This window comes from Candoia aspera, chromosome 3, assembly GCF_035149785.1.
Source record: "Candoia aspera isolate rCanAsp1 chromosome 3, rCanAsp1.hap2, whole genome shotgun sequence".
NCBI classification, from domain to species: Eukaryota; Metazoa; Chordata; class Lepidosauria; order Squamata; family Boidae; genus Candoia; species Candoia aspera.
This window is the reverse complement of record NC_086155.1, coordinates 174,220,192-174,281,139: the sequence shown is the minus strand read 5'-3', so window position 1 is coordinate 174,281,139 and position 60,948 is coordinate 174,220,192. Positions and strand designations below refer to the sequence as shown.

The window sequence follows — 60,948 nt, the reverse complement described above, 5'->3', positions numbered from 1 at the left end:
CTTGAAAGGTGGAGAAATAGTTAAGATTATTTTAATCAGAATCTCTTAGTGGCTTTGGACTCTATTGGAGCTTCTTGTTTCGTAGAGGTTTTCTTTGTGGTCTCTGTGCAGATGCACAGCACTCAAACCAAAATGTTCTAAAGCCGAGGTTTTTTAGTGGGAAGCATATCCTAGGGCACAAGTTCCTGGGTGTGGGTTGAGTTATCTCCTCAGTATCTTTTCAACTACTGAAGCGGTGTCAGGAGCCTTTTCTCTGATAAAACCCAGTGCCGTATAGGTGTTAAGAGTTGGAATAGGAGTGGGGAGATCCAGGTTCTAGGCCACCATTAGCCACAGAAGCTCACTGGGTGATTTTGGGCCAGTCACTCCCCCTTAGCCCAAAGTTCCTCACAGAGTGGTTGTTGCGATGAAATAAGAAGTCTTGTATTGCAATAAGCTATAAGCCCATACTATTAAAAAGATGCCAGTGGTTTGTCTTGAGGGTTTTTTTCTTCTTCATAGTCTCCCTCATGTTTTTTGTAATTACAAATTAATTTCTATAGTACCTTTTGTAAATTGTTACAGACTTCGATTGGAAGGTGAGGACATTACCACTCATTTGGCAATTCTATGGCCTTATCTTGGGGAACATAAGGCAGTGAAGTAACCTTTTTGCAACTATATTAGTGTGGTGGCAAGATCCTATCCACTGATTCCTTGTCTCTCCTATGCCTTAGAAAATGGTACATTGGCATTGTTTGTCCACACTTCATAAAGCAGGCCCAACAAAACTCAGGTTCTTCAGACAGGTGCTAATGTAGGGAAAGACTGTTAATTGCAGGGTCATTGTCCTCTTCATCAAATCCAACCACAGTTCTGATTCTAACAAACTTGAAAAGCTTCTGCCATCAACAGCTGTGGTTCTACTTACAGTTCCTTCAGTTCCAAACCATTTGCAAAACTTGCCACTGTGCACAAAGCAAAACGTCTGATTAGGAAGAAAGAATAAAAGCAGCTTTAACTTTGTCTGGTGGGTTCAACATGGAGTGTCCCGTAACTCCTATTGGCTGATGTGCAGCCACCATCTATTCTCCCTGCTCTTCTTCATTTGATTCACTGCTTCACACTGCTGAAGCTTTGCTTTGTCTGGTCTCTAAAAGAGAGCTTATGGAGTCTTCAACTGCATGTAGAGGATCTCCAACAACTGGCTTTCTTTTGTTCAGATTCTTATCCTTGGCACTATTTTAATTTCCACAACCTTTTGTCAGATTCCAAATATTTTGACTGTAGGTTTCTACTATGACTACCATCTCATTAGCAGCCATCTCCTCTCTGGTGTTTCTAGGATTCTTACTTTCCTGTCTTGGTATTACTGATCTTCACTATGGGAACTGCTATCAGTCATGACACAAAGATTCTTCCAAGTTGTATCAGCTATCAGAGACCATGCAGAAACTTCTGGCTTCTTGTGGTCTTGAGCATAACCTCAGCACTATTCAGCAGTCTTGGTGTGGATTCCATTTCAGTAGAAGTCTGTCCCTTGGTCTGCTGTAGTATAATACCAATGGTACCATCTCTATCAATACTGCAGGATCTTTCAGAGACCCAACATCTATCCTGTCTTGGATATGGCAGACTATCAATCATAATTGGATAAATTTGCTTCAGAAACCACTTTTTCCCTGCTTCAAGTTGTCTAGGGGATGATCAGGTGGACCATTTTTTATCTGAATAAAATACAATGTACGCACAGCAGATTTTTCACATACCTTAAGCATTAGGCTTTGAGGTTCACCAACCTCCTTGTTGGATGATCTGGTGTTCAGAATTTCTAATTCTGATATGCTGACACTGGTAAGTATGCTACAGCTATTGACACCATTTACTGTCAGGACCAGAAATACTGGAACAAGGATAACTCTTTTGGCATTTGGCCTCTGTACACCACCACATTGAAGCTAAAAGGAAACACACCCAGATGGGAGCGAAGTCAGGACTTTCAGCTGTAATTCAAGGGGTTTGTCAAAAGTGGAGCACTAACCATTCAGGAAGTACAGCCAGTGGCACACACACATACCCATCGGTGGTTCATAAGTAATGGAACAAACCAACATTACAACATAAGGATCGTCTTAATACCTATCTGCAAAGCACACATGACAGAAATCAGACACCATGTGTCTGACTTCAAAATTTTTTTCAGCAGCCCTCTTCAAACTCTTAATTATTGGGGCACCCTACTATTATTCTTGGAAAGGGCAATGCTTCATACTGATAAGCTAGAACTCAATGGAACATTTTTCTAACTTCATTATAGCTCTTTCTTACCACATTGACTACCACTAGGCTTGTATGTTTTTTGGGGAAATTGGTTCTTTGGGAAATAGTTTTTTATTTTTTATTTAATCAACTTACAGGCTGCCTCAACTGCAGTTGCAACTCATGGACTAATTTATTAATTTAAATTTAATAAATTTACCAATTTACTAGAGAATAGGAAGGCAGTGGCTAACATTTTCTACTTAGGGCCTACTAATACAAACTGTCACTATTTCTGATGGATTGTTAGCCATAGAATCAAATACGTTACTAGTCTTGATCTATCTCCCATCTAAATGCTGCTGTTAGTAGTCCAATCCACAGCAAATACTCTGTTCTTCACACTATAACGCTAAATGTACTAGGAATCTTTATATTTACATATCTTCAGCAGCACTAAGAGCATACCATTGTAATGCATGCTCACATATACAATTACTTGCCTACAGGGTACAGCACAACACAATATAAAATCTATCCATTTACATACATTAAAATTTAAGTTTTCTTACAGAAGTTTAAAAAAACAGCACAAACCAGCAGCAGTAACTCATTAGGCTAGTTGAAAGAATCTTTTGTCTTACCGTACACTTAACTGCCACCTTCCTCTCACTGGTCTGCTCTCACAGCATCCCATTTTGTCTAAACCCTTACTGGAAGGGACACGAACCATCTCTGCTGCTGTAAATCAGGCTGAACAGTTTGAAAATGTATTTCATTCACAAATCATAAATCAGCCCCAATTTGGCATTTAGAACAGTTGGAGCATTTGAAACAGCTGTTCCAAGGTTAAAACATTTTGCATATCCCCTACTTTTAAAATTCCAGTCTAAAGCAAATTTTATTCATCAGATTCAGGTTGGGTCTTTAAATCGATCCAGTCCTTTTAATGCATGAGTTTTGTTCAGATTTCATTTGCTTCAGATATTCCTAGGCCCCATTGTGCAATATTCTTTGTCCACAAGCATCAAAAAGTGACCAGACTAATATAATATGCATCATACCATTTAATTTTGAACAGTGGTGGAAAAGGTTAAAAATACTGGTGCATCTACAGGATAATAAACATTAAAGTATCTGGAAGCAATTTTACATGACCAGATTAAAAACATTTTCATATCTGAACAAATTTCAAAATGAAAGCTTTTAAGCATTTCATGACATTCAGGTTAAATTTGCTCTTAATACCCACAGAGATAAACCACTTTTCCATGTTACACTTTGAATCATTCAACAGTTTGCAATACTACTCAAGATGATGAAATATTGACAAAATACACTGTTCAAGAAGTAAAATATTTTTACCCAGCAGGAAACTTGGGTTGGCAATTTGTCTTTTTCCAACATCAAATTATTTTCCAACTTATTTGGCAGTTGTTTATTATCTGCAGTTCAGTTCAGTAGGAACTGGTGAGTAAGCAGGTAAATGTCAGTACTACTCCAAATGCAAATTACAAATATAGACACATCTCATGAAAGAAAATAACCCCTGGAATTGTCTTCATTTGAAGGTCTGCTAGGGAGGTCAACAAAGCTAATTAGATGTTAAACTTCACTGGTAACTGCCGATATGCTCATTATATGCATATTACTCCTAGAAGGAAGTCACAATTAGTGTTTCATCCTATGTAAAAATATGATTCAAGCTTTGGCTAGTTTCTTGCCTGTAAATATACTTCCAATGCAGCATTTGTTTTAAAGCAAAAAAAAAAAAAGATGCTCAACTGAATGCTAATTTGACCTTTTGCTGAGTAATAAAATTCTTAAGCCTTTGTTGCCTTCACTATACATGAAGAAAAGTAAAGTGGCTCCAGTGAAATCTGTACTTCAAGTTCAAAATGAGATGTCAATACAGGCTAAATATGTCCTAACAGTATTCCAATTATTACACCGGAGCTATAATTTAAATTATCATTACATTCACACAAGTTTAAGAGTGACATTTATAACTTAATGTTAACCCAACACTGTATGTACACAAATACTAAAACCTGTGCTAGATCACAGAATTTTCACTTTTAAACTCTTGTTCATGGAAGCAAGGCACATAATTCAGTATTCTAAAATTATAAAACTAATTCTCAAAAGTTGAGACAGTCCTTTTGTAGTGAAGCATGATTTTTCTGCTTAACAATTTTCAATTAGGTTCTTCATTTTCCCTGTAGGCTTCAGCAGGTGTGGCCCAAACTGTGAAAAGAAAAAGAATGTATAAACTAAAAAAATATATTATTTATTTGTCATATTTTTATTACCGCCATCTCCCCCACTTGGGGGTCCCTGGGTGGTTCACAATAAAACAGTATAAAGTACAATAAAATCAGAACAATATCAATAAATATACATATAAAATATAATAAATCCAAATAATGGCAGATCTAATTCTACCCAAAGGGGACTAAAAAAAAGCCATGATTTTTCTCCTTCCTTGCAGTGTTTGGATACAATAAGCTAGAATTTTTATTTATTTACCAGCTGTTAGCTCATGCGTGCTACTAAACTTAAACCCCTTTAGATCAGTGGCTGGGGAATTCTGGGAGTTGGAATCCACACTTCTTATAGTTGCCAAGTTTGAAAAACACTTTAGACGCTTCTATTAGTGGGAGGCACTAAATCAACCAGAATGAAAAAGGAAGCCAATGTTCTCTAGCTTGTTACTCCTTTAACTCAAGTAATGGGAAACCAACCACAAATGCTGGAACTGATAACCAAGCACTTACCAGCTTTGTTTCAGAAGTTGAAATCTGTTTATCAGTTTCACTTGTACTGTCACTACGGTATCGATAAGCAAATTTCTTTTTAAGAGCTTCAGCTATGAGTGCAGCAGGATCTGTTGGGTCAGCAGTTTTCCTAATTGTGCTTTCATCTGGTCTTCAAAAGAATAAGGTAAGGCTTTATGTCACAGCAGCTTCAAATGATGCAAACAGATGCCCCTTTTCACTAATGTTTTGCTTATCTTTTTTTTATTCTCCCACTTCAAGTGCCAGAAAAATCAGAGAGAAGTATCAGAATACCTCTTCAAATTCAGGCCTATTAGGTAAAACAGATGGGCATAGCAAATATGTAGCAAACTAAAGGTAGTCCTTGACTTACGATAACAATTGGGACTGGAATTTCCATCACTAAGCGATGTGGTCGCAAAGCGTGACCACATTGCTTAGCGATGGCAATCCCTGCAGTCTTGGTTGCCGTTGTTTACTGAATCGCACAATTGTTAAGTGAGGTGACTTCTGCTGGCTTCCCACAACCACAATCGTGGGGAAGTCAGCAGGAAGTTGCAAGCTTCAGGCCAGCAGGCAGGTAAGGGGCAGTTGCCAGGTGAAGGAGGGAATGAGTGGGTGCACGGGGGTGCAGAGAGAGTGCGCGAGAGGTGCCAGGTGGGTTGGGCACATGAGGACAGGTACTGAAGGGTGTGCAGGGGTGTGTGAGTGGCTGGCGCAGTGTGAACGCAGGGGGCTGGGGAGGGTGAGCGGGTGGGGGAGACTTACCCCAGCAACTTGCCACCTTCCCTGCCAGCTTCCCCATTGACTTTCTGGGGAAGCCAGCGGGAAGGTTGCAAATGGCAATCACGTGATTGCGGGGTGCTTGGTAACTGGTCGTAAGTGTGAATGAGTTGCAAGCTGCCCAGATCGCAATCATGTGACCGCAGGGGCACTGCAACTGCTGTAACTTTGGGGACCAGTCATAAGTCTCTTTGTTCAGCACCATCGTAACTTCAGTCATGGAACAAATGGTTAAAATCGAGGACTACCCTCTTTCTCCTCAGTTTAAAAGCTGATACAGATAGTCCTTGCTTAACGACTGCCCTGAAGAAGTAACTTTATGACCAGTCCTCTCAGTTAAAACCATTGCAGCATCCCTGCAGTCACATGATCGAGATTAGGGCACTTCGCAACTGTCAGGCATTTACGACCATTACAGTGTCCTGCAGTCATATGATTGGCATTTGCACGCTTCACAGCCAGCATCTGACAAGCAGAGTCAACGGAGAAGCCAGCAGTGAAATTGCAAGTTGCAGTCACGTGGTGTCTCACTTAATGACCGCAGGGAAAAGCAATGTTGTAAGCCCATCATGGTCATGTGAGTCTCGCTTAATGACTACGTCGCTTAGCAATGGGGTTGCCGGTCCCAATTTTGTTCATTAAGTGAGTACTATCTGTACTCCTTAAAATGACAAGCTACTCTTTGAAATTCAAATTGTAAACTGTGATGCAGTTGTTTGCAGGAGGCTAGTCTAGTCGTCTGGATCAAGCAAGCAAATGATTATAGTCATTTAGATGGAGTGTATATCTCCATCTACACTCAGCAGTAATCAGAATATGGCACTTCTTTCTTGTAACCATTTCTGTAGTAAATAAAAGGGAAAAACATACCTTTTCACTGAGCGCAACTTTACATTGTTCATGTCTTTGAGGATATCTAGCATATTTGGCATTTCAGGCTTCTTTGGATCACTATCTATCAAAGTCTTGCCAGAATTTATTCTTTTTCCTTTGCGCTCGTTAATAAGGTCAATGGCAGATATACTTTGCTGGTGTGGTGGCGGTGGAGGTAGGGGTGGCGGTGGCGGTGGCGGCGGCGGGACAGAAAGGGATGCTGGAGAACTTATTCCAGCTGTAAGAACAATGTACATTTAAACATGCTACAAATATCTTTAATACACACAAATTGTTGTTTCAAAAATTTACCCAGTATTGTATCATATAGAGCAGCATTGTACTAGATTAATGTCATGTACTGTATTCCCCCCCTGTCCTTGACAGTTTCCATTCTAATGAAAAATATAATGAAAAAGGTAATATTCCTTTTAATGGCTTGGCCATGAATGAATATATTGACCCCAACACTGAAGAAGCTTTCTAGTGTGTGGCATTTATTTATTACATTTCCATAGTGCTAGAGTCAAAAAATGATGCCTAACTGTTTACACAAAAAACATGCTTTATTGTGTTTTTCTCTGTTTGCTGCCCAGAGTTATAGGGGTTAAGATTGGCAGCTATATACATTTGTTAACTACATATAAAAACAACATACAAACACAAAACTATCATAAAACAATGGACAAAATGATAACCATTCAAAGGCCCTCAGGAACGGCTCCATTTTTAAGAGTTTCTGGAAGGCCAACAAAGGGAATCAGCCTAATCTTAAAAGGAGGCTGTTCCATAATACGGAGGCTGGAAACTGAAAACCATTGCCCACGAGTCCTGGTCCCCTTCACCTCCCATACATGGCGGACCATTAAAAGATTCTGGGAGAATTCCACACTGAACAAGTTGGTCAGATCACTTCTATATGGAAAAGGTGGTCCTTTAAGTACTTTGCTGCCAAAGCATGTGTGGCTTTTTAGGTAAAAAACCAGCACTTTGAACTGCACCTTGAAACTTACTGCTAACCTCTGCAGCAACTGTAAAACTGCTTGCTTTGGTAGCAAATCCAGAGAAGGTGTCTTTCATACATAGAAACTTAGAGGACCAGGAAAGGGCCTCAAAAGAGATATGCAGAGAGAAACAGCTGCTTTGACACTCCAAACAATGGGTTTTGACGGGTATTTGGGCTCACTGTAATTGAAGAGAACTGTCATCTGACAAGATCATTAGGATTCACATTTTCTGACTGCATAAAAGAGCATGTAATATCTGCAATTGCATACAATGTTGTAGGCTCTAAGACTGTCAAAATATTTAATGCCATAAATGGAAATCACTGCCAGTTAGCAAGCAAAGCTTTACTATATTCTTTTGTTTTTTGGGGGGTGCCTTTGAGTCAGTGTTGACTCCCTGGACTAGTCCCTGCAGTTTTCTTGGCAAGATTTTGGAAGTGGTTTGCCATTGCCTGCTTCCTAGGGCTCAGACAGAGTGACTGGCCCAAGGTCACCCAGCGTCTAAGGCAGGACCAGAACTCATGGTCTCCCGGTTTCTAGCCCAGTGTCTTAACCACTACACCAAACTGGCTCTCTTACTACATTCTTACCCTTCAGTATCATGCAGATTGCTAAGAAAAAATGTAAGAAAGATACAGGAAAGCAAATAAATGTACTAATTAATATTTGTATACTTCTTCCCAAGAAAATATATTACCTCATTGTCAGGTAAAAGAAGAGTTGCAAACACAGGCAAAAAATTAATCATCATATCTGTGTCAACTGAAGCTTTCATAAAGTTGTTTTTAGATACAAGAACACTCACAAGGAAAGTCTCATTTTAAGCACTGCCAGTCAAAATCTCTATGGTTAGCAGAAGTTGGTAATACAAATCTCAAGATCACCTTGACTGAAGTTTCTACAACAGTTTAATGTAGCCTTGCCCAACCTATTATCTCTTTCTAGTGCACCAGATTACACATTTCATCATATGCACTCAGCAAAGTATGCTGGCTTAGAGTCATGGGTACTGTCACCTACCACAATGGGAATGCAACAGGTTGGAGAAGACAGGCTCAAGAACATATGTGCAGATGGATACAACAGAGAAGTATCCCATTCCAGATCTTTTGTGTCAAAGTAAGAGGAAGACTACCACAACTAGTTCTCCACAGATCGTCATTTATAATACCAAGAATATTTGCATCTAAATCTGCAGTATTTTTCTGAATATAGGCATAACATTTGATTTATTAACACTGAAAGAAGGACAACTTAATACCTGCTGCCAAATTCTGTTCTTGTAGGCTTACAATTTTGGCTATTTGTGCTCTTAAATTTGCAAGTTCATTTTCCAATGCATTTATTTTCTGCAACGCTTCATCGTTTGTGGCTACTGCAGGTTTGAAGTCTTCCTTTTCTTGTGATTTCTTGGGCAACAATTCTTCAGTACTTGAGTCTCTCCCTGAGCAGCCTTCACCTTTAAGGAATGGTTGGGATTTTGGCCAGCCTTCTGATCTATAATCAAGAAACAGTTTTTGGTTTCCCCCCCTCTGTAGCATGAATCCCTTGATCAAACATAAGGTAGCTAAGTTTCTTAAACCAAATAAGTTATTCTGTACAAATATAGAATGCTATCTTTGCCATTTTTTGCATTTAAGCTAAGATGGTGTTTAAGAAGTTCTTGTAAACATCAGTAAAACTATATTCTGTTCCGTTGGAAAGAAGGTGGAGGCAAAGGGTTCACTTTTGTTCCTTGCCCTTGGCCTTCAACACTAATAGGCTAGAAATCTAATGATATTTAGAAAAAAATATAAATTGTATTTTAATACTAAAACACTTTCATGAACAGGTGTTTTAAACATAACCTATGGCTGTGTTTGACATCTTTTTAACTACTGTAGCTGCAAATGGTGCACAAAAATTCATCTACACAGATATCATTAACTAATCTAATGACATTTGTGGCAGCTTTTCTTTTAATGTCTAAATTGTGTTATAAGTCATTTCCTTGGTTTGTGTGAGTTTTTAAAGATGTTTTGTACTCAGATGATTAAAATGTCACAAGACATTTTTTTAAATAATTTTGCTTTGCTGACTGCTCTCTGGTTTCTCCTATCTTTATCTTTGTAACTGCAGCAACTGAAGCAAGCCTTTAAAGATCCTGTGTAAATAGTATTCCCTGCTGCACTAGAATTGCTGTCACAGTCAAGGATCTTTCCCTTTCAAGAGCTTCCACTGTACATGACCAGACACAAACCTACTTCACAGTAACTAAGTCAAAGTAGAAGAAAATGAAATAGTATTTTATCAGTGCTTTCATTTTCATATTTTTCTTGCTTTGCTATTTCAAATATAGGTTGTAAATCTCTTTGGATAGAGACCTATTTAATGTCTTTGTAAAATATCCTGCACCGTAACAATAATGAAGTGCACTGCTTTAGTCTTACCCATTCTAGGCATTCCTCACTTCTATATGAATTCAAAAACATTTTTTTTTGCATTAAGAGCCTGCCTCTTTGCCCCATTTTAAATTTGCCATGCAATAGAGGCCAAGATGTTTTCAAATGCCACCACTGTTGTACAGACACATACCAACTTTCAGTCAGATATGATCCAAAATATATTGTAGGTTATGTACACATTTATAGTGTTGAGACATCACAAGTATCCTTGTTATTTTCTCTGCGGTCACCACTTAACAGAATAATATAATAAGCATAGTTTAACTGTGCAAAAGTGAACTTATCCTGATATGATAACCCCTATTTCTTTATCCCATCAATGTGTCACAGCTCCAAAAGCAATTCTTTGAGCTAGAGCCATATAATTAAAAAACTAGTCAATACATAAATTCACAAATTGCCAAAGCTGGAGTAAACAGAAAATTCTTTCCCATCTTTTTACATACAAAAAGGCAATAAAGGCCATATTTATGCCAAAGCCAGTTGAAAGCCAGACTGGAAAGGATCTAGATAATCCATTTCCTCTATAAGTTCCTAGAGTTGCAGTACCCCTATCTACATCATCTCTCTGGCTAAAATAATAGTGGACTTCTATTTGTTGTCTCCTCCTCAGATATTTTGGTACTGAAACAGGAACAGATTATAAAAGGTATGTGCTTATATAAGCATAACGTTATTGTATAAACAGAAAGGCTACAATATTTAATACTTCTTAAAAATATCTCTAAAGCCTTTTAAGATGTTCTTCCTTGATCAGTAATATTGGCCAGTTTTCATGTTACTAGAAAACCTGATCTTCAAACTGTAACTCTCATAGAAGGTGGTTACTGGCCTTGGTCAACAGGTTGTCTAGCCAAAGCCTCAAGAACCAGTAACAGCGGATGAGCTTTGAGAAACATACCGGAACCGTGTAAAGACTTCATCTCCTTCATCTTCTTCTTCAGCAACCCATCCCACATCTACAAGGGAGACTACTGCATCTTCTTTTAGCTGAGTAGACTGAGTGCCTTCTGCAGGCTGAGAAGTAAGCTAGATTGATTGGATAATGTTATGTGTTAGAGCAACTGCCTGGATCAGTCTTACACCTCTATGAAAGTAACAGGAAGATAAAATACATAGTTCTATTATGAATAAGAGAAATAAATAGGGGGGAGAAGAAGTTTATACCAGAGTTAAAATACTAGTGTCTTCATTTGGGCAAGGTTTCAAACTTAGTACCAATCCAATCTAAGAAATCTAAAGAATGACTTACAGCATTAGAATTTCCACTGCTGTTTCCAGATGCATGGCATGACATGCAAATTGGGTACTAAGTCGCAAATATCTAACTACAGTTTAGGAAATTTACATACACTAATAAAGTTATAGGTGAATAATCTGATTAATTTCAAACTATTTCTCATACATATTACATTACATTCGAGTGAGAAACAAAAAGGCAGAAATTAGTTTCAGAAACAGAAACTCCAAATCCCACAATAATGTGTTGCGTAAGTGTTAATTCTAGTGCCAAATGGTACCTGTTTCCAGATTTGCCAGCACAGCTAAGGAAGCACCAAAAGTACATACAGAGTAAGAACTTCTTGTTGTTTATTTGTTTAGTCGCTTCCGACTCTTCGTGACTTCATGGACCAGCCCACGCCAGAGCTTCCTGTCGGTTGTCAACACCCCCAGCTCCCCCAGGGACGAGTCCGTCACCTCTAGAATATCATCCATCCATCTTGCCCTTGGTCGGCCCCTCTTCCTTTTGCCCTCCACTCTCCCTACCATCAGCATCTTCTCCAGGGTGTCCTGTCTTCTCATTCTGTGGCCAAAGTATTTCAGTTTTGCCTTTAATATCATTCCCTCAAGTGAGCAGTCTGGCTTTATTTCCTGGAGGATGGACTGGTTTGATCTTCTTGCAGTCCAAGGTACTCTCAGAATTTTCCTCCAACAGAGTAAGAACTACTTTCTAGAAATTGTTGAAGTTAAAATTCTCAATAAGGTTAGCTCTACAGAAAATCAAACCTAGGTTTGCTATTATATAATCTTCAGTGAGAGTGTTGTCATTGTGAATATTCCCTGGCCAATACTGGATTATTCTGATATAATTTCCAGAAAGGAATAAAAGCAAATCACCATGTCTTTTAACAGAGATCATCATCTCTGAATAGAGATCATTTCATGGTCACATTAAACTATTTCTAAAGTATTATAAATGGGTTAGAGCTGCTGCTTATCTAACAAACAAGACTTCACTTGCTTTTTTGGAGAGATGTGCCATAGCACAAACTCAAATTTGCCTTTTGTCAGACCCTTCCTCTAGACAGGCAACTAAGCTCAAGCACTGTGAAAAGATTAAACATGGGGCACCACAGCAAATATCCAAATTTCCCATCCACATTTAAACTACCTAGCTAACTATATGTAGTCTCATGTGCCTTATTAAAGAAGTAATCCTAAGCATGCTAAACTTGAAGAAAAGTCTAATTTTTCAGCAAGATTGTGCTGACAGTCTTCCAAGAATGACAAAACAACTGTCACCGCCATTAAATATCTTTAGTTCACTCTCTATGTACAAGAAGAAAATGAGTATAGAAGTTAATTAAGATTCTTAACAATTAGATTTACATATAAGTATGCATCAATAGTTAAACTGAACTTTAATGAAAAAAGAGAAGACTGACTTACAGTAGATTCAGTGCATGATCCTGTGATATAATAGCTAGAGAGCAAGAAAGGAAGAAAAAGGGAAAGAGAGAATGCTATAGAAGTTTCAAGAAAGCATGAAGACAGCCATAGTATTATCAGGTTTTTTTAAATATAAACAGCAGAGTTTATTTTGCTGCCATTTGGCAAACTATAGCATTTTTCAGCAGAAAACAGGGACAGAGAACTTGTTTGGTCTAAAAACTATTTTAGATTATCAAGCATGTAATAACTCAAGAACATGCTTGCACCTTTCTACTCTTTTGGACTTGGTTTTAATGTGAATTTGTGCCCACCATTTAATTCTCTTTCCTATCCCTGCATTAGAGCTTTGTAAACAACTGAATCTGCCTCTTCCTCCAGCAGCAGCAGCAGCAGCAGCAAGCTAACATTACAATGAGCCTTAACACAGCTAAAGCATGTTTCAAAATGGGGTATGATATAACAGAATGAAGATCTCTAAAACTGGGCATTTCTCCTTGCTGAATGAATTTGTGGAGGCACTCCAGAGAAAAATGATGATTAAACATTCTTTTATTCCATAAGCAATACTTTTGAATCAATTTCTGCCCAGGGTTTATCAAAAATATTCAGAACTCATTGACAGCTCAGACCAGTAATATCAAATAAAATATAAATACAGGTAAATAACAAGGAAAGAGATACCCAATATTGTTTACACTAGAAAAAAAGAACACAATGATCTTCACGTATCATACAAAATGTTTCTAAGCTGCTCAATTTGTTAACTGTAAATTAAACTTATGACTTTATCCTTGAATGCCTTTTCTACTCAAAAACAATTGTTAAAAGTCACAAGAGTCCTATAAAATTTAATGCTATTGCCATTTGAATACAATAGAATAAAGAAATAATGACTAATCTTCCTAGAAATATGTTCTCCCTCCAGCTTTCAAATATAACGGATTAATTTTAAATAAATCACAATTACTTAAAACAGTTTTTTCAGAACTCCCTACTTAGCACTGAAAAGAAAGTTCTATTTAAAATGCATGGGATTGCCATCAGAAAATAAACCTAAAAATAAATACATGCTCAATTTGACCTTTGCATATTCAATTGTATCCATAGTTTGCCATTTTCAACACATTTACAAAATGGTTTGCTTTTCAAAGTTCTTATATTAAATAAGGGACTGTTTTTTAATCAGAAAATGCTACTATTTTCTCACCTATTTTTAAATATATTGACATTCCTATTGCATCAGTTTTGTTCTTTCTTAGATTTTTTTTACTTACATTAGAAATGAAACTGGCTCCTATTCTATATATTATCAGACATCTTTGTTCTGTACCTTTAATGTGTTTATATTATTCTAGCCTAACATTAAGAAGGAATGTGTTTGAAATTGGAGATGAATCCTCCAGTTACTCTCATAGACTGATCCTTTCTAATATAGAGCTGATTCACACAGCAGCTTCTGGATTGCTATCTTACCTGGGATTATTCTCACTGAAATCAGTGGGACTTACTTCTGAATAGGTATACAGCAAATGTGTGTGCATCAGCAGTGCCATAAGCCCAATTACTACTTTTTCCAATTTTTTGGCCATAGTTTTGCATATTCCTGCCAGTTTTATAGCAATAAGATAAATAGGAACCTGGGGATGCTGTGAAAAATGTCCAAGTAGACATTAACAGGAGGAAAACATCTAATTTTCATTTACTTAATCCACATGACAAGAGGGAAAAAAACATTCACAGACATAATTCCTTAAGCTGTAGACAAAAGGAGTCCTGTTTCAACAAAAATTTACTCAAATTTAGAGCCAACCACTAGCTGCAAAAATTGCAATGGGAGACCACGCAATTATTTTACTCCAAGTTAAAGCAACTCAAAAACTCTCCTACAGAAAGAATGCTGAGGCAACCTCCATCTTGGAATGACAGACACACAGCATTTGCCTGTATAGCTTTGTCTTTGTAAGATTTATTGTACAAACAAATATTGTAAGGTTATATCCCATAACCTAGTGATACTTCGCTTACTATTTCAGAATAAGTGTTCTATCACTTCAGTTGCCTTTATGTGTAAATAAGATAAAATGTAATCAATATAATAATTATCGAGTAATACAATAAAGTCACCTCTATTTCTGTCATTTAAAGAACTTACAATTTAGCAACAACTTTTGGAAATTTCTGGGATGTGTTTTTAAGTGCTTCAGGAGCTGTATATGTGGCCCTGAGGCACCTCTGTTATAGTTTGTTAGGTGTTGAATATTTTTCCATCCCCATCAATGCCCACTTCAGCATTATTACATTCAAATAACCACAGACCCAGATATTGAGGTCTTAGTAGTTTCTGCAGATCAAAGCAAAAAATTAAACATCTTACCTGAAATTGAACCCTTGGGCATTGTATCAGAGAAAGGTTGGAGCCAATTTTTCTTACAATACTTCTGTTTGGGCCATAAGATTTATTTGACCAAAGCAACTGAAAAAAAAAAGTCTGTGTCAATATTGCTTTTCTTTGAAGTTTTACTTCACAATTAAATTAAGTAAATCCTGGAAAATTAATTATTTTTGAGCATCAAATTGTACTGTATGACTGTATACACAGAAAAACTGATTTAACATTTAAGATTTGTTTTGTTTGTTTTATTGTACACTGCCCAGTCATGTGAGCGAGATGGGCAGCTATATAAATTTGATAAATAAATAAAGTGACACAATACTCTGTCCAACAAAATATGAATGGGCCCACAATCAGTCTCTCTCTCTTAACCAACAAAATTCTTTTCATTATATTTTGTAAGCGGAACTATTCCTCAGACACAATCCAGAGAACTGTAGTTATACTTATATTCCACAAATTCAGTTATATTTAAGTATTAAAGTATGTGTTTGTATTCTTCTAATATCACTGGCATTTATCCATGCCACTCCCTATTCACTATTAGACTTTCAGCTTCTGCAAATATTTCACTGTAATAATAGGTATACTTACTGATTCCATAGTTAATCCAACTTGCATAAATATCACTCTAAACAGATGCTTAATCCAGCAGAACATCTGGAACGAGGTAAAGCCTTCAGCAATTTGTAATTTGACCACCTCAGCTTGCTAGGATGCAGAAGCTCCATAGTCTGCCTGGAGAGAAAAAAATACTTAAGCAGAACATATCAATATGCAACTGTTTCAAATTACAAGATATTATCTAAAAAAAAAAAAAAAAAAAGTTACAGCTCTAGTATTTTTCGCCACAAACCAATCACAGCATGTTTTATTAACATTTTTTTTCAGAGAAAATATTACTGTACTTAGATGAATGTTCAAAGATCATGCTTCAAATGAGTAAGAAACTATTTAGAAGAAAATGGCAACCAATTCAACTATTTAATGTAATTTATATAATAAATTGTCTATAGGGCCTGACTTTTGGTATACCCTGTATATGAAGTATGATATGCCATTATTACAATGAATACCAACCAGCAACTGAAGCAGTTATAAAGAACAAAAATAAATGCCATATGATTACTGATAATAATAGTTTTAACAAGTATAATTTTGAAAGTATACTGCATTAAAACATCTAGTATACTTTAGGCAAATAATAATTATATTTTATTAATGTGAAAATTATTATGTCTGAGGATGAATCTTCTTCTGCAGTAAATATGCATATTCCTGAAAAACAAAATTCCTTCTGTACTCAGTTCTCATGAATAAGAACAATTTAGTCATGTGAACATAGTTATGATTATTTTGGAAACTAAACAAATTTCTGAGCTTTGTAATGGAAAAATGCAACTGAAGAGAAGGAAATGGAATTCAAGCAAAACTGCTATCATTAAAACACTGCACTAACATTACAAACTTGTTTGAGTTTAACTAACTTTATGGTTAGTTTCTTTTAGCAAAGAAAAAGTAGTTTCATGTGGAAAGGCAGTCCCTAGTTTTGGCTTTATCTACTGTATATACTACTAAAACTCTTGTGTCTGTTTGATACTTTGTAATATTTTAATTGGGAGAAACAGTGCATCATAGGGCAAAAAGTTTTGAACCAGGGTACCTCAAATGGGCTAACTCACAGAATGCATCCAAAATCTGGGACCCATGACTCCCATGGAATAGAAATTTGGCAAATTGTATAAAACATTTTATCACATAATACAAAATGTCATAAAACATGTCCTGTGGTCAACTCCTGATGTTTGACTGGGCTATACAATTCAATATGAATGACATGGGCTATTTTCAAGGCAGATACATCTCTGAATATCTCCCTGAATTTTTAAGAACTTTTCCAGTGAAGGCAGTACATTAGAAGCTCTGCTTTGGTTGAAGGCATTGAGGAATCTGGTAAGGAAATACCTCTGAAATGATGACCCAACAGGTCACGGGTTGTCTAGTTATTTAGAGCATGCTTTAGAAGGTAACATGATTGTCCAGTTGTCAGTTTCTCACCTGGGAGAAGCAGTTCATGGCATATACTTCACAGCTGACATTTTAAAAATATTCCTTTAACCTAGAAGAAATAAAAATATAGTGTCTGTTCTTAAAAACAAATATTGATATTAGCTAGATTTATATTCTATCTTTGCTCCTCGAGCTCAAAGCAGAGTCCATAGCACTTTCTCCTCCAATTTCTTTTTCATAACAGTAACCCTGTAATGGAGTGAGAGAGAATGACTAACCCCAAATCATCCAATGAGCTTCCATAGCTGAGGATTGATTATCCTACTCCAACATGTTAACCATAATACCATCCTGGCTCTCTTAAGAACTGCTAACTGTAAGCTCCTACCTGATCCAGATAAGAAAGAATAGGCTATCCCATTCCCAAACTTAAATGTAGTAACATAGTAAATTCTAAGGCTCCAATTTTTCAAGGCCAGAACAGAGCAGGGGCAAAGGACCAGAAGAAGGTACCTTTATAAACTGTTCGTTCCCCCTTAACAAAGTAACCTGAAAGCAAAGTGTGAATTCTCAAAGCTTTCTACCTTTTTTCCTTTTCTTCTTTTTCCTTTTTCACTCCACCACAACATGACACCACAAAGAACAAATGTATTACGATATACAGTTATTCAAAGTAAATCTTCTGTAATATTTGCTACTCTAGAGGAATATTACTAGCTCTCTGGAAATAAGACTATTTTGGCATTGCTGGGCAGCCCACTAAATTATGTCACCAAATTTTAGAGTCAAACCAGTGGAAAATAAGAATTGAGATGTAATTCTCAATGTTTTTTAAAAAGCACTGTCATCCACTTAGGTGGCAGCACCTGGCTGACCTTAGCTGATCTAGAAAGCCAAGCAAGGTCAGACTTAAAAATTGCATAGATACGTCTATATGTCTAGCCATCAGGTGCTAGCACAATTCTCAGATAATGTTATTTTTTAAGCATTCCTTTAAATTTCACATACATATTATTCCAAATCCTAGCCTCACTCAATTTGATGGTCTCAACACTGGCTATCAACATTATTCTGATCATTTTATGATTCTGTGGAATATAGGACAACAATAAGGTCTGGATTAATACCTGAACCTAACTTACAATTTAAAATATAAACCTGTGAACAAGGGACCAGGCCTAGAAGAAAAGAATTATGAGAACCTGAATCTAGCTAAAAGACTGCTTGGAGTCATGGTGAACCAAAGATGAAATTAAAATTAAAAATTTAAATGGACTTTAAAGTCTTGTTTTGAAAACATATTCTGAACCAAAGACTGCTTTAAAGAATCAATATTGGAGTTCTCTATTCAACTAAGAGATGAAGAGCTGCAAAATAAAAGTTCCTCCTTTCTTGGGGGAGGTGGGAAGTAATAGAAGTTTGAAGAATAAATAAAATAAATGAAATAAAAGTTGGTATGTAAGTTAAGTTCACAGAAAGCTTGGTGAAAAATAAATCACAAAGATATTATAACCTGTGAGATGATACTCTCAATAAATGAATACACCTGCAATTCCTCATTAATATAAGCAATTAAAACCATGAGATATATCTATAGCATCCCCATCTGTCCATGAGATTTACCTATAGCACCCCTATAGCTCACACAATTCAGAATCTCTTAGAGCTTCTCTTAGCCTTTGTTGTTTATTCATTTAGTCGCTTCCGACGCTTTGTGACTTCATGGACCAGCCCACGCCAGAGCTTCCTGTCGGTTGTCAACACCCCCAGCTCCCCCAGGGACGAGTCCGTCACCTCTAGAATATTATCTATCCATCTTGTCCTTGGTCGGCCCCTCTTCCTTTTGCCTTCCACTTTCCCTGGCATCAGCATCTTCTCCAGGGTGTCCTGTCTTCTCATTATGTGGCCAAAGTATTTCAGTTTTGCCTTTAATATCATTCCCTCAAGTGAGCAGTCTGGCTTTATTTCCTGGAGGATGGACTGGTTTGACCTTCTTGCAGTCCAAGGCACTCTCAGAATTTTCCTCCAACACCACAGTTCAAAAGCATCGATCTTCCTTCTCTCAGCCTTCCTTATGGTCCAGCTCTCGCAGCCATATGTTACTACAGGGAACACCATTGCTTTAACTATGCGGGCCTTTGTTGTCAGTGTGACGTCTCTGCTCTTAACTATTTTTCCATTATCCAGCAGATATTGGCAATTTGGTCCCTAGTTCCTCTGCCTTTTCTAAACCCAGCTTGTGCATCTGGCAATTCTCGCTCCATGAATTGCTGAAGTCTACCTTGCAGGATCTTGAGCATTACCTTACTGGCACGTGAGATGAGTGCCACTGTTCGATAGTTTGAACATTCTTTAGTGTTCCCCTTTTTTGGTATGGGGATATAAGTTGATTTTTTCCAGTCTGATGGCCATTCTTGTGTTTTCCAATTTTGCTGGCATATAGCATGCATTACCTTGACAGCATCATCTTGCAAGATTTTGAACAGTTCAGCTGTGATGCCGTCGTCTCCTGCTGCCTTGTTATTAGCAATGCTTCTTAAGGCCCAATCAACCTCACTCTTCAGGATGTCTGGCTCTAGCTCACTGACCACACTGTCAAAGCTATCCCCGATATTGTTATCCTTCCTATACAGGTCTTCTGTATATTCTTGCCACCTTTTCTTGATCTCTTCTTCTTCTGTTAGGTCCTTGCCATCTTTGTTTTTGATCATACCCATTTTTGCCTGGAATTTACCTCCAATGTTTCTAATTTTCTGGAAGAGGTCTCTTGTCCTTCCTATTCTATTGTCTTCTTCCACTTCTGCACATTGCTTGTTTAAAAATAATTCCTTATCTCTTCTGGCTAACCTCTGGAATTTTGCATTTAATTGGGCATATCTCCCCCTATCACTGTTGCCTTTTGCTTTCCTTCTTTCTTGGGCTACTTCTAGTGTCTCAGCAGACAGCCATTTTGCCTTCTTGGTTTTCTCTTTCTTTGGGATGTATTTTGTTGCCGCCTCCTGAACAATGTTGCTAACTTCTGTCCAGAGTTCTTCTGGGACCCTATCTACTAAGTCCAGTCCCTTAAATCGATTCTTCACCTCCACTGCATATTCCTTAGGAATATTAGTGAGCTCATATCTAGCTGATCTGTGGGTCTTCCCTAATCTCTTTAGTCTGATCCTAAATTGTGCAAGAAGAAGTTCGTGATCTGAACTACAGTCAGCTCCAGGTCTTGTTTTTACCGACTGTGTAGATGTCAGCCACCTTTGGCTGCAAAGGATGAAGTCAATCTGATTTCGGTGTTGTCCATCTGGTGAAGTCCATGTATAAAGCTGTCTCTTAGGTTGTTGGAAGAGAGTGTTTGTTATGCAGAGTGAATTGCCTTGACAAAATTCTATCAGCCTATGTCCTGCTTCGTTTTGTTCTCCCAGGCCATGCTTACCTGTAATTCCAGGTGTCATTTGACTGCCCACCTTAGCATTCCAGTCTCCTGTGATGAAAATAACATCTCTTTTAGGCGTGTTGTTCAGGAGGTGCTGCAGATCCTCATAGAACTGCTCTACTTCAGCTTCTTCAGCATCTGTGGTTGGGGCGTATATTTGGATCACTGTGATGTTAGATGGCTTGCCCTGAATTCGAATTGAGATCATTCTATCGTTTTTGGGATTGTATCCAAGCACTGCTTTAGCCACTTTACTATTAATTATGAAGGCTACTCCATTTCTTCTGTGGTCCTCTTGTCCACAGTAGGAGATCTGGTGGTCATTTGATGTGAAGTGGCCCATTCCAGTCCATTTCAGTTCACTGACGCCCAAAATGTCTATCTTTAATCTTGACATCTCACCAATAACCACATCCAATTTGCCCTGGCTCATAGATCTTACATTCCAGGTTCCAATGGTGTGTTGATCCTTAGAACATCGGATTCGCCGTTCACCACCAGCACCGTCGGCCGCTAGCCATCCTTTCGGCTTTGAGCTAGCTGCGTCATCACGTCTGGGGCTAGTTGAACTCATTCTCTGTTCCTCCCCAGTAGCATTGTGACCATCTTCCGACCTGGGGGTCTCATCTTCCGATGGTGTACCGACATATCTCTGGTTGTACTGATCCATTTAGTTTTCATGGCAAGAATACTGGGGTGGGTTGCCATTACCTTCCCCAGGGATCGCATTTAGTCTGATCTCTCTGTCATGACCTTCCCGTCTTGGGTGGCCCTTCACGGTTTAGCTCATGGCATCACTGAGGTGCTCAAGCTCCAGCACCATGACAAGGTAACGATCCTTTGCTGAAGTCTCTTAGCCTTATAAGTTCCAATCACATTAAAACAAGAACTTACATTGCTTTTGCTAAAACGTATCATTATAGCTTACAACTATACAACTAAGCCATATGAGAAAAGTACTTCTACATAGAGAAACAAATTTTATTTGAATAAAATAAACAAATATGCTTTGTTCAGTAATGTTTAACACTGACATGGTCAAGGGCACTCAGTAAGTGTCAGCTATTTTGCTTTGGCAGCTATATTAAATTATTCAATTCTTTTTATTTCTAATTTTTATGCTGCAAGGGGTGGGGGGGAGTTTTCTGGGACTCTAGTTATAAAGATCAGGTTAACCCAGACAATTTGATAAAGTTGTGTTTTTTTGTGTTAAGGTCAGAACATTTAGAGTGGATAATTTATTATCCAGTTTGATAGGAGATCCAGTTTATTTAGAAGCATAGGATCAAATAAACTACTAAAATATTTGCCTAACAATTCATTGACAGCCAGTTTGGTGTAGTGCTTAAGGCATCAGGCCAGAAACCGGGAGACCGTGAGTTCTAGTCCCACCTTAAGCACAAAGCCAGCTGGTGACCTTGGGCCAGTCACTTTCTCACAGCCCCAGGAAGGAGGCAGTGGCAAACCAGTTCTGAAAAACCTTGCTAAAAATATTGCAGGGACTGGTTCAGGCAGTCTCCGAGAATTGGACACGATTGACCGGATTAAAAAAACAAACATAAATATAGTATCTGTTTTAATTAGTACCTGTCATGAGTAAGGATGGCGAGCAGGGGGCTCCCATCCAGACTGTCAAGCGCATGCGTAGCACTGAGGAATTGTTCAGCCATTCAAAGAGACACAGATCGGGACCGCCTTAACCCTTGGGGGTTATATGTCTGAGTTTTTCCCTCGCTTCTTCAGTTTGTTAGGATTCCTGTTAAGTACTAGCAATAAATATTAGAGACCAGTTCATTGTCTCAGTGTGTTTCCTGGTTGTTAGGACAGTACCCTAGAATCCAAAGTAGCAAGGATTAATTAAATTTGGAACTGACCAGAAACACTGTGACTAACTAGATCATGAGATATCAAGACTAGGTCACTAAGATATTAAAAGAAGTAAAGTTGCCCTTGAGTTGAGCTTGACTCCTAGTGACTAGATGGACATATGCATATGATTTTCTTGGTAGCAATATGGAAGTGGTTTGGCCTCTGTTACCTTCTGAAAATTTTGTTTGTTTATTTCTCAGAGTTGCTCTTTGAGAGAGATGAGGGGTGACTAAATTTGAAATATAAATAAAATAAAGATTCTTTACAGCTCTGGGATTTCTTTTTAGTCTCCTATCCGAATACTAACCAAGTCCAACCCTGCTTAGTTTTTAGTGGGCTAGGTGCTGCCTAATTGTAACCACTAAGAGATATTGGTGTTTATAAAAATGCTGACACAAACAAAGGGATTGTTGCTTGTTCTTGGATACTAGAAAATATGCTGCCCCACTTCTTCCAGTTCTGGGTTTTTATCCTTTCTTCCAAAATGGAAAGGCAGACCATGATATTCTATGTACCAATGGTATCACTAGTGATAGCTTAGGAACTTCTACAAGTACCACAATAAAATCAGGATCTTGTCAGAAGTATAAGACATATCAACTTAAAAAGTCCACAGAAACTCATGAACGCCTATAATTCTACTAATCTCCCAGAACAAGCAAGCTGTATGTTCTCTCTCCTCCTGCCTTTCCAGCATACAAGAGAAAATATAGTACATTCATAGTAAAGGTAAAGGTTTCCCTTGACATTAAGTCCAGTCGTGTCTGACTCTAGGGGGCGGTGCTCATCTCCGTTTCAAAGCCGAAGAGCCGGCGTTTGTCCGTAGACACTTCCGTGGTCATGTGGCCAGCATGACTAAACGGAACGCCGTTAACTGCCCACCGAAGCAGTACCTATCAATCTACTCACAGTTGCATGTTTTCGAACTGCTAGGTTGGCAGGAGCTGGGACTAGCAACGGGAGCTCACCCCGTCACATGGATTTGAACCGCCGACCTTCCGATCGGCAAGCTCAGCAGCTCAGCAGTTTAACCCGCAGTGCCACCGCGTCCTGCTACATCCATACTTTATGAGAAAATAGTGTGACATAACAATAGGATCAATGCCCCTTGCTTCCCTGCCCCGTAGCGTAGTACCAGATCCAAGGGACATCCTACAAAAAATTTTGGGCCAGTGATATATTAAGTCAAATCAAGTGTGTTGGCTATGGTATTCAGATCTGGCCTCTTTAGCAAAATATTAAAATCCCCAGTTCTAAGATGTATGGGGAGGCTCTACATAATTCGAGATCTGCCATACATAGCACTGAATATGTCAAAATGGCTTTTTATTTGTATTCCTTCTAGTAGGTAATAAGCGCGGTGAAAGGACCCTTTAAAGTTATTTCAACTTGGTGGCAGTTCTTTGAGGAACAGGGCACCTGTGTTCTGAGAAGCCCCAGTCAGTACTGTCAATGGTGAAGGATACTGGCAGTTGTAGGTCTACCAGCCCTGATCCATATTCCTGATACCTTTCTTTAGTAATAGCTAAGGATGCCTTGGTAGTGTCCCACCTGGGAACTTGGAAGGTAGGCAGGCCTTCCTTACTATGCTTTTAGTCCACTGGTTCATTTCCAGAATAGAGCAGTTTGTGTGATCCTTACTCTTTCCTGATACAACCTTTATCTCTTTTCAGTCCCTACACTGGTTGGGTCTTCAGGAACATTATCAGTTTAATAGCTGGTGCTGAACAGGAACATCTAGTTATTTGAAAAACTTGAGTACAATTTATGCTCCTGTGTGCTCGGCTCAATCATTAATTTTTTCCCTTGTGTTAAAATGGCCACCATACATTTTAGGACTTTTTTTTTTGCTAAAAAGGTATAATATAGCCATTAACATCTTTTTGTCCATTATCATATACTAGGTGTGCATGACCAATCCTTAGTAACTTTCCATTTGTCTTCACGGTAACTTAATTGTGGTAGAATCAAACAAATGACTGAGCCAGAGGTTATAATAATTAACTGCTCAAAATTACTGGTTTTGCACACATGGCTGCTACACATGTTGCAACTCTATAATTTTATTTATGGCAGAACATTATTGGTTGCCACAACGAATACAATTATACCAGTAAAGAGTTAGTATCAGTACTGGAACATAAAAAGCTGCCTTCTGCCAAGTCAGATTATTTTCCATCTAGCTGCCTACTCTGATTCAGAGGTAGTTCTACATGATGTCAGCTATTTCATATCACCTGCTACTGCACCCCATTTAACTACAGAAACCAAAGATTGATTCTGTGTGCTACCATTGTATTATGATCCTATGCCTCACAATATTGTCATTGGATGCAACAATACAATTTTGCACACCTATTTTCTTTTTTATGTTGCTTTCAAAATATGCTTCAACATGTTAACCAGCAAGTTCTGATGCATTTTGGTCTATGTATGTCAGATCATATGAGCCTCCTGTGGTGCAGTGTGGTAAGCCACAGTATTGCAACCGAAACTCTCCCCACGGCCCGAATTCAATTCCAGGGGAAGCTGGATTCTTGGGTAGCCGGCTCAGGTTGACCTGACTCAGCCCTCCATCCTTCCAAGGTCAGTAAAATGAGTACCCAGCTCGCTGGGGAAGGTGGTGACGGGGGAAGGCAATGGCAAACCACCCCGCTATAGTCTGCCAAGAAAATGCCGCAAAAGCGGCGTCCCCCCAAAGGGTCAGACATGACTTGGTGCTTGCACAAGGGAACTTTCACCTTTCACATGTCAGATCATGAACACGTTTTCTAAGAATAAAAGCAGTATAATAGACATACTTATAGCTAATGTCAGAGGTGATCAAATTTTTAGTTTTTGTGGGGGGAGGGGAAGCAAAGGCTCCAGTGGGGGATGATTCAAAGTGGGTGAGTAACCATGTAGGAAGGATTTTAAAATCTTGAGAGATTGTCTTTTTAACTGGCCACAAATCCTATTGTAGGTCACAGACTTTGTGCATCCCACTTTGAATTTTCCACTGAGTATTGGTTAGAAGCAACTTCCAGATGGGCTTACTGAGTTACTTATTTTGAACCAAAGAGTTCTTAAGTCTATCACTCAAAAGACAGCTGTGTTGTCTTTTCCTTGTGACCCGATTATTTTTTGTTTGGGTGTCCAGAGAAAAAACAAGGAAGAGGAGGACAGCCCGGCTGTGTTAGAAACAAAAGATGTGGCCACACAAATTCCGTTTAGATGTGAGAATAATTGCAAGACAAAAGCCTTCTCTGGGAGCATCCCAAAAGAGAGGGTAGAAGACAATCGAGGGAACAAATGCAAACAAGATGAAGTTCCTGAGATCAGGCCCCTCGCAGAAAAAAAAGCAACGTCCCGAGGAGCTTAAAAAGAGCGCATAACCAGTAATTTGAGTACCGTCAGGTTTAGGCCTAACTCGAAATCAGATCTTTCCGGATACCTGACGACCCAAAACGGCCATCCTGCGCGCGCGCCCCCGCCCAACACGCTCCCACCCGGGTTTGCCCCTTGACGGGCGGGGAGGGGGGCGCGCAGGGCAAGAACCAGCTACACGGCGGAAGAGCCAGAGTAGTTGTCGCCGGGAAGGCACGACTCCTCTCCTGCCCCGCGGCTGGGAAAAAAAAAAAGCGGTGCAGGCAACCTCGGAGGAGACCTTCGGCGGCGACAGCGCGTGTCCTTGACGCACAACCGGCACCTTCTCCCTCGGCCCCGACCCGACGGGCCGTCCACGGACGCCGTTCGTCCCGCAGCCGAAGCCTCGCGACAGGGTTGAGCTGCGAGAGCGAATCGGGGCCCTGAGGCAGTAGCAAGGAACTCACCCGCTCCTCTGACCGGTATTATTCCCTCGCTCTGGCGCGCCTGGAGCTGCCAAGTCCCCGCCGGCCAGCTGTCCCTGGGCTCCCGGCTTCTGACCCCTGCAACAGCCAATCCCAGCTGTCCCTGGGCTCCCGGCTGTAGCCCTGGCCAATCGCCGTCCGCCATTTAGGGAGGCGAGGCTTAGTCTCGCAGCCCGGCCGGGTGACTGGATACCATATTAGCCCATCATCGAGACTGGATAGAAGCCGCCAGACTCTATGGCCTCTGGAGTAGACGTCCGCTCCCATAGGCCTCCTTTCTTATCTCTATGGTTTTAGAAAGTTCGAACCCCGCCTGACGTTTCAAAAGAACTATGCGGCAAAGGCTGGGAAAGTTCGGCTCTTTAGGTGCTAAGCACCGACGGGTCGCGTTAGAGCGCCATCTAGTGCTGTCTTGTTGTAAAAATTATCCCCACCTAAGTTAAATACCTGTGCGTAAAGGTGGTCCTCTACTTTGTCCTGTACGGCGGTATATTTTGGCACTAGCTATTAGCGGACGATTGATTGACTGACAAGCCATCAAGTCGTTGTCGACTGTCAGCAGCCACACAGATAGGTTTTCTCCATGATGATTTGTCCCTAAGCTGGTCCTTCAGCTATTCTAACGGTGCCTCCATCGCCACTGTAAAAGAGTCCATCTACCTTGCTGCTGGTGGAGCACCCATTCGACATATTTATTTTCAGATAATATCTTTATGTTAAGAATTTAGTTGTTCATTGCACATTCATTTTATGTGGAGTAAAACTAATTTATTGAAACTTAAAGTCTTAGTAGCATTCAGGGTTGAAAAACTATAGCTTTCCAGTGTTCAGTGCTGTAATTCCTGACCATTTAGGTGCATTGGTTGGGACTGATGGGAACTGTAGTCCAATCTGTAGCAAACCAAATGTAACTATGACAACACAGAACTACAGATGTGATGAACAACACCCTCAACCCTCAACTCCCAAATGGGATAGGCAGAGGTTAAGATGATGGAAAGTGTAATTTAATATTTGGTATCCCCAAATTTTGGCTCAGGATAGATGCTGTGCTGTATCTGGAAATCACCAGGTTGGCCAAGACTAGCATCTTGAAGTCATGTCACACTGAGCTCTGTGAGAGTGTAGCTCTCTATGATTTTGTACCAATTCATGCACACATAAAAAAGGTCAGTGATATTATTGCAAGCAACACTGTAGATGTTTATGTGTAGCTTAATCTACTGACCTTTAAAAAGGCCTGTTCCCAATAAAATGTGTACAGGATTGCAGACTTAACCCCATCCATGCCTTCTCTAAAGACTGACTTAATTTGCCTACTTTTAAGGTATAGTTAAACCGTACACTTAGTATCCATAATATATACTTATTATCTGTGATAGAATTCAAGAGATTTGGCACTTTGTCTTCAAATTACATACAGAGGCATATTCAGGTGAGCACCATGGGTGTGGATGTAGAGTGGCATATCAAAGTTTTGGAATTATATTTATGGTATAGGTTCTACATCAGCAACATTATTTTCTGGGCAGTCTTAGTCCATGTCTCCCACCTATCATGGGTCTATGCCAGAAACTCATTGATCCAGTTAACAATCACACAAAGCTGCAGTTTGCTTAATAAACATTACATGGCTGGGTTTAACTGGTACACTAAGCCATAAGCTGCAGTTTAGGAGTAGCTGGGCTTATTCAATATGCTTACAGTCATGTGTAAGTAAGGCCATATTGTTACAGGACCCACTTATATATTTACCAGAAAAGTACTACCCAATGAGTTATTTTCAACTTTACAGCAACTTTGAGAAAAAGGAAATTAAAGCTGCAATTTAGACCCCATTGCTCATCCAACTCTATGCAATTTTCTTCCAGGTAAACATGGTCACGCTAGGTTAGTATTTGAATAGGAAACTTTAGGAATATCCAGGGCTGTTGTCTAGAGTGGAAAAAAGATTCAGAATGCAAAGGTAAACCACTTCTGTAGAATTGCCAAGAAAATTGCACGGATGTTTCTCTGAAGTTAGTAGGAGTTGAGCTGGAATCAAAGAACCTTTATCTTAACCTATATATATAATTGCACCATAAAATTCCAGCCCTAAGCCAGGTTCTTAGGGGCATTATTTCAGAACTGAAACACACAGAACTACTGTATATTATCAACTTTTAACCTGAGATTGCAATTCTATATTTAATTATTCAGCTAGAACAGTTAAGATCCACTAAATTCGGGGGAAATGAACACACTTGCCTTCGAATAAGTCTCACTACAGGGACCCACTGGCAAGCAAGTGTACCAGATTCGTCCCAGGGCACACCATTTACTCATTCCACCATGCAAAGGGCAGACGTAAATCTGAAACCTTCAGAAACACAACAAAGCTTCCTGGGACTTGTAGTTCCCCAAATCTCTCCTAAAATCGATTTCATTCTAACCCACAATGCCTCAGAACACCTGACCCGGAATAATCCAATCAGAAGGGGGCATAATAAGGCGAGCCACGAATGGAGGGTGACGTTTTTGGTTGCAGCCAATCGCGTCTCGGGGACTGCAGTGGTGGCGGAGAGCGGCGGGCGCCCGCTTCGCTGGGTGAATGTTTCCTTGGCGGGTCGGCGGTTCCGATTCAGCTGACCTTCGCCGGGGCGCCCGGAGGTTCCAAGCGGCTTCTCTGCCAGGGTCTCCCGGTGTGCGAGGGCGGCAGCAGCAGTATTAGCCGATACGTGCCTTGGAGTGGACCTTCCTCCGTGGGGCGGGAGTATCAAAGCGCCTCCCCTTCTGCGTCCAATGAAAGTGAGGGCGGTAATGGGGATCCCTGGACCCGGGAGTGGGGCCGGAGGGGCAGGAAAGAGGCGGGAGTGGATTAAAGGCGGACAGGAAAGAACGCGCGAGAAGATCATGAATGCTCCGACCTCTTCGATCCCCGGAGTTCTCTTAGAGATCTAAACCGCTCTCATCTCTAAGGATTTGCAATCGTTTGTACTGTCACCCGATCCCTATTCAGTCCGAAACAAGACTCGGTGGCACTTAGCTGCTAGTTGGGTTTAGCATTGCAGCTCAACTCACTTTCTCCTAATCTTGTCTTGTTCAAACAGAAACCCAGACCGGGTGATTAGTTTTCAAAGCATTGGTGAGTGAGGATGCAGTCCTATTTGCCCTCCTTAAGAACAGTGCAGTGATTATGTGATCCCAGTTTATGAAAACTGCAAGGCAAGAAAGTGCAAGGACCAGGCCACGGAGCTGCCAGGAGTCCAGTTGAGTTACTGACTCGAAGGCACGGAAGCAAAAGAAAAGCTGCAAGGTCCAATGTCCTAATTGGGATATGTATTCCTGGAAATAAGTCCCAGGGTACTTGTGGATCAATATACATACTTTTGGACTTTCAGAATAATATTTTCCCCCTTAAGGATTCGGGAGTGGTATTTTATCTGAAGGCTGTAACTGGCTTGGAAGTAAATCCTAGTGAAATTAAGCTTAGACTTCCAACTAAGTATCCACAGAACAGTAGTTTCAAATGCCAGTCCTATGCATGCTTTCCTGAGGGTCCTATTTCAATAGTGGGACTTCTGATTAGGGATTCTGTAATTTAACCCCTTTTTTGTCAGGGGGGATTCATCAGACATTATCAGTACGAAGCAATTTTTAAATCAAACTCCTTTCTGATGTTTGTATGAGCAAGTTATCCATCTTTGAATTAAGTTATATTAAGAAGCTGTAGAGGAGTACTTCTGTGATATTTGTGTAGTACTAAACAGACAATTTGCTCATATGTTACCACATAAACAGCACATATACATAACATTTCTTAGGACTGATCCTAAGTACATGTTTTCCAAGTGACTTTCATGGCAACAAATGTTCAGAGTTCCAAAGCAGCTTATAAGCTTGTTTCCTTATACCAGCCTTTATAGTGTATTGTATAGGGAAGATACCGTGTTGCAAGAGCAGTTTAGTTTATTTAAAGAACAACAAAATTGAAGAAATGCTCCAAAATGTTAGGTAGTATGACAGGTTTAACTAATAGAAGAATAAGTCAGTATTTTAGTTCAGTGATTTCAAATTCTTCTCTTGCTTGGAACTCTTTCCATTTGGCTTTTCTGTGGAACTTCTGAGTGAGCATCAAGTGATTGTGGGCTTACTCAAATGGGGACAGTCACTTCCTATTTGGAGGACACTCACTGTATTTGGGCTTCATCTGAGCTGAGAGTATACCCTGCTGCCATGTATTCTATAAAGTTAGATTGATAGGAGGCAGTCTTTCTGGGAATGTTGATTGCTGTTATCAATCAATTAAATGTGGAACTTACAAGAATCTTCCAAGAGTTCCAGTATTCTTGGGAATGTAATATACCGATTGTCTTTCTAGCTCATTATTTATTTACTTCAAAAGGTTTTCAGAGTTGTGACTAAATTAAGAAGCCCCTTTTATTGTGTATTACAAATAATAATATACAGATTACATAATGAGCAATTGTAGCCATGTTTAGTCTTTCAGAAAAAAATCAAAATCCACAATTGGTTAGCATATACCTAATAAATGTTCTGAATGTACTTTCTATGTTTTTTCTGCATAATCGTAACACATAAAAATTTAAAAATACTTATTTTCTGCACACATTAATCTTGTTATGATGTTTATATAGTATTGCGGATTCTGATGTAGGACTTCCCAATTTTAAAATCTCACAGCTTGTTGTTTTATCACAATTTAAACAGTACAGCCTCCCTCCCTCCCAAGTTGTATCAAATTATATTAAAACATAGCATGCATTTTTGTGTCAGTAGTTATGAAACTACTTCATATCACTATAGTTATTAATAACAACTTCCCTTGTAGTAGAATCATATGTATGACAAGGAAAAATGAACACCGCAATGAATGTGGAACCTGATGCACTCACCGTAGTAAACCAGCTGAGAGATCTGGCAGCTGACCCTCTGAATAGAAGAGCAATTGTCCAGGATCAGGGGTGTCTACCAGGCCTTATATTATTTTTGGATCATCCCAACCCACCAGTTGTCCATTCAGCATTACTTGTAAGTATTATTGGATAGTACATCTTGTAGCAGATAGTTCATCTTCTAAGGATTTTGGGGGGGATTGTGGAATTTAAAATTTAAGATCTTAAATGGATATTTGCTATCAGTGTGTTTCTACTGATTACACTGAACTGTATTGTGACTACACGTGTGGAAAATTGCCTGAATTTGAGAACTCTGGATGTGCTGAAACATCCATCAATAGAGCAAGTTAAACCCCTTATCTTAACTGAGGCATAGAAAGATTGCTGAAATGAAGATGATGGGAAAAATTGTAGCAAGCTTAATATAGTTTAGAGCTCATCTACCTATATGGTCATAGTGACAGCGGCAAAAAAAAAATCTTATCTGCTCGGTGCTATGTAGTTGTAGCAACAAGGTTTTTAGAAGACAAAGTAACAGTTGGAAACATGTGTTTGCTCAGCATTTTGCAGCTAAAGTTCTTTAATTCATTAGCATGTGAATTTCAATTCTTCTGTCTTGGTTTGGAGGCTTGTAGGATATCCATTTTACTTAAACTTATGTGATGGCTAGTCTTCATATATTGCCAGAATAGATCCACATGTGGTACATGTTTTGAGCATTTCCTACAGTCTGTTCATTTTACTGCATGTTTCTGTGCTCAGAAGTTCTGACCAGGTGCTGTCTTCTAGTGTATGCAGGGGCGTACAAGTGGGTTTCATGTGTCTTGGAAAAATAAGAGTTTTTGTCACTTGCAAAACATGGATGCATGATATAATGAGGCTTGCAAGCATAAAATTCAATGTGCTTGGGCCCAGATCAGAAATCTAATTTCTGTATTGCATGTTGGCTATTTATTGCATGTTCAAACCAATGTGCATCTAGATTTTAGTAATTATTTTTAATTTATAGCACCACTTTTTCTGCACTTTGTGTAGTGTTTTCATAATATTTTCAGAAATAGTGTGCTGAGTATATACATTTTATATATACATATATTTATTTTCATTATGGTATAATATTTAAGCTAAAAGCAGTGTGTGTGGCTGCTTCTCCATCATAGCTCCTCCCTGAACAAGATCAGGGACAGTATGCTATTCTTAAATACATAGATTTGTATTTAAAATATAACATATGGCCTACTTAATTCATAGCAAATGCAGCTCCAAATGGTTTGTGTTAATACAGTTTGGTCATTCCTTTCAATAACACTCTTGAGTTTAAAAATACATCTTGCCTTTAGAGAACGAGCTTGCTCTTGGCAGCTCCAGATTGCCTATATATTTTAGGTGTTTCTTTGAACATGTATTTGAGTCCTGAATATCCTTGAAGGCAGAAGCAAACCAGTGTAGTTTAATCATGTTGTTTTGATATACTGTTCATGAAGGGCAGTAAGCCAGTGTGGAACTAGTATCAACAAATTAAACTGGCAGTTCAGAATTGTCAATAACTTGTCCAAGTTTGCTTACTCTCTTTCTTGGATTTTCAAATTACAGTGATTGCTTTGAGATTCTAGGAAAAGATTTATAATTAGCGTTGAAAAAGAAGAAAAGTCTAACTATATTCAGTAAGCTAACTTTGTGTGTGCCTTCAAGTTGTTGTTGACTCCTGGTGACTGCCTGGACAAGTCCCTGCAGTTTTCTTGACAAGATTCTGGAAGTGGTTTGCCGTTCCCTGCTTCTTAGGGCTGAGAGAGAGGCACTGACCCAAGGTCACCCAGCTGGCTTTGTGCCTAAGGGAGGACTAGAACTCATTGTCTCCTGGTTTCTAGCCCAGTGTCTTAACCACTACACCAAACTGGCTCTCACAAGCTAACTTGCTGGTTGGTAAAATAGTATAGTGTCTACCATAGGACCTTCTCTTCCGATCTGTAAGTGGCATCGTTTTTTTTTCAATTGTTATAGGCAGATTCTTAACAACTGAAAATACTTCTTCAGCAGCAAAAGATTTACAGACCTTATGATTTGCATCTATTGTCCAAGTCTGGCTAGGATACGGAGAGTGCTGGGGTGTATGTAGACTATTCAATTTCTTAGAGTGAAATACAGTCTCCAGAAAGATACCAGAACCTGACAATATCTGTCTGATTTTGCCTTCATCCTGCCATAAACCCACATGGGAAATCATTGGATTTATATACACAGACCCTTGATAGGAAAAATAGGCTCATTGTGAAGCAACTCTTTTTACAGGCCAGGACATTCAGAGTAATGGTGGAGTATTTTACCTCATGCAGCTATCATTCCTGGTTCTAACAGTCTGTCGGTACTTAAAACAAATTTGAAAACTGTCAAGTCACATACTTGAGTTTTCTTTTCATTCCTGGGGTCACACCTGTTGTATTCTTCTAACCCATCTTGAACATAGTCCTAGAATGATTAGCTGAGATCATGCTTGATCCTAAGTGACAAAACCATGTTTTACAAATAACAGCAGCTAGATTTATCATGCGAAACCAATATTAAACAAAGTACATTTTAGTTCATACAGTTTAGTCATAGAGTTTAGTATGATATGTGAATCCAGCAATTATTTTACTAGCTACCTTCAACACTAGTTTATTACAAAGGCAATATATGAAGTAAATACATTCGGACAGTCTCCATTAGCTTTTGTTCAGTACAATTGGTCAACTTGCCAAGAGTTTTCTGTAGTTCATAAGGGTATGCCAGGGTATGCTATTTAGGGTATGCTAGGGTATCCTAGTTGGTATGTTTTGTAACATATGATTGATAAAATCAAATCAAAAACATTTACCATACATTTATCACACTCCTGGCAAATTGAATAAATTTAAAAATAATGCTTTTGGTTTCAGTGTATTTTGCATATAGCTCAGTTGGCTTTGTAAGGGAAGTCATGATAATTTCTATATTGATACGGTCGAGGGAACCAAGGCTGAAGTTAAATCATAGAATCATAGGGTTGGGAGGAACCTTGGAGATCCTCTATTCCAAACTCCTGCCCAGCACAGACAAATGGCTGTCCAATCTTTTCTTGAACACCTCCAGTGATGGAGGACCCACAACTTCAGGAGGCAGACTGTTCCAATGCTTAATAGCACTCAGTCAGTAAAGCTTCCACCATTGGTTCTTGTGCTACCCTTGAGTGCCCTGAAGAATAATCCATATGCTCTGCCCTATGACATTCTTTCATATATTGGAAGACTGTTACCACGTTTCCCTTAGCTTTCTCTTCTTTGGCCAAGGTTTCAAGAGCCATGTCCCTTTAACTGATCTTCATAGGATTTAGCCTCCAAGTCTCTTATGATCTTTGTCTCTCTTCTCCGCACACTTTCCAATTCCTGTTCATTTCACTCTGTATTGCGTTTACCTAATTTGTACTTCCTGAATTAAAATGCAAATCAATACCCAATTATTTTTTTAATATGCAGTTTTCCAAACACACATGGTATATCCTATGTTAGGGGGAATGTGCATGGGATTATTAAAATGCCACAAAATCATGTAGAAATAGCCAAACCTGAAAAAATGAGAAATTGTGTGAAATTGAACATGTCCAGAATTGCCCATTCCTATTTTATAGAGAAAGGAACATTATTTCTGATACTTTTCCAGGCAAGTATATGGTAATATTTTTAGCCTTATGTTCTAAGCATTAAACAATATATTTCCCAAGCTTCTGAATTATTACAATGCAGAGGTGTGAAAGAAAATGCTTAGAATGGCTTTTGTTGGTGGTGGTTCTTTGATTCATTCCTTTCTAATAGGCTCTACGTTATTTGGTGGAATGTCGGGCCAATAGAGAAAAGATGAAAAGTGAACTGGGGATGATGCTGAGTTTACAGACGGTCGTACAAAAGTAAGTATAGCCTGTTTTCTCTAGTAAATATACCTAATTGTCTCATCCTTAAAAATTGCTTTCAAAATAATATACACAGCAATCAGTTGTATTATGAAGGTAGTTTCCTTTTGCTGATTCCATACAAATGTGATCAAAGAAGTTCTGTTTTAAAGGTAGCGGTGATATTGGTACCAAGTAATAAATTCTAATTGGAGGCAAAAATAAGGAGAAATCACAACAGTGAAATTATAAAGTAAGTTTAGCAATGTTGCTTCAGTAAAGTTTCCAAAATGCAGGTGCTATGAAAAAAGTGCAGCCCAGTATTTTCAGAAAGGTTTTGGTAGCTCAGAGGAGACTTACTTATCGAAGACAGCTATGTGAATGGCTATTTGTAATTCTGAAAACTTCAAGTCACTGCTAGAGTTTTGCACAAGGCATTACTGAATGGACATCCTAAGAGATAGGAAGTTAGTCCCACTGAATCCACCTTAATCCCAAGTACGTGTTTCATTAGCCAATCCCAGCATGGACAATTTTAAGGGGGTCTCAGAATTGTAGTCCAAAGCATTTGAAGAGCATCAGGTTTTCTACCAATGTCCTAAATGTTGCTTTAGCAATATATTGAGTTCATGCTATTAGGTACTAAAGTGCAGATTTTATGCAGTTGTTTTAGTTTATTTTGTGTTCATCAGAAAAGTGATCCATGAGTAGCTAAAAGTCAACATTCATAGTTCCTTTGACAATCTTGAGTAACCTTACCATGTCTTTTTTTTTGTATTTTACACCAGTGATGCTCCAGGGGAATTTAGGTAACTAGGAGCTTTTAATGCAGATTGGCAAATTAATGAAAGCCAAACTCTAATTATTTAGCTAAAAGCACTTTTTATTTCAAGGTAGTCTACTTTGCCAGGATATCTTGAACTAAATCCAACACAGCTTTTTCCAATTTATTAGTTGCCTAAAATAATCAGCTAAATTAATATGTATTTAATTGCACAAGAATCCCTTGCAGGTATGTATCTCCCTTACCCACACTTCTGTAAACCTAACCATTTCCATCAGTTTTAATTTCATACAGCTTTAATTGCTTGTAGTTCCCATTAAATATCCAAAATTAGAAAAGTTTAAACTGATTATCTTAAGTTGCCAGAAGCAAGGGGAAAATGAAATCCTTCAATATGGTAGAACTATGAATCGAGAGTTCCTCAGTGTAATAGAATCAAACCATTTATATATTGTGGCTATTATTCATGACAATGGAGGATAACGAGGTAGTGCACCACCAATGGGTAATAGGAGTCTATTTTGAATCCAGAGATTGGATTTTGCATTTTCTTCATGATGTCCATGTACAAATTTTCGTAAGATGGTAAGAGAAATACAAGTGTGAGCCATACCTAGTCCTAAGCCTGGATTTTTTAAAATTATGGTTTGCTGAACGAGCAGTAGTATCTGGGTTTACATATAATGCATGTCAAGCAGTATCAATTGGTTCACAATCATGATAAGCCAAAAACAAAGAAACTGCATTATGGATAGCATTTTGTGTGAACCTCAGAATAGAGAGCATTGAAGGAATAGGTATCTCCACTAACCACAGAAAGTTGAGACAAATTCCAAGATAACAAATCTGATTTTAAAGCTGATTAAAGACAAAGTTCAAGTCTTTGACTGTTAAACATGACAGTAAACAATCTGACAGAATGTCAGTCTTGAGGGAGCAAGAAAATTAGGAAATCATAACTGATTTTGAAATTAGCCCTCTTGATATTCTTAAAAATTAGTTGATAGAAGAAATGGTAGTACAATCTGGCTGACACAGAGGATTTTTAATTATTTTGAATTTATATTTACTAAGTAATATTCTATTACTAAGAATAGCATTGAAAAGAATAATATAGCAACCTACATAAATAGCAATGACTTGGAAGTCATCACTGATCCGTAATTTCATATGGGTTTTGAAGAAGAAGGTTAAAGTATAAATTCCACTTTCAAAATCAATAATTTAATTTTGCACAAGTAATTGAAATGCTTCAAATGGAAATTAATTAGATTATTGGTTTGGGTCAGAGTCTGCAGGAATAGAGGCAGGAGAGCATGATTCTACCCCATGTCTGATACTAAGGCCTTTTCAGTATCAGATCTAATAACTTATTTTCTTTCCTCTTCCTCTGAAAATGATTTGTAATTCAGGACATGATAGTAAGGTTCTGTAGGTTACATGGAGAGTGCTTGTGTCCTAAGTGAAGGACTATATTCATGTGTCCCTCCCCCTCGTTTTGTTATGTGATGTATAGGAGAAAGAAGAAAAGAATTTGAAGAGGAAAGGAGCTTTTTTTCCTATTGTATTTATAGTGATATAAGAGTGCTCATGTTACTTTTGAAAACTGAACTATCATAAGGTACATAGAGCTTACTGATAACCAGTTTGACCAATAATAATTTGTTCCTTTCAGTGTTAAACCTTTACAAAAGGTTGTCCAATAAAAGAAGATTCCAGAAAGTACTGAAAAGATCTTCCGTGGCTTTTGTTTGTTTTAAAAAAAAAAGATTTAGGCCAAATTAGTTGGACAGCGTACTACTTCTAAATGCAAAAATCTGTTTAAAGTGTCTAATTTTCCTGTTGGGAACTGACTGAAATTAATACAGTCTAACATAAACTATTCTTTTTTATAGTGTTCTAAATCTTTTGATTAAGAACAAAGGTATTAATTAAAAAGAACACATTTGGGTTGTAGGTACGTATCTCTTACAAAGATCAAACAGGATTTTATACGTTAAAAATAGTTTGAAGGTTCTGGCAATAAAACTGATTTTGTTCTTTAAAATCTGAAGGAAATAGAGAAAATACCAATTTATATTCCTAGTCAAAGCTTAATTGGTTGAAGAGCAGTAACATTCTTTGATTTTGACTTTGTGGGATTCTTTGAAATTTCAAAGAATTTGACTTCTTTGAAAGAATTCAGATTCTTTGAAATTTGAAATGAAATGTTCCATTGATTGTGAACATTTCATACATTCATCTTTGAGGTAGAAAGGTCGTGCGTGCACATTGTACAGTGCGATATGGAGTTCCTAAATACAGCTTTAATTTAAGAAAAGGCAACAATGCCATCTGCTGTGCCTAATTGGAACATGCCTAAATAATTTTTTTGAGGATATAGTTCAGGTTTTGTTATGCAATTAAGATTAACATATTGGGGAACAAAACCAATAATGTAGTCAATATTTATTTGCTTAGTAACAAAATACCTTGATTGCCAGAAGGGAAAAATCAAAGAAGTTATTAACAGTGATGAAACTCAAAAAAATTTTATAATCCCCCAACTGAAATTTTCTAGGAACTGATGTATGTCTTTGATATTTTCATAACTATTTTGAAAAACCAGTTAAGCATAAATACTCAGTGTATGTTATATGAGTTTACACAAAGGTGCCATTTCAGAAACATGGAGAAGAGTTAAAATTATTACTATACCAAAGGAGCACGGTTCTGGCTAAACTAAAATAGCCTATAAGTATTATAGTTCCATTTTCAGCAACATTGGGTTGTTACTTTTCCACTTTGTGGGGTGTATGTATGCTAAAATTCATTCATTACCCTTGTGATTTTGTGTTTCTCTACCAGAGTATCTCTGGAACTATAAAACATCTGTGAAATGCTGCTTTGGGCAAAGCATGCATATACACCTACAGAAAATATACAGAGACATGTATTTCAAAGCTACCACCATCCTTTATGATAATATCCTTCCATAATGTTCACCCTTTCTTTCTAAGAGCAGTATCTTCCCATCTTTGAGGCACCTATCTTTATCTTAAGTACTACTAAAAGATAATCCAAATAATAAGTCTTGATTATCCTTATTCCAAGGCTAAGCACTATTTATCTCAAATCCTGTTATCTGACTTTACTCTGGATGGAAGCAATATTAGCAAGCATGATGCTGACTGGATATCATAACCATAGATATATATGGCCTATTGGTCTGTTGAAGATGGTGTATGATAACAGTGTAATAGAAGACTTCATGTCATGTGTCATGTCAGAATCTAGTTGACTCCATCAGGCTCTAAGGCCCACTAGTAGTGGAAATAGTCAGGTCTTCCTGCTTGCTCCACATCATGTTTTACAGAGGGTCCAGTGTAAAAAAAAAAGCCAACCCCCCCCCTCACAGAGCTGCAGCTAAACAGAGAAATGAACAATATAATTACAATATTTTATCCAAATACTCATACATAGGTACAAAACCCATGGGTTAAAACAACAAAGGTTTAGGGTGGAGGAATTTCCTGACTGCATGAGGTATTATCTCATATATACATATTTTTATTATGCCACTGAGCATTCTTTTTCATACTTCCCATTAATTTAATTTTACATTCTTCTGTGTAACACACTTCTACTCTGTTCCAAGCAACTTCTACATCCTTTTTCCTTGTGTCCAGTTCCCCAGACTATCAGGTCAATCATGCTTTTAGATTTATATTTATTTCTTTCCATGTGTACATATACATACAGTTACAGTTAAACCATGTGTTAAACAGATTTTTTTTCCCCTAAGCAGATACTTTTCAAAGAGTCACATTTCTAATTCATTGCTGGGTCTCTGAATGGCCCAATAGCTTTTTCTGAACTTTCTCATCTTGTTCTCACCCATCCATTCAATGTCAGCTATCAGAATATTTTCCCACCTGTATTTTATTCATTCAGAATATTGCACATTTCCCCCCCAAAACTCATACCTGGTTTTTCCATTACTACTGTTCACTAAAGAATATCATGCAATTATCTCTAATCAATGAATTCTTTCTTATGCACCTATAGTAACCTGATACCTGTTAAACTTTCTGACATATACGTTAGCCCTTTCATTCATAGGTAAACCTGTATCTTCACTCTGCATGTGTTCATCAACTTTACTATATAAGCTTAGACCATCTTTAGTCTGATCTATTACCTCCTTCCCTTTCCTTTTAGTTTCACAGACATATAAGCGATTTTTATTTTTTTGATTTCATTTGTTCACTCATGCTCTTTATTCTTTGCTCCCCTAACATTCTAAGTTACCATCCTTCATATGCATGGTCATCACCAGAAGGCTTCATGGATATTGACTTTGGCTGCTCATCATGGCTTTGGTCAACTGAGACTTTCGGTAAATTATAAGAGAAGATGACTTAGCCTCGTATAGGTATCTTGTTTAATTTATTAATTTCTGTGCCACGGAATCTACCAGAGGCTCACTGCATTCATAATATTAAAAACATAAGCTAATATGATAATTAATAAAATTTAAACGTAATTACATTAGGCAATAAACCATTAAAGCCAACAACCATAATAAATTAACAATAATGACAAAGTTAGTCACTAAATTCTTTCTGGAATAGCTCTGCCTTTGTCAACTTCTGGAAAGTCATTAGGGAAGGAATCTTATTTGTAAGGTGAGGCTGTTTGGTGTAACTAGGGGCCATGACTGAGAAACAGTCTTAGGAGCTGTAGCCCTCCTTACCTTGTAGAAGTAAAAATAGTTGTCTTTTCTGGCAGAGTTGTAGATGATCTTGTATTAAGAAAAAGAATGTAACGTATCTAAATAAATATGAATTTGCTTTATCTTAGGACCACAACACCTGGAGAAACAAGACTATTAGCTTCTGAAATCTATGATATTCTTCAGTCTTCCAACATGTCTGACATGGACAATGTGAATGAGATGAATTCGCGGCGTCGAAAAGCTCAGTTTTTCCTTGGAAGTACAAACAAACGTGCTAAAACAGTAGTTTTACACATAGATGGCCTTGATGATTCGGTAAGATATTCATATACATTCTGGAGTTTACAACTCATACTGGGGTATGAAAATGTGAGAGGAACAACTGTTTTCTGTAAGTATATTCCATGTGTGTAAATTAGATGTAATATGTAAGTAAATGTAAATACAATTAACCTGCCTTAAGACTGTTTTTCAAATCCCTTGGGTGTGATTAATACATAGGAACTGCTTGTAATGAACATTTCATGGGTAACTTTACCTTTCCTAAGAAACTAACCTCAGAAATGTCTCTGAATATATAAACTCATTGATCTGTGATCAGCCACTTCAGGGTCTGGAAGCAAGTGAAATGCTTGGATAAGAATCTGGGCATATATAATAACAATGGAAATAGGTAGGAAAATATTGAAGCAGGCCAACCAGCCTGCCAATCAGTCAGCTGGCCAGCTACACATTCTTCCAGAATATTCTTTCCTGGTCCATGTTCTGATTTCCAGTCTCTCCTTTCCTCAACAGACACAGGTGTCTGCACTGAAAGTCTTTGCTGTTCACTAGGTTGTTTGTCCTCTGACAGTTTTTCTGCTTCTCAAAGCCTTGAGGTTCTTCTGATTCCTTATGGTGACACTCTCCTGTCCTGCTTTTGTTCCCATGCAACTGGTATTTGGAGGCATGCTACCCCCAACCTGGAAATATCTTCAGGACCTCTAGCCCTTGATATACCAGTCCTCCATAATTTTTTTTTCCAACCCTCATTAAAACCATCCAAGTTAGTGGCCATCACCATGTCTTGTGGTAATAAATTCCACAGGCTAATTATGTGTTGTGTGAAGGCATGCTTTCTCTTGTTTATCCAATATCTCCTTCCAGTGAGCTTCATTGAATGGCCCCTGGTTCGAGTGTTCTGTCAGAAAGAGAAAAGCTCCTCCCTGTCCCCTTTCTCCCTGTCATGCTGTGGGTTATTTTATAGACCTCAGTCATGTCCCCTCTCAGCCACCTTTTTCCCAAGCTAAAGAGTCCACAGTATTCTAGCTTTTCTGAAGGGAATGTATATGATCCACCTGATTTTATGATCACCCTCTTCTAAACTTTTTCCAACTCTACAGTATCTTTTTCCAAATGTTTGACCAGAACTGTACACAGCATTCCAGATGTGGACATGCCATAGATTTGTGTAAGGTCATTACAATATGGCAGTTTTAGTTTCAGCTTCTTTCCTGTTATTCCCTAGGATGGAACTTCCCTTTTTCACAGTATCAGCATACTGGTTTGTAATCTTTATAGAGCTGTCCACTATGACTCCAAGAACTTTTATCTTAGTTACAGACAGCTCAGATTCTTTCAGTGTATATGTGAAGTTAAGGGTTGGGGTTTTTTTTTTGCCCCCATGTGTAACACTTCATACTTACTTAAATTGAGCCACATAGGCTTTTTGGTTGATCATTTGCCCTGTTTAGAGAGCTCTTTCTATAAGCACTGCTTATAACATAAAGTCTTGCAGGACTCTTTTTCTTGCTTCCATCCATTGAGAAAGTTTAAATAGTCCATTAAAAGATAGATCCTCTTATGCTATAATTCTAAGTTTCCTGAAGAACATTTAATGGGGAGTTTATCAAAGGCTTTTTGAAAAACAGTAGGATCATCTCCATCCTCCTGCCTGTTGACATGCTCAAAAAATTTAGAAGATTGTTGAGGCAAGATTTAACTTTGCAGAATTGTGATGTTTTTCCATCAGCAAGGCTTGTTCCAGTTTTTTGTGTATACAGACATTATTTTAGTGCCTTCAAGTCAATCTTGAATCCTGGCAACTGTCTGGATTAGTCCCTGCAGTTGGCAAGATTTTGGAAGTGGTTTTCCATTGCCTTCTTCCTGGGGCTGAGAGAGAGGGACTGGCCAAGATCACCCAGCTGGCTTTGTGCCTAAGGTTGGGACTAGAACTCACGGTCTCCCGGTTTCTAGCTTGTTGCCTTAGCCGCTAGACCAAACTGGCTCTCATATCTATTTTAACCTTGATCAAATAATACATGTTACTAACTGAGTTATATCTTTTGGTATATATACCTAGATATTTAATGGATTTGATACAAATATGGAATTGATATTCCTTAAATGGATGGGTAACCAATTTTTCACCCATTGGCATCAATTCTGATTTGGAACAGTTAAGAGAGTATCCTGCTATTTTACTAAAGGCATCTATCATTTGCATCAACACTGGAATAGTTGTACATTTAGAAATAAACAAAAGAATGTCATCTGCAAATAAAACCAATTCGTGTTCAACTGTGTTAGTACTACTCCTATGTTGTCTAATAGCACAAGCCAAGGGTTCCACTCAGGTATTAAAAAGCAAAGGTGAAAGTGGACATCCTTGTCTAGTTCCTCTAAATAGTGGGGAAGTAGGAGAAAACATGCCATTAACCTTTACTTTAGAAGTGGGAGTCTCTCATAATATCTTGATCCATTTTATGGATTCCAAAGGAAATCTGGACCTGTTTAGTACGGCAAACACATATTGTTTATATATTTTGTCAAAGGCTTTTTCAGCATCTAATGATAAAATTACAATTTGATCTTTATTTTTATTCACGTCTATTAGATCTACAACTAACCTAAAGTCTGCTGCTTGCCTAGTTTTTATAAACCCTGCTTGATCATTCTTAATAATGAATGATATCCCTTTCTGTAATCTATTTGCTAATACTGCTGTTAAAATCTTTGTACCAGTGTTAATAAGACTGGATGATGATAACACACTGAGTGTGATTTTTACCTGCTCTTGATACAACTGTAATAATAAGCTTAATTAAATGCTGGTGATAAAATTCTCTTACCAAATATCTCTTCATACACTTGACAAAGTTTTAGCACCAAAAGATCTATACATATTTTATACCACTCAATAGGAAATCCTTCTAATCCTCATGTTCTACCACTTGCCAGTTTTAAAATTATTTGTTTAATTTCTACCTCAAATAGTGGAGCAAATAAAAGTTTTTGTGAATCATCTGAATGTGGTAGGTTAATTTTATTTAAAAAGGCCTCTGTATCTTCATTTGGTGCATTTTCTGATTCGCTATACAATTCTGAATAAAATTTTAAAAATTGACAATTTATATCCATTGAAGTTTTATATATTTCATCTCCTTCACCTCTAATAATTGGAATCATTACCCTGTCTTTCTTTTGTTTTAAGTGATTAGCCAAGATCTTACTGAGTCTTCCACCATTCTCCCAGTATCTCTGTAGTAAACATGTTAGCATGAATTCTGTCTGCTGTGATATTATATTTAGAATTTATTGGACTCCATTATGTTTGTATGGAAAAGAATGGTCAAAAACAGCATTTTGTTGAAGATGTAATAAGGATAATGCTTCTTTAAAACACATGTTTTTACAATGTCCTATACTTACTAAGTTTTGTGAGAAAGTAGTGGACTATATAAATATGACTGTGTGACAAAAGCTAAAATTTTCAGAGGATAATATTCTCTTGAATCACATACCTAGTACATGGAATTTGACAACTGGACAACATAAATGGATTCTCCGTGCCCTTACTCGGGCTGAAAGACTGATATTGCAGCATTGTAAAGATAAATGTACGGCCCCATTCAATCAATGGATTGAAGACCTGATTACACTTGCCACCTATGAGTGCATTGCCTATAGCTGTAGACTTTGTACGGACCAGTATAATGAAATATGGGACTCATTTATACAAAATACAGTAGGTTAAAAAAATAGAATGATACTTAGGGTTAAATAAATGTATTTGAAATTAATATAAATATACTTGAATATTATTTACATTAGATAAGTATATATAGAATTGTAACTGTTAATTCTTCTAACAATATTGTTTTTTCTTTCTGTTGTATTTTTTCACTTTTTTAAAGCACTTTTTATATGTAGTTATTTTTTCTTTGAAAATGTATTCATACTATAATTATCTTAGTGCTTTTGTTCTGTTATTATTTTAAAAGCAGTAACTTTTTTAAAACTTGGTTTGAGATGCATGCAGGCTCACTCAAATGGCTCAAAACCAAGTCTCCAAAAGCTTTCTGCTGGCTTACTTGGTTGTGACCAGCTCAAATACAAAAAGAGGCTTTTTAATGGAATTCAAAACTTGGTGCAGGAGGTCTGTGGATGACATAAGCTTATACGCAAGTTTTTATCTTTCAAACACGAGAATATTTGTTTGTGTAAATAACAAGCTGTACATAAGTTTGGCTATATTGATGCACTTCCCTGACATCTCTGTTGATGTTCATTAAAGTCCGTGAAGTCTGCTGACAACTTAATTGCTCTGCTGTGAGAGACTAAAAGCATTAAAACATGCTTTGTAGAGTTTATTTTATGTAATGAAAGTCTCTCAATTCTATTTTTTATTTTTTAAATAGCAATTTTATTAAAAATTACAATTGCAAAGATAAAAACTAATACAGACTAAAAAATAAAAAATAAAAATAGTGCAAAAAAGAAAAAAATAGAAAAAGAAAAAAGAAAGAAAAGAAAAAGAAAAGAAATATATAAAGAAATTACTTCCCCCTTCATCACAAGTATAAACAATTTTAATAACTTATCACCTCTTAAAATACAACAAATGATCTCTTCTTCCCATATCCTGTCTCTTATCTATAAACAAATCCTTAAAGCCTTGTTGTTTCAGTCCATTAAGGGACTGAAGAGAGTCTTTTGCAAATCCAATATAGATATCTCTTTTAGTTATTAAGACATCAGCTAGTTTCTTTTGTATGTCCAGCGTAACATCTTTTTCCATGTCATTCTTGTAACCTGTCATTTTTAAATCCACTTTCAAATCAGTCTCAGTCTTGTCAGGTAAAACTTGTTCCTCTTCCATAACATCGTTTAAACACAGTCTATCTATAGACACAGACACTCTTAACTTCTGGATCCATTGTTCAAAAATACCCTTCAAGATGTCCAATGTTAAAATATTTTGCTTCATTCTGTATTTGTATGTCAAGTTTGAGTGTTTTTCTCCTTTAATTGTAATCTTTAGTTCCTTCTAGTTCCTTCTAGTGCCCAATTTTTAAAGTCTTATTTTTTTTAAAGAATTCAAAACAAAAGCATTTTCCCATGGGAAGGATTCTTATAATTAATTCCAAAAATCTTATTTCAAGTCCATTTGGACCCTTAGTCCGTTTGTAACTTTCCAGAATAAAAGTTCTAATCACCCTTTTGCTGTTTATTAAAACTTTTTTTAAAGTCTTTAAACTTAACTAAACTTATTTAAAACTTATTTCGCTAAGGATTGAAGGAAACTCACCCAGTGTTTTCAGACTTGTCGATCCAAAGGTTCCTAACAGCTGAAAAGCAGTTAACAAACAATTTCCAAAGTGATTAGAAAAGGAAGTAGTGTCCTTAAAGGCGCTGGTGATGATAACAATGATGAACAAGATAGCTATTTCCTTGTCTCCTAGAGTCTAAACCTGCCGGAGACTGCTGTCTTGCAGTCTCCTCACAAGGAGCAACTGTCTGGAGCACTTTCGGGTGATCTCAAGTCCTCTTCTTATCTGGAGCCGAATTATGAAGAGCTGGTCTGCTTGCTGGCTCTCCATTCTGCTGCACTCGTCAGCTCCGCTTTTAGTGGAGCCATCTTCAGTTCGCCATTTCTTCCCCGGAAGTCCCTAAAAGCATTAAAGCCTGCTGGGGCAATCCAAAGTTGGTGGAACTAGCACAGGTCACTGTTGTGTTATTGCATAGTGGAGGCCTTGCCATTTGCTTAAAGCACAAGATGTGCTTGTGATTTTGTAAGCAGACATTGTCAGTTGACATCAGATTTGAGTTGTGCAGTGCAGTGCAGTGATGTTCATGAGCTGCCACAGATAAGGAAGCTGAAGGATGTAACAGCTGCTTTGATGCATTCAGTCAGTATGGATACAAGATGTCTGATAAATAGCAACTTAAACACTAACTGCTCATCAGTGAGGATTTCAGTCAGTCAGGACTAAATCACAAGAGACTGTTTAGCTGATCATAACAAAGAAAAGCTGCTTTGCTTTTCAGCACTTTTCGATTATTATTCACAGTTGATTTCTTCCTAGTTTGCCTTCAGAATGTAAGTGGAAATGTTACCTTTTTATTTTCTTACAGCCAAATTCAAAACAATCCTTTTTGTTTAAAAATGTTGCTCCACTGCATAGATGTGTTAAGTTCATGTTGTTTACTTACTGTTGGCCCATTAAATGCATCTCTTTAATTTCCAGTCACGGAGAAACCTTTGTGAAGAGGCCTTACTGAAAATTAAGGGGGTCATCAGCTTTACATTTCAAATGGCAATTCAAAGATGTGTAGTCCGAATCAGATCAGATTTAAAAGCAGAGGTAAGCATTTACAGTGGTTTGCTTTCATAACCTTCAGCTTCAGGTAGAGATTTCTTAATCCTGCTCTCCTTCTTTTCTCCTTTCCCATTTTTGTGTAGGCACTGGCAACAGCAATAGCATCAACCAAAGTTATGAAAGCCCAGCAAGTTGTAAAAAGTGAAAGTGGAGAAGAGGTGAGAGAACTGCCCACACTGTAAAAGCATGTTGTTAGAAGTCTTGGTGGTAAGATCACAACAACAGCAACAATAATAGTAGTATTTTCATTGGACGTTACAATAATCCAGCACCTGCATACCTGAGATTCTAGGCAAATGAATTTTCCTACCTGCTTTGCGTACCAATATCTGCATAATAGTGCAACAGTATGTGTGGATCAGAGAAGCTTCAGGTGTGGAACTTTCCATGCCATCTATGTATGGATAGCCTAGTAAAAGTACTTCTGTCCTAGGTTTAGCATTTTTATGCAGTTAAGACATTATCTAATCTTTCGGTTCAAGACTATGCACTCTTTTAAATTACACTAACTAAATTAGGAAGAAACATTGGGGACACTATCTAATGCATTTATTTCTCTCCACATACATATCACAGAATAGGTAAAATGGCATAAGCTATCCGTTAGTTGAAGGGTATACTCATTAGCATAAAGAGAAAAAATGATAAACGTTTAGCTTTTTAAAAACACACAAACTAAAAAGTATTTTTTTTATCCTTTCTGCTGCTAAAAGTTAAAAAGTTATCTAAATCTGATTGCACAAATGAACATGGTCTACCTGAAAAGCAAGGCAGAGTTTATAAAATAACCTGTGAAGTTCCATGATACATGTCCTGTGTTCCATTATGTGCAGATGTTGGTTCCTTTCCAAGATACTCCAGTAGAAGTGGAGCAGAATACTGACCTCCCTGAGTATTTGCCAGAAGATGAAAGTCCTTCAAAGGAGCAACACAAAGCGGTGTCCCGTGTTGGGTCACACCCAGAAGGGGCAGCCAGTTGGCTGAGCACAGCTGCAAACTTCCTTTCCAGGTCCTTCTATTGGTGACTTTGAATCAAGGCTAAAGGACTGTGCCAACCAACAGGGGGTAGTTTTCCATTATTTTGGCGAACTGCCGAGTGCAATTTGCAATAAGTTATCACAACAGATTTTTTAGATTACACAAAATATATACTGTGTTTTACATTTTATTGGACATTCTGGCCTTTTGAGCAGTCAGAAGATGGAGGCCTCAAATCAACGTTTGTTCATTTTCTCCCCCCTCCCTTTTTATGTTTTATTGCCTCACTTTTTAACGTGGGTCCATGATCAACCAAATATTTTTGAATTTATAAAGCTTTAAGTTAAAATTCATGATAAAATAGACACAGAGCCCACTCAACACAAATGTCAGGACATCTGTGCAAGGAAATTATTAGCTCTGATTTTACAAAGATTGAAATGCCTTTCTTTTCTTTTTGGCCTTATTTCAGAATATATATTTCAACTGGAAGGCTCTAGAAGGAAAAAAAGACTGATCTGTTTGCGAGTTATTTTATTTTGTTCACCTTTTTTTCAGAGCCAGTGTGTCATGCTCTATTTGTAGCACTGTACGGAGACTTGAACTTTAAACTTGGGGGTTTGTTTTTTTAATTGTCAGCCCATAACTACTTTCAATATGAACTTTTTAGTAGTAAGAAGTTAAAGCAGAAACGCGTGTGTATTTATACAGTAAATAATCTGCTGTAAAAATGCTTCTAATGAAGGCTGTGACTTTCAAAGTATGACAAGAAACTATTGATTGGAGGTTAGGTCATTAAGAAGATTAGTTTTCAAAAATTCCAATCTGCTCCCATGATATTTTATATGTGGTAGGAAGTGTGGTGTTTGAATGAGAGCTGAAAATATAAGATTATGGAGAAGGGATAAGAAATGGAACGCTGAATATGCCATTGTGCCCCTGTCTACATTTTGAACATTTTGGCTTGATGGAAATCATATATTATCCATACTGCCTTTTAAAGAAACTGCCGTCCTGTGTCAGCAGGGCTGATATCTGGAGCTGTGTGACAGGTCATGTTGTGTCAGAGCCAGGATCAGGGCAAAACTAGTGCCTGATGTCTAGCGTTGGGGGGGTGGGCATCTTTGGAGATATGAAGAGTCCCTAAAAGTGCACTATAGCTAGTCTGTTAAAATGCCATACTTAGCATCATCTTCTGGTATTGTAGCCCATTTAAAAAGTTCTAAAGTGCTTGGATCTTGTCAGCTTAGTACCCAGTAATGATAGGTGATGTTTCGGCAAAATGTTGAGAATAGCAATTAGGTTATTGAAATTTTGGCTGAGATTTTTCTCAATTTGTTAGAGCAACTGCTACTTTGCACCACAGGTATATAGCTGAGGAATTGCAGTGCTGTTCAAAATTAAGTCCTTTGTGAATCATTTTGTGCTGCAGTTCATGCAGATACTGACTTTTTTGAGGCAAAACTTTATTCTTTGGAAGATCTTATATTTGTCTTTCACAGTAGCAGCACATAAGTAGCATCAGGAAACTGTCATTTAAATGAAAATAATGTGCAAGGGAGAGGGATTATCAACTTCCAAAAATAACTTAAAATTCACCTGAATGCAATGCCCTTCTAAAGTGAAGAGCTTACTTTCAGATTAGATTATTTTCCATTTTATCATATCTAGTTTATTTGGTTAAAGTTTACAGACACAGAATACAAGCTTTCTAAGGCATGTAGTATAATCAATATGTATTACAAGGCATATTGCTGTCTAGAATGTTACAATGCCAAATGTGTTTGCAGAGATCTCTGCTGTGTAACCATGGATGCAATGTTTACTTTTCATTTTAACATCTTTCCCTACATTTTGCATTGCCGCACACCCTCTTTACTACATGACACATCTCTTTGGATGTTAGTGATTCAATGCTAGTAAATATTAAAATGTGATTTGGTTTGTAGGTATGCTTTTTTTGGTCAGTATTGCAGCTGTCCCAGTCAATGTATCTGTAAAACAGATTTTGAAAAACTGTAAAATAAAAGTGTAATATAATGAACTGGCATCCTTCTGCTTTTGTAAGGATTTTTCTACCATTTTTGAAGCATGAATTTCAGAATTCATGAAGAAGAAGAAGATGATGGTTTGTGTTCATCAGCAGAGCAGGATTTTGTGTCAGTGCAGTTGCAATGTGAATGTAGACTGGTTGCTCACAAAAATATGAGGAACTGCTGTTTTCTCAGGGAAGCAAAATTCAAGCCATTGTGACCATGGATATAAATTTATGCTGCCTGTTAGCAGAAACTGTGGGTCTGAATGCTTCAATCTCAAAATCCCTGTTCCATCCTTGCTGGAAGAGTCTTGATGTCAGAATGGCTGTTCTGGTTTAATGGAAGCAGCTTAACCTGGAAACTGACTATTCTAATTGTTATATCAAGGTTGAATTATTCCATTATTTCAAAGCTGGACCAGTTCTAGTAATCTTGGAACAAGACATTTCGGTGTCACAATGTTGAAATCTTGAAACGTTTTGGACACATCTATTACCTCTTAAGCAACCATGGGACGTTTCCTCTCTGGAGGAGTCATTTGTGTCCTCCCCAGCAGGAGGAGAAAAGATGAACTGCTCTGCACCTTATCTAATAATTATCTCCTCCCCCAGCATGTAAGAAAAATGGCCATATAAAATGCAAAGATTAATTTAATTTCTAGATTTAGACCTCTGATTGCAGCATCCTTCAAATATGGACAGTGCATGTTGATGATATTATATAGAGTATCGCTAAAACCTCAGGATATTGGCAGAAAGAGTCTTTTATTGCTGAGCTAATTGAGACATGTTGCTGCCTGTATTATGGAGTCTTACTGTAATAGTTTGCCAGGTGAACTGAACTGCTGAAGCAAACTATGGTTCTTTGCAAGAAATATTTTCCTCATCAGGACAGAACATAGGGCTAGATATTAATTGCTAACAATACAATTCGTTGCATCTCTCTTCAGATGAAAATGCTGCTAAGCTCATGGTAAAATATTGTAAGGTAAGCACCTATAGGATATTTTAAATCCCATTAGTTTTTTTTTAATAGTGGCTTTTCATTATAGAGAGAACCACCACTTTTCATTCTGTAAAAAAATTGCAATTTTTTTCCCCACTGAAAATATCAAGAAAATTCTGAAATTTACATCCATTTTTCTTTCCTTTAGGTTCCCATTTTTAGTAAACAGAACATTAAATTTGTGTGACCCTTCCGTGTTCTGTAGAAATGCTGTCTCTGGTCCTGGCTATTTAACAATGAAAATGATTGTGTATCTATAGAAACTTTCCAAAACGTGTTATAAATTGCTCTTGAATGTGTGTTTCTGCTGTCAGATTGGTCAAAACTCCATGCAGATCTCTTCATTGTGTAAGAAGACAGTATGATCGACTAGTAGTCAAGTGTTCCCACTGCTGTTGAGCACCATAGATTCATTTCACCATTTTTTAGTGGTTGGCTATCCACTGTCTTCTCTCCAATGCACATGAGGATGCACTGTCTTGCTTCATGGGCTTAACTGAATTTCTATTTTCCTTCTATTTTCCCTTTCCTGAAGTTTGGTGAGAAATAAATAAAATAATCTGATGAACTTTCTACTGCATTTTTGTCTACAGAATAGTTAAGTAAAACCAATGTAGGTTGCTATTATCAGATGAACAGCAATAAAATCAAAAACTCATAATTCAAACCCAAAAGTAGCAAAGTGCATAAGGTGGTACAACATGTTTGGGTTCAGTGCATTGCTAGGATGACTTTTAATGTGTTTTTAATGTGTTTAATGTGTTAATACGTTTTACTTCCAGTGTGGCTGTAAGTACATTGGATACTTCTACTTCAATATTATTTGAAGCCAGAACTGCAGTTAGTTGTTAGCTAGTAGCAGTTAGCAATTAAGGTGTGAAATCATGTTGACATACAGGTTTTGCCCTTGTGTTAATTTCAGAGCCACAACATTATTTGTAAGTAAAATAAATGAATGTGTGCATGTAGTATGTTGTTTATTCGTTCAGTCGCTTCCGACTCTTCGTGACTTCATGGACCAGCCCACGCCAGAGCTTCCTGTCGGTCGTCAACACCCCCAGCTCCCCCAGGGATCCTTAGAACATCGGATTTGCCGTTCACCAGCACCGTCGGCCGCTAACCGTCCTTTTGGCTTTGAGCTAGCTGCGTCATCACGTCTAGGGCTAGTTGAACTCATCCTCTGTTCCTCCCCAGTAGCATTTTGACCATCTTCTGACCTGGGGGTCTCATCTTCCGATGGTATACCGACATAGCTCTGGTTGTACTGATCCATTTAGTTTTCACAGCAAGAATACTGGCGTGGGTTGCCATTACCTTCCCCAGGGATCGCATTTAGTCTGACCTCTCTGTCATGACCTTCCGGTCTTGGGTGGCCCTTCACGGTTTAGCTCATGGCATCATTGAGGTGCTCAAGCTCCAGCACCACGACAAGGTAACGATCCTTTTCTGAAGGCATGTAGTATATGTGGGGCTAAAATCTTTGTTACTTTAACTACATGTTATAGCTGAGGTAGAATTTTCATATTTATCTATTATATACAAAGTGAGGGGATTCCAAAGCACTTAAAAAAAAAAACTTTGGGGGGTTTTGCTTTCTGTTTAAACATGTATTTTGAAATGTCATGCTGTTCTCTCAAATCAACACCAGATGGCAGAACAGATAGTATTGTGGAGACTGAATATTGGAGATCTTGATTGCAAATGTTGGCCTCATACTTAGGTTTGAACTATTCATTTACCTTGATCTTTTGCAATATGTAGATTACTTTGATTCATGTGATCTCTAATCTAGACCACTGATATTGTAATGTAAAGTAGTACATTGCTACTTTTAACAACCTTTTTTATTGTATAAGACTAGCTGAATTAGTTGCAGCAAAGTCAACAGCCTTGTGAAGTTTTAAAGATAAACACCTTTATTAAGGGATATGTTTTTGTAGATTAGAATTCAATTCAGGAGAAACATACTGCAATATTTATTTAACTTGAATAATAAATTCGCTGAGTGGGAAAGTGATCAGAAAGGTTTGTCAGCTTTTAGCAATCTTTAACAACAATAAAAAATAATTCATTTCAAAATTTAGTACATCTAGACCCACATAGCTAACACATTTTTGAGGAGAATAAAATATCAAAATATCCTTTATTTGGATTACAGTGGAGTAAATGTAACAGGAAAATGGGCAGGAAAACCATATGCCATAAAGTGCTACCTTATAGTGTAAAACGAATAGGAATGTTGCAAAATCAAGCTCTGCTTTTGCATAATTCCACATTCTTTCAGTGGGGGTTGCCACAAGCAGTAGCCAGATAGATCTTGTCGGAATATGTGCATATAATTTGATTTGGTGACTGAGGGACCCTAGTGTATTATAAGAAAATCGTGTTTCTGAATCCTGTAAAGATAGAGCAAGAGTGTTGCTACTGATCTATGTTGGGAAGCCTGAGTTAGACAAACCCATGGTGGACACTCGGGTTTTTTTGTTTGCTTTACATGGTTCTGTGATGGCCATTCCTGCAGGTTCCAGTGGTGATGGACACTCAGGACAGGGCTTTTTCAATGAAAGAGCCCAATTCTTTGCCTAAAGAAGTCAGACTAACTCCTTTATTATACTTGAGATGATAGTGAAGAATATTTTTCCATCAAACTTTTAATTTGTTTTGATATTTCCTAATTTTATATTGCTAAATGGACAACAGTCTCACATCAAGTTAACTGTTAATTTATCTAGTTCAGTATTAGTGGCCCAGACTATCAGCTTCTTGGAGATTCTGCCATCATTCCCTCCCCCCCCTCTATTTTTTTTAAATTCCAGATTTTAGCAAGATTGCATGATATTGGGCATAGGAATGATTTATACAAAAATAAAATAATAAAATTGGTAAGCATAGGAACTTGATAGAAATCCTCATAGAACTGCCTTCCATGTATAGATTCAGCCATAGTCTTTGACTGTGAATCAATAAAGTACTGAAATAAGTGAGATCCAGTTCCATCTGCCTTATTTTTTTAAAATAGCTTTCTTTCCATCTCACTTCAAGATAGTTTTTTGAAACTGCTTCATCCTCAAGAGGTAATGAGACCAGATTTTATTGCATTTTATTTTTATGCATCATTGTTCTTAATTTTATGATTTGTGAAAGTTGAGGCCTACCAGCATAATGCTTTATTTCCATAAATAGTTACTTTTGGCCAAGTGTCTTGCATCAAATGTTGTGACACCATTTTTATGACTTCTGAAAATGTTTTGGTTTTCCTTCTGGCTATGAAATACTGGATCAGAATAAACACTTTTCAGCTGGGCTAGACAGTGTTAAACTAACTCAGAATGGGTAAGCAACTACCATGCTGAGCTGACCCAACTGTCTTCATCTTGTTTTCCTTTGTTAGACCAGTACCACAGGAAATGTCAGAAGCCTGTGCATCTGGAGATGAAGGTTGCATGTTTAGATTTCATAACTAGTAGCTGCTGTACATTCTTTGTTGGCTCACAGCAGGAATCAGGCATCCAGACTATTGTGAAGTTCATAAAGCACAAAGTCTGTGGTCATCTTCCTTTTTGCCTCCAACATTCATGCTCAGGGTTATAGTTACCCTGATACGGAGGTTCCATTCATGTCTATTAATGAAAAAATGTTTTTATAATAATCCAGCAAGTGACTTCAAACATCAAAAGTTAAAGAATAAAATAAATCCAATTAAAAAAATGCATATAAGCAATTGTCAAAGCTCCAGAAATGTATGATACCTAGCTCCAATAACCATGCTTACAAAGGCTTTTAAGAGTTAAGTGGCTATTTCCTAATGAGGTTGATGTTTGTGTAAGAGATTAATAACACCACAGGGTGTAGGGACCTGGTTCAATAATATTAACATCTCATCTGTTGTCCCTCTGAAGTGGTTTGTTGCAAGTAGGAAGAACTAGATGAGATTTTGATCTTCAAAAATAATCCTTACATCAACACAACTGCAAAAAGAAGGCTACAGGGAAACTCTTTAAAATCAAGATACATAATTTAATATGGAAGGACATGTTGAAAGTGGTATGTGCTAGGATTAGATCATCTGTGTGAAGTTGGTTCTCTCTAAATTTCTCACCTTCGGGGCAATATGCCTTTACCCTTTCAGTGTGGAGATACAGTGGAGAGAGACATTTGCAATAGGTAATGTTTCCATTTCCACATTGGCTGTCCAGCTTCTTCAACAACAGAAAAAGCATGGGAACAACATATGTGCTTACCCATGGAAAAAATAATAATACTTTTGAGGCATTAAGTGAGACCACAGTCACTGCATTTACCCTCTTTCCAGCCTTCCTCCAGCACTTGGTGTGCATGTGGAAATAAGTGTGAGAGAGAATCAAATAGATCTTTACTAACTAGATACTTTACAGATTTATTGGATCTGCAGTTCCCAGAATTACTAGCCAACATGGCCTGCAGCTGAAGGGACTTAAAAGCTAGTCTAATTATTAATAAAGATGGATTTATAATGTGGAAGGAAGCTGGAGTCGTTGTTGAAGAAAGTCTATTAGTAAAATCAGCCTTCCCTAATCTGGGCATGCTCCAGGCATGTAAATGAGCTCTCAGAATTCTCAAGCCTGTATAGTCACTGCTGAGAATTCTGGGAATCATCTACATGTCTAGAGGGCACCTTAATTTGGGGAGGCTGGTTAATACACAATATCAACTTTTCATAGCATTTTTCCATCTGACTTGACTAGGTTTACATGTCACAGCAAGAGATTATTTGTTTTTACCATGTTTTTACTGTGTGAATCTAGCCCTTATTTTGTAAAACTCAAAACTTCATTCCCTAAAATGGTGCTATTTTGGCCTCATAATGTATCTTCCTTTTCCTCAGTGCTTCTTTTTCCTATCTCTTGATAGGTTGTCTGCTGAACTTACCAGAATCCATCAGGATGGTCCTCCTACAAAACCTGATTTTTAGGTACTTATGGAAACTGTTAGTAAGTCTTAGCATTACTAACCAGCAGAGGGGTCATTCAGTACTTAAGGTTCTTTAAAATGAAGTATGTTAGTGATACCTGAAAAAGTGCTATGGAGACACTAACGTTCCATACTGCCAGAAGGCACAGAGGAAAGTGGTGGGTGTTGTTGATTTTGCAATCAAATATTTTGCTACCAGTTACAGAGTGGTACAGCTAGGGATGTTTTCAGCACAATTATGAGGCAGCAGTACAAATACTGAGTCAACTCATAAAAGTGCAGAAATCTGCACCACAGCAGATGTATAACAGAAGACACTTATGTATAGCCGACTATGAATCAGTGAGGCTAGGCACAACACTGCATTTTATATGATGGTGATGACTTAATGTCTTGCATGTGGGGGGATAGGGAAGGGTGGCTAAACAAAGAGCTGTAATTTCCTTGCCCTTATTTCCCAGGGCAAAAGGAATAAATTGGTATCAATTTAAGGACAGCCTTATATATTGCTGTGGGCTGTATTTTCTTCATTGGTCCCCTTTGGATCTCTTTTAAAAAGATATAACTATTGGGTGTCCTTTAAAAGAAGTTTTTCCTGAACTGCTTTTAACATATTCATGTAATTGTTATTTGATCCTTTTTAAGATCTAGTCCTAAAACTGCCTATAATGTGAACCAGCACCACTTCCATGTCTTTTCACTTCCACTTCCACTTCCATATCTTCTAGGATCTGCATATATAGTCCATGACTTAAGCTGGCAAATGACAATGTGATGCAGATCGCTGTGTGCGAGGAGCAAGTGGCATGTTATCTAGCCCAAAGTTGTCTGCATTCTCTGGTGCTCAAACAATAGGCTTTCAGTTTTCATCTTAGCAGAAATGACCAAGGATGGACCATGCTGCTGGGCATGACAGAGAATGAGTTCTGCAATGGTTGAGTTCCTGTGCTCTTACTGAAAAAGTATGTATGTATTTCATGAAAGAAAAAGCATTTGGTCATTTCCCCTCCTCAGTGGTCTCTAAAATTATTTATGAAGTGACAATGACATGCGGAAGACCAAAGAGTGTTTGACAAATTATGTTTTGCCTAGCATTGATATGTAGGTGGGCTGGATTGAGCTATAGGAGTTCCCAACATCATGGTGCCTAGAGACCCACAGAAGGAGAAAAATAGAATATCCTTCCCTTCCTCTGCCTCATTTATGGGAAGAATATGGGGTGGGAATATGGGGTAGGACAGACTAGTGTAAAATGTACCATGGTGCAGAAAAACAAAAGGCAGCCTCTACTGAGTTTTCCTTTTCTGTTCCCACTGAAACTGTAGATACAGACAGTATAAGGTCTTCCAGCCTGTAGGATATTAGCGATGAAGCAGAATTACAACTTTTTAGAATCTCATGGCATCACCATCAGCTTTAATCTGCAATACATTAATGCTTTTCAGGATGTAAATCAAATCATATAAAATCACTTTATTTCAGTCAATGACATAGAACATATACATACATATATAAGATGGTATAAATTAGCTTTAAATAAGCCTCAGATATAAACTCACAAAACAGATCTATCTCAGATGTACAATTAAAAAGAATTTAAAAACTGTCTTGCACCAACCAATAGATAGCTTTTCTTTAATTTCTTTAATCTTACAGGCCATGACTCAAAATGTGACCACCTTGACCAGTCTAGATCTAAACTGGCAAGCGAAAAACTGGATTGTGACACGTCATGGTAACATTGGAAAGACTAAAGCCAAGGTCATAGGAGAATTCTATACAGTATATGCTTACAAAATATAAGGTTTAATAGGATGTGTTCTATTGATTCAACATTCCCAGAGTACCTGGTGTAAATAATTAATTTGGTGCAAATATGGCCATAATATTAGTTCCTTCGATGAGAGGAATGGCTGGCAAGATATCTTTTCCTTTTGTAAAAGCGGCTATAGAATTTTGTAAATTGTAGAAAATTGCTGAGGTGCCTGATGATATGAACAGCAAATGTTGTTCTTACCTTCAAGAACAGGAGTGGAACAGGAGTGATCCAGCATACCATGTATTTTGCCAAACTAACCTTAATTCTTTTTTGGTCAGGTAATTTTCTTAATAGATAATAGGAATGCTATAAAAATAATATATTTTGACTTCAGTAAAGCATCTAATAAAATACCCATTACATGTTGATTAGCCAGCAGGATAAATGTGGGCTGGATGGCATAACAATTAAACAGATGCAGAGCTAGTTTAGTAACCATATTCAAGCAAGTGCTCATCAATGGTTTCTCATCAAATTGGTCAAAGGTATCAAGTGGGGTGGTACAAGAATGAGTCCTGGGTCTTTTACTCTTCAATATTTACATTAACAATGTAAATGAAGAGTTGAAGGGAATGTTACCAAATTTGCAAATGACACAAAATTGAGTGAGATAATGAATTTCCTAGAAGACAGAAATAAAATTCCTAATGATACCAATATGTTTAAGAAATGGGCTAAAAGAATGAAGTTCAACACAAGACCAGTGCAGAGTTGCTCACTTAGGAAACAGTAGTCAATGTACAGGATACTAGACAACCCATGACCGTTGGGTCATCCTTCTTTCCACATACTGCATAATATAGGCTGGTGCCATTTCCCCTCCCCTCATGACCCTCAGCAGTGCCACGATGAAGCCTCCTCCAGCTATGTAGAATGGGAAATACTGAGTTGGTAACCGTATTTGAAAAAAAAACCTTGGAATTGTAGTTGATTGCAAACTGAATATCATGTGGCTGCAAAGAAGGCAAATGCAATTTTAGGTTGCATCAACAGAAGTATAATTTCTAAAACATGAAAAGTAATTGTTTCAAACTATTCTGCTTTGGTCAGACTCCACTTGAGTACTGTGTTCAGTTCTAGGCACCCTACTTTAAGAAGGATTCAGAGAAATTGGAACAGGTTCAAAGAAGGCCAACAAAGATGATCTAGGAATGAGAAATGAAGCCCTATGAATTAAGATTAAGAGACCTTGCTATATTTAGGCTTGAGAAAAGAAGACCAGGGTGGGGGATATGATAGCATTGTTCAAATATGAAAAAAGTTGTCACATAGAAGACTTTCAAGACCTTTCTTGTTCCAGGGGAACACAGAATAAGGGATTTAAGTTATAGGAAGGCAAATTTCATCTGAATTTTAGAAAGAAATCCTTAACAGCAAGACAGTGGAACCAACAACCTAGACAGTTTCCCTTTGTTGGCTGTGTTGAAGTAGAGGCTAGATATTCATCTGCCTGTGTTGCTTTAGGTGGATTCTTCTGCTTAGCAGAGCGTTGGACTTGATGACCTAAATAATTCCTTCCAACTTTGATTCTATGCTTTCAAAAGGGTCTCAGAAGGCATCTTCTAAAATGATGGCATTAACTAACTGAGCACCCTCAGTTTTCCTGTGGCTTAGTTACCTGGATCAGAACTGAAATTCTTCTGAAACTTGGTATCCTGTGTTTATATCTTCTGATACTCTCTCCTTTTTGGCCCCTTCCCCAGTTTCTCTCCCTAACTTTTTTATATCTTCATCATCAATATGATTGGCAAAGCTGAGCAGACTCTTGTGGCACTTCATATCATAATCAAATGGCTACTATACTTTCCACAAGATGAGGTATAATTTGTGATTTCATCTTGGCTAAAGCTCTTGCTTGGGTGACCGCACTCTTGTATGCTTTAAAGCTTCTCTTGCAGTTTCTAAGAGACGATGGCACTCTGTCCTGCCCCTTGTTAAATAGCTGTCATGTTCTTTATTTTTAGAGATTGAAACAAATCTCCTGGATGGATTTAAGCAGTTTGGGACTCTTAATAGAGACCTCTGCACAAATGCTATCTTCACACAAGTTGGATGAAGCCTCCTGCTTGAGAAGCTGTCAGCCTCAGTGCCCTCAAAATTTAGCTTTCACAGTTTTCCATCTGGGTCTTGGATGAAGCCGGCAAAACATGTTTAAAATTGCCTGCTTCATTTACTTAGGGAAAAAAATCATCTACACACCCACTAAACTAATGTATTAGTTTTTCAAAAAGATAAAGAAGTCAACCCCTCTCTACTGAATTTCAGAAACTGGATATTGAAGCTATACTAGTGCAAAAACAGAGACACAGAGAGAATTATCCTTGATCCAGAGCTCAGAAACAGGCTATTTAAAAAAAGGAGAGGTCTAGCAGAAAGCAGAAGTTTAAGAGATTTGAAACAAAGCTGTGTTTAAAAGGGAGAGGGGAAAGGACATCAAAAAATGAATGCTAAGTTGTAGTCTTTCAGATAACCACCTTTTTTGTTTCTTTTTAAAATGTTATTTATATATAGCATTTGGACCCTTGCTTGAAGCCTGAAATGCTCCCAGAACAACTTGCATAATAATGAAAACAAATTAGATCCTACCATATCAGGCTCATGACATACAAAGACATGATACAGAAAGAAAAGGGGATGTGGAAGGAGAAACAAACAAAATAATAGTTTTTAATGCTTTAATTGTTTGTATAATGGAAAAACTGCTGGATGGAACTGGGCTGCTCAATGAGACCAAGATAGCATGATTTTCAAAGCAAGTCCCTTTGTTCCTCTCCCAGCAGGATGTCATTTCTGTGAGGAGGGAGATAAAGTTCAAGCCAGCTGGTAACAGTTGAACTGAAGCAGTCGTAGAGGAGTGCAGAGATAAGGAAGAATGCAAGAGTGATTCTGTAAACACTTG

The 60,948-nt window shown here is 37.8% G+C and overlaps 2 protein-coding genes across 5 annotated transcripts; one reads left to right on the top strand and one right to left on the bottom strand.

Annotated features, from left to right (window-relative positions):
* Positions 1-3,580: 3,580 nt before the first annotated feature.
* MTFR1 (mitochondrial fission regulator 1) lies at positions 3,581-26,414 on the bottom strand. 2 transcript variants are annotated; one of them, XM_063299353.1, is made up of 9 exons: positions 26,303-26,414; positions 17,246-17,306; positions 15,782-15,925; positions 15,170-15,268; positions 11,024-11,151; positions 8,940-9,175; positions 6,669-6,909; positions 5,016-5,166; positions 3,581-4,485 (listed from the first exon to the last, which is right to left on the bottom strand). In XM_063299353.1, the coding sequence occupies exons 3-9, from the start codon at positions 15,845-15,847 to the stop codon at positions 4,426-4,428; spliced, it is 981 nt and encodes a 326-aa protein (XP_063155423.1). In that variant the 5' UTR covers positions 15,848-15,925; positions 17,246-17,306; positions 26,303-26,414; the 3' UTR covers positions 3,581-4,425. The 2 variants fall into 2 exon arrangements, with proteins under 2 accessions (XP_063155423.1, XP_063155424.1); XM_063299354.1 differs by lacking the exon at positions 26,303-26,414 and adding an exon at positions 26,125-26,143.
* A 2,445-nt stretch (positions 26,415-28,859) lies between these two features.
* Positions 28,860-50,283, top strand: ARMC1 (armadillo repeat containing 1). 3 transcript variants are annotated; one of them, XM_063299341.1, is made up of 7 exons: positions 28,860-29,107; positions 31,155-31,351; positions 35,046-35,137; positions 40,746-40,935; positions 47,130-47,246; positions 47,345-47,419; positions 48,095-50,283. In XM_063299341.1, exons 2-7 carry the CDS (start codon positions 31,178-31,180, stop codon positions 48,284-48,286), a joined length of 840 nt encoding a protein of 279 aa, XP_063155411.1. In that variant the 5' UTR covers positions 28,860-29,107; positions 31,155-31,177; the 3' UTR covers positions 48,287-50,283. The 3 variants fall into 3 exon arrangements, with proteins under 3 accessions (XP_063155411.1, XP_063155410.1, XP_063155412.1); XM_063299340.1 differs by having other exon boundaries at positions 28,861-29,107; positions 31,152-31,351; XM_063299342.1 differs by lacking the exon at positions 28,860-29,107 and adding an exon at positions 29,554-29,766 and having other exon boundaries at positions 31,152-31,351.
* Positions 50,284-60,948: the final 10,665 nt, after the last annotated feature.

Excerpts from the sequence above, each read along its gene's own strand:
- ARMC1 (XM_063299341.1), top strand. The coding sequence starts at position 31,178 with ATGAACACCGCAATGAATGTGGAACCTGATGCACTCACCGTAGTAAAC. Across the intron at positions 35,138-40,745 it reads TTACAGACGGTCGTACAAAA|GACCACAACACCTGGAGAAA; the intron begins GTAAGTATAGCC and ends GCTTTATCTTAG. Across the intron at positions 47,420-48,094 it reads AAAGTGAAAGTGGAGAAGAG|ATGTTGGTTCCTTTCCAAGA; the intron begins GTGAGAGAACTG and ends CATTATGTGCAG.
- MTFR1 (XM_063299353.1), bottom strand. The coding sequence starts at position 15,847 with ATGTTCTGCTGGATTAAGCATCTGTTTAGAGTGATATTTATGCAAGTT. Across the intron at positions 11,152-15,169 it reads GCCCAAGGGTTCAATTTCAG|CTTACTTCTCAGCCTGCAGA; the intron begins GTAAGATGTTTA and ends CAATCAATCTAG. Across the intron at positions 6,910-8,939 it reads AGAACAGAATTTGGCAGCAG|CTGGAATAAGTTCTCCAGCA; the intron begins GTATTAAGTTGT and ends TTGTTCTTACAG.